The 66,732-nt window shown below is 44.5% G+C and overlaps 1 protein-coding gene across 1 annotated transcript; it reads left to right on the top strand.

Annotated features, from left to right (window-relative positions):
• Window positions 1-15,451: 15,451 nt before the first annotated feature.
• Window positions 15,452-58,277, top strand: CMTM6 (CKLF like MARVEL transmembrane domain containing 6). Its single transcript, XM_083188656.1, has 4 exons — window positions 15,452-15,766; window positions 40,174-40,350; window positions 44,991-45,089; window positions 55,909-58,277. Exons 1-4 carry the CDS (start codon window positions 15,647-15,649, stop codon window positions 56,074-56,076), a joined length of 564 nt encoding a protein of 187 aa, XP_083044782.1. The 5' UTR covers window positions 15,452-15,646; the 3' UTR covers window positions 56,077-58,277.
• The last annotated feature ends 8,455 nt before the right edge of the window (window positions 58,278-66,732 follow it).

Below are 66,732 nucleotides of genomic sequence, written 5' to 3'. Positions count from 1 at the left end.
TGCAACTACCAGGCTGTTACATTTGGGCCATAGTATGCTACAAAACCAAAAGTGGTTGGTATATTTGCATAAATATGGATTATGCGTAATATTAATGTTAATATAGTGTGACACTGGTTAGTTCCTATTATTCCAGTCATGAATTTTAGTTTATAAAAGATTTTAAAATGTGATTTTGTATTTTTTATTTCATTTTTAATGATAATTTTACTTTTTATTCTCCAAATCTGCAGTGGTTTGTAAAGTATTTTGGGCAACTTTGTATTGTTTGCTTTTTACTTGTTTCATTATGAAAAATGTATAGAATGATGATGATTATGACCATTTTTGGTAACTTTTTTTTTTTTTTAGACGATATGCCATCAACATTATCACATAGGAAACAACACTTTTTTCTTATTTTGGAAATTAATAATTCTTCGGTTTAAGCCTCCATCTTGCCAAGTATTACTTTGCTATATCCTGTAATTTCAGAAATTAATATAGGAGTTCCCTTCTTAATGCACCATGTTCCTTTTCAAGTCTTCCTTTTTCTGTAACTATAGCTAGGAGAGAGGTCCTGCTGGAAATTATTCCATCACCATTTTAGTTGTTTTTCCTTATGCAATAGAGCTAGGGTATTCAACATTTGGCCCTTGCTGCTGCTGTGAAACTACACATCCCAGCATGCCCTGCCACAGTATTGCTGTAAGGCATGCTAAAACTGCACCAGTGCATGCTGGGATGTGTAGTACCACAGCAGCTGGAGTTTCACATGTTGAATACCCTTGCTTAGAGTATCCCTTAATTCTTCCGAATTCATATTTACTTCAATGTGAACAAGGCTTCCAGGCCTGGTACAGTAGAAAACTAAAAATTTTTTTTTTTTTTTTGGTGTAGTTATTCCCACATCTTGAAGTCTGTGGCACACTGTTAAAGATGCAGTTGGTACATGCTATCAGTTGCATTACTTGTTTCATTTGTGGGGGTTTTCATTGTTTGTGGTGGAATTTCCTACAACTTTTTTCAGTCACACAGATTCAGTTTCACCTTGCGTGTTATGCATCCTTGAAATGCTAGATTTACTGACTTACGCAGAGTCAATAATATCACTGATGTGTGCTTATGTTTAAGAGCTTTAGTTTTAGAACTTTTCCTGGATGTAATCTCATACTGAAGACCTAATGAACCACAATTCAAAATGAATGAAAAAGTGTACTTGAACTTAATTGCAGCTAAACAAACCAGCTGCAACTGGTATTCTCTGCACTAGGGCACATTATGAAGCCACTATCTCCAGTGAAAACCTCTGCGCCTCTATGCTCTGGGGAGGAAGAAAAAGAGCAGAAGCTTTGCCAAACCAATTTGAGAACCAGTGGCATCAGAAGGATGGTGCCGGCTGTACTCTGATGTTACCCTTGCAAGGGGTAATGCCAGTATGCCAATGCGTCTGCAGTGACAATAGCTGGGTGCTGCAGTGTGATATTCGCCTGTCAGAGGAGGAGCAGACACCAGACAGCCCTGTCTCAGTGGGAAGCCAACATAAATCAGGATTTCAGTATAGACCATGCCCCCTTTATATTAGGCCATATCTCTTTTCGGCATCCACACGGAGATGACTGTAGAACAGTGGTTCCCAAACTGTGTCCCGTGGCACCCTGGGGTGCCTTAGAACCCTTGCAGGGGTGCTTTAGGTTGGTGATCCAGGATCATTTAAAATTAATTATGGTCAATGGAATAGGCAAAACCAGTACTTGTGGCTGTCAGTCATAAAAATGTGGAAGCTAATCGTGTCCCCCACTACATAATTAATGACATTTAACCACTTGAGTGGTATGCCCGGAAATTTTCCTGGCTCAGCTGTGCTGCCACAGCGGGCTGTCACAGAAAATTTCTGGGCATACCACTATGTAGTAGTTGCGTGCCAGTGGTGCCTCCATCGGAGCACCACTGGCACACTACCTTTAGGGGTACCCCCTCTCCGTCACCCCCACCCCTCCAATTGGTCCCTCCGCTCCGGCGTTACCCCGCCGCCAATCACCATACTGTAGGCTCAGGGTTGTTCGGGGCGGCTAGAGGGGGTTTCGAGAGTTCAGGCACCCAAGTCCGACCGAGCCGTTGCGAAACATCCCCGAGCCTGCCGCCTGTCTGATGACTGACAGGTGGCTGTGGCAGGGGAGCTCTGGTGCTAACGCCGGAATGAAGGTTAGCGGGGGCGGCGGCTTCCTATGATCTGTGGTGGGTTTTGCTGGGGCAGGACAAACCTGCCCTGGTAGGTTTGTCCTGCCCCAGCAAAACCCACCACTCAAGGGGTTAAACACAATGTATTCAATTTAGATTTTTTTCTTAATATCTCAATACGAAACTTTTGGCCCAGGGGGATGCCTTGGATAAAATTCTGATACTATAGGGTGCCGTGAATAAACAAAGTTTGGGAGCCTCTGCTGTAGAGTGCTCCTGGGTGTCACCAGAAATTGGTGACTTCTCTGAGAACCACTGTACTAAAATTTGCTCTGCATGTCTACTGGTTTTGTATCTAAAAAAAAAAAATTCAAATCTATTCTATTTGTATTGTGGCAGTTCAATTTACCCCTTCAAAGCCAGCTTCAGAAAGAAACTAGGACTACGTTTTTATCTCTCTGATTTATTACCATGATTTAAGCTTTGGAGGTGATGAGGTTGGCAGTAAATATAAAAGTAATGCATGCTTTATCGTTAGGGTACTGGTATTTCTTTCCCCATAGGTTTTGTGCATAAATAATTCCATAACTCAACTTATATGTATTTTGAGTGCCATCTTTTGCCTTCTATGGGATTTTAATGAATTTACCGAATATCTACTTCAATTGCAAGTTTTGTATACTGTAATTGTACAAACAAGCTGGTTTATCAAAAAGTGTACTTCATCAAAAATATATCCATGAAAAGTCTTGGTGTGTTTGTTCTTTTAATACACAAAGCCTAGTATACAATGATTATAATGAAAAGGGAAGTAATCACTATTGATTTAGTGAGATATTGCATGTATTATTCTCCTGTGAATCTTAAACTGGGTACACATTAGATAACACTGCCAGTGATGCTGATCTCAAAGATTTCCCTGAATTGGCAGGAACTCTCTGACCAACAATATAGTGCTTATACAAAAAAAAAATTCAAATGGCATCATCCAGTGTCCACATCCAGGAACATGCTGTCAGTCACGGTATAGTAAAGAATGAGCTGCATGTACATGTATGACAGCGATGAAAATATTGTTAACTATTTTTATCATTGATCTTGTTTAAGCTATCATCTAGTGCTGGGGTAGCCAACCCTAGTCCTCGAGAGCTACCAACAGTGCATGTTTTGCAGGTCTCCTCACAGAATCACAAGTGAGCTAATTAGCTCCATCTGTGTATCTTTTAAAATGTGTCAGTGAATAATGAGTGCAGCAGCTAGGTTGTCTGGAAAATGTGAACTGTTGGTAGCTCTCGAGGGCTAGGGTTGGCTACCACTGATCTAGTGTCTATGCACCATTATTGCAGGTGCCTAAATACCATGTTACTTTAGGTACAAATGAAGAACTTTCTTGCGTCGTCATATCTTTGTACAGTATCATTTTGTGTATTACAACACAATAGACTTTGGTAATTGGATGAAGTATTGATAATAGCGGAGAATTGTGCCATGGCAAGCAATCAGCTGCTCTGTATATTTTTATTATATGCAAATTATAAAGTAACTGCAGTGCCGATTGGTTGCCATGGGCAACTTCTCCACTCTTCTCACTGCTTCAAAAATTTACCACTCTGTTACCATATACTATCAAGTACCTAGTCCATTCACTTAAGGCCCCCATACACTTGTCCTCGGCAGCTCCCCGGGAGGCTGCTTACGATTTGGTACTTGATGTGCCAAATTATACATGCAATAAATCGCATGCAATTTATTGCATGTATATCCCTGGGCAGCGGGGTTCCTCTGCAGCTCTGGTCAGTGGGTCCGGCGGATGGGAATTGAGTGACTAGCGATATTCTCCGGGCAGCGGCGCGGGAAGTGCTGCTGAATTTCTAAACACTGGCCAGACCCTGATTGGCTGTGATTCAGCCAATCAGCGTCCGGCCAGTGTTTTCAAATTCAGCAGCGCTTCCCATGCCACCCCTGGCGACTAGCGCTAGTCACTCAGTTCCCCTCCGCTGACCAGCACCGCAGGAAGTCAGAATCCCGCTGTCCGCCCCCGCTACCCAAACAGCTGGCCGAAGCCCCGCAGTCCATCCCCTGCTGCACGCGTTGGAGGTCCTAGCAGGTCACATGGGACTGCGCATCGAGCCTGAGGGGAAATCAAACCTAGCCGATTTCAGAGCCCGATTGGTGTATGGGGCACCTCTTACTATATAATCAAGAACATTGTGTCTCTCTCAACAAAATGATTGTATTCAATCCTGCTATAAATTTATTCCATTTTGTATACACTCTGCTGCTTTTTCATCATAATTACATTTTAAGCACATTATTCATCTGCCAGATTTTTGCTTAGTACAGTAGTTGATGAATCCCAACATCTGGACTGTAGAGATCCCTCTCCCAAACCCTTCAAGGGGAACTCTAAGGGGCACAAATTAACCATTTGTTCCACAAGAACCTCCCTAAGAATTTTATTGTTACAGGGATGCCCAGTTACTTTTCTGAGTGACAAATGTATAAATTAAGAAACAAGATAAAAGCAAATTAGATCTGCAGGCAGGTGTTGAACTTGAATAGACAAATCTCGAGTAAGCCTAGAGAAGGGTTTTGGAAGTAAGTGAAACCAGGAGTGTCTGGACTATTTGTGGGGCAGGCTGATGTGGTTAAATGGTGTTACATGCAGCCAATGCAAACCAAACATGGTGGCCCGCCAGCTGGTAACATGGAGCAGACATTAGACTCAAGATATGGGGCAAGATCGATAGAACCAAACATAGAATTCACTATAGAGGAGATGCACAAGAGGCTTTGCAATAGCAAAACAAATAAATTACCAGGCCCAAATGGGATATTTACTAGGGTTTTAATGGAACTCAAAACAGGTTAGTGGACTGAGCACAGATTCAAAGTCACATTCAATATGCAGCTGCTACTAGGGGTACTCGGCCCATATATCAAAGAGAAAAAAACAAACAGATAAAGCAGCGCTTTTGAAGGTGACTGATTTCTTTAAAAGAATATATATATTTTTTTTTTCTAAGAGAAGAAAAGAGGAGCGCTCCAAATAGTGCTTTATCTTTTTTATTTTTCAGCACAATAAAATATCCGACAGGTACACTTTAAAATGGCATCATGTACCGCAATAAACGGTTAGGCACAACCGCGGGTGATAAACAGCATAATTCAAAGCTGACAAGCAGCAGAAAAGCAGGATGACAGGATACAAGTGCTCTCACCACTCTCTCCAACACGGAGTTCAGACCGACGCCAGGCCACGCCCCTACGCGTTTCGTCACGAGGACTTCGTCAGAGGGCTGGTCCTGGCGTCGGTCAGCACCCCCTTTGTAGCCTGGAATCAACCTTACGTCACTCCCAGTGAAGCGTTGGTTGTTACAGCTGAAATCAATTAGAAGTGCTTGTGCAGTTTCTATGCATCTTTACAGGTGCCTTTTGCAGCCGGACAATATACTAAAACATATACAATTTAATGAAACATTCCAATAAACTATTTCAATCTAAAACATCTTCACAATACATATTCACAATATAAAAAAAAAAAAAAAAACAACAATAAAATCCACATAATCGGTGGTAGAGATCGATTGTTGACACAGCGGTGTCGACAACATTAAGGCGTCTTTTATGTAAACTAAGCAAATCAATCTGGATCTTTATAGCTTGAACTTTGAAAATACTAAGAGAGATACTTTAAATCCATACATTAGATATATGCAAGGAGATATATGCTCAAACATATACATGAACAGGTACATATATAATACAGATACATATATATATATATATCTCAAAGAATATTATTTGTACCAAATTAATCATAAAACAATATATCCATACTGTATATACCGGCCGGTCTTATAGGAAACCATAAAATTAATTTTAAAACACAATGATTCTTGTAAATATTAGTAGCACAACATGCTTAAAGATCTTGAGTTTAGTAGTGGCTTATTAATCAGGCAATATGTAAAGTATCAATTGATGGAACTCTCTCACAGTTCAGATATCAAGATTTCATTTTTCCACAGTTGTTAGATGATTATTAAAGCATATGTCCTATGTGGATATTAGTGTACCTGATAATTGCCAGACTTAATGATTAAGTATTCAGTAAATGAAGCATGGATGCCCAAAAAAAATGAAGTGTTCAATTGCTTAACAGCCAATGTCCTGGCTGAATTTTTTAAAATTTATCATGCAGCATAGAAAGAATAAAAAGTGTATTATACTTATTTGGTGGGGCTCCACACTTTGAAAAAGGCTTCTTGCCCTGTTGTCAGCTTCCTCAGGTGAGCTCCCGGCCGCTGGTGTTTCCAGTTGTGCAACCTTGTCAGGAGTGCAAAAACCCGGGCAGCAGGTAAAAGAAATAGCCGGTAATGGAACACATTTTAATGGAGCTAAGGGAGGTGATAGTAAAGCCACTACATTACATATTTACCAAATCAATTTGGTCTGGTATGGTGCCAAGGGACTGGAGATTAGCAGAAGTAGTACCATTATTAAAAAAGGGAAAAAGAGGAGCCAGCGAACCTTAGACTGGTAAGCTTAACATCAATCATGGGGAAATTTATTTGAGGGAATTCTAAGAGAGAACATCCAGGACTTTTTTGGAGAGGCATAGAATAATAAGCAGAAACCAGCACAGATTTGTTAAAAACTTCATGTCAAACTTAATAAGCTTTTAAAAGGAGGTAAGCAAGGATTTGGGATATTGGCAATACATTAGACATTGTCAACCTGGATTTTTACAAAGGCCTTTGATACCGTACCACACAAGAGCTTAACTACAACATCATTGGAAAAGGACCTACAGTAGGAGTCCAAATTGACAATAAGCTGGGGTGCAGTGCTCAGTGTTGGGTAGCGGCAAATAAGATATAAAAAGGGGCATGGAATCTAGGGACATCAATGTAATCTTACTATTGTAAAGGGCACTCGTTGGACATCATCTAGAATTTGGAGTGCAATTCTGGACTTGTAGACATCGTAGAACTGGAAAAAGTCCAGAGCAGGGCAACCAAACTGATAAAAGGGATGGAAACCTTAGGCTATGAGAAAAGACTAGCCTAATTGGGAATGTTTACATTAGAAAAGAGACACCTAAGGGGTGACATGCTTAACAAGTAAAAATATATTAACGGCGGGTTTAGAACACTTAGAAGTAAGGGCTTTTCTTTACAGTCAGGGCAGTAAAATTATGGAACTTTCTTCCATGTGAGTTGGTGTCAGCAGATGCAATGTCATTTAAATTAAGGCTAGACAATCATTTATTATATAAAAACATCCATGGATATAACCAAAGGTTGAACTTGATGGACGTAAGACTTTTTTCAACCTAAACTATTATGTAACTATATAAGCAGCGAAGAGCTTGCGTATTAGCTATCTTGCAATCGCATCACAGGAATACACCAGGCATGCATGCGGCCTTGCCCTATGCTGGGTGGCTACATGCATTGCTAGCATTGGGAGTAGTAGTTCTGGGAGTAATCGTACCGAATCAGGACCTGAATTGCAAAAGCAACTCTACAGTATATCACTGACAGTGAGCAAATGGCCATTAACTGAGATATGAATAGCCAGATTATTAGGCTGGTTATGATAATGTAAAAAAAAACATGTCAACCTTTTGACTGTCAACCTAGACAATGTTGACCTAATGCTCGTGTCGACCTAATGACCCGTCGACCTAAAACCATGTCAGTCTAATGGCGTCAACCCAATGCTTGTCGACCTTCATGATGTAGACCAAATGACTGTAACCCCCTCAAATCAACCTATTCGCCTCACACCACAATCACAAGCTTCCCTGTTACAGGGTGAGGACCAGAGACCCCATGGCATTTCTTGTCAATGCACTGGTGGTCCATGGCCCTTCTGGATGGTTTATCTGTTTCCCTCAATTGTTCTCCTGCAATGAGTGCTTTGAAAAAAGCAGTTGGAAAAAGGCTCAGCCATTCTCATTGCCCCTGACTTGCCAAAGCAGGCATGGTATGCAGATCTGCTCGGTCTGTCTGTTGCCGTGGTACCTTCCTCTTTGGACAGATCTGTTAACCCAAGGATTGTGCCTTCACCCAGACCTTCCTCACCTGGCTTTGACAGGTTGTCTATTGAACAGTCAATCGTGGGCCTACAGGAATTTACTAACCAGGTTGTAGCTCCTATGATTTAGGCATGCAAGCCTTCAATGGTTCATGTCCATCACTGTGTGTGGCGTATATATTTTCAGTGTTCAACGCGTGGTCTGAAACCAGGATTGTTTCTCCTGGTTTTTACTTTCTTCAGTCAGATCTGGATGCAGGCCTCCATCTGGCATCATTTAAGGCACAGCACTGGATTGCCAAGTCTTCAGCTGTCCAGACTTTTCTGTTGCTACTATGTGCCAGGAATTTATTTGTATCTGTTTTTAATTACTAAACTACTGGGATCTGTAGTGGAGTTTGCTAGGTTTGCCTCTGTTTTTTCTGTTTTTGGATCAAGCTTGGTAAAGTGATATAGTTAAGGGTGATAAACAACCAGCAAATCAGTTCCTAACTGTTATTTTTCACACCCAGTCTGTAACATAGCAGTTAGGAGCTGGTTGTTTATCACTCTCCACTTTATCCCCTTTTTAAAGCTTGGTGCATGTGGCCCTTTGTCTGTTAATAATTCTGTACATAAAATTGATAGATCCCCAGCCTTTTGTTTTAATGGTTTCAAGAGTGGGTTATCTCTTTCTGTTGGAACTTTGTAACCATGATGTTTAATTGTCCTCCCACTTTGCTGCTATTGCTAGTAACTCTGCATACTGTTAAGAACTGGAAATAATATAGGGGTTTATTCTAGTTCATTCTTTCTGACAAAATCCTTCTTAGATGGACAAAACCATGGCCCTTATTCTGATCGGTGCGGATATTCCCGCTTGCGTACGGGCCGCCGATGTTTATCGTCTGCGCATGTGCAGAGGTCACTCTGCGCATGTGCAGGCGATTTCGCCGCATGGATTCTTCATACGCCGCACAGGGGGCGTAGAGGGGCGTGAGGGGCTACTTATCCTCATTACCCTATGCATACGCCCCGCGTTTCATGGGCGTTCCCATGCAAACGCGGGGCGTATGCATGGTAATGAGGCCGTGACGCGTGGGTACGGGGCGGGCATCTGACATCGCCGGATGTCAGCTGCCCGCCCCCATACAAGATTTCACACGGACAAGTGTCCGTGTGGTCTTGTGTTGCGGGACCTGGTGGAGCGTGCGGCCCTGCATTCGATGTTCGGCGACCATCGAATGCAGGGGCTGCTCCCACCATGGAGGAGGCGTATCCCCGTCCACATTCATGCGGACCGCCACATATCCGCATACGGACGGAGGTGGCGATCCGTATGGAAGGCGGGGATTCGCCAAGACGGACATCACCGCATATTTCTGATCGGGCCGCACCGATCAGAATAAGGGCCCATGTGCACTGCAGGGGGGCAGATGTAACATGTGCAGATAGAATTAGATTTGGGTGAGTTATTTTGTTTCTGTGCAGGGAAAATACTGACTGCTTTATTTTACACTGCAATATAGATCTCACTTTAAAGAAAAACCCCACCCAAATCTAATTCTCTCTGCACTAGTTATATCTGCCCCACCCGCAGTGCACATGGTTTTGTCCATCTAATGCTGTGTACACACGGGGAAATATGATTGCTGGGGATATATTGCTAGCAATATATCCCCAGCAATCATATTGCTCAGTGTCTCCTTTTCATCAGCGATGAAAAGGAGACACTGCTACGGGGAGGAGGGAGGGAGCTGCCGCACGGGGCTGGGGAGATCAATGCTGATCTCCCCGGCGCTGACCTCCCGGCACAGCGATCGCGGGGAAAGCCGCTGGTCGCAGGAGCATGCTCCTGCGACCAGCGACCATTAGGCAGTGCACACGGGAGCGCGCAGCTGGCGATTTATCGCCACTTGCGCTCCAAATCACTGGCAATATGGTCGCTCAGCGACCATATTTCCAGCGATTTCACACAATATTGCTCCCGTGTGTACACACCTTTAAGAAGAATTTTGTCAGAAAGAATGAACTAGAATAACCCCCATAGTGTCAATTTGAAACTAAATAGGTGGTGTTATTGTGATGCAATATATTATTTTAGCTGTTTTACGGAGGGCTCAAACCATGTTCCCATACCCAAAGCCTCAATAAGGAAGGCCATGTTGAGCTTGGTGACTTTGAGTCTTATTTGCGGCCCAGATGCAGCATAAATACTCAATCTATCCTAAAGATGCTGGACTATACTTTTAACTGCAAGTCACGGATAACCGAAACTGGCGTGAAAGAATACCTGCTGCAACATGTAGCACTTCATGTAAAGATTCAGACTCATTGACACAGATGTACAAGTATTGTATATCAAACAAAACTGCTACTATGTTGTACATTTAAACAAAAAAGACACTTGCCACAAGCCAATTTCCACAGGACCTGACGTGCTGCTGTTTGTTGCAATTGCGCCAACAGTGTATCAGGATGTTATACCCCTTTCACACCAAAATCCCAAATCTGACCCAAGACCGGACCCATTCACACATGGCTCTGACCTGGATTATTCCCAGGTTGGCACTATTTATACTGTCCATGGATACAGTGTTAACTGTTCTCCAGCACTTGGAGATTATATCAGTGGGTGCCGGATGACGGTCCGACAGTGGGGATCCCGACAATCAGTATCCCGACGTCGGGATCCCAACTGCCGGTGCTCCGACAGGGGGGATCCTGACACAGAGGGGCTATTCTCTCTTGTGGGGGTCCAGGAGGGGGCATAAGTAGAATCCATTTCTTATAAATAGAAAGAAGTGAAAATGTCTTTTCTTCAGCTAAAATGTTGGAGAAAAGTGTATTTTTATGTTTAAAACTAAAGATTTTTTGTCTTTCATGGTCAATAAAATGCAAACAAAAGAAAAAACTCCTTAAAAAAAATCTCAATAGATTCGGGATTATAACCTGGAGCATAGTTTACAAGGAACTAAAACAAGCAGCCACTAGGATTTAACACCAAACATGGGGGGGTATTTTGGTTCACTCCTTCTGGCAAATTCTTTCTAATACCCCGTTCTCACTGCCGCAAAAACCCGTGTATTTTCCGGGGCAAGCGGAAAATTCCTGTATCGCGTCTCTGGGTGAAAGGGTCTTTGTGAAATTCCCGGGAATTAAACACAGTTTTTTTGCAGGGTTTTTCCTGTGTAATACACGGGTGTACGGCAGTGTGAACAGCACAGACCCGTGTTTTTCACACATGATGCCAAAAAACAAGCTCATTGGGGGATGTAATCATGTGATATACAAATTGTTTATCTATGTACAATATATATGTATATATAGTGAAAATCACTTTTAATGTACATATGAATAAAATATGTACATAAAAACATAAATGTCTTGTCCTTATTAATATTTTATTAAATGTTGTAATAGCCAAAAAAAGGCCTATTTAAAATGACATCATCTTTAGCCAGCCAATAAAAGCTGATTTTTAAACAGCCAATCACAGCAATTTGTACAAATTTCCCAACACCCAAGCAAAGATGCTATTACATTCCACACGCTAGCCCTCCTTTCATCTCTCACTTATTCCCTCCTTCCCTCTATCATACATACACTTCTCCTGCCTGATCTCTCTTAAGTTTGGATCAAAGCATAGACTGTCTAGGTCTGGGGTAGCCAACCCTAGTCCTCGAGAGCTACCAACAGTGCATGTTTTACAGGTCTCCTCACAGAATCACAAGTGAGCTAATTAGCTCCATCTGTGTATCTGTGTAAATGTGAACTGTTGGTAGCTCTCGAGGGCTACGGTTGGCTACCACTGGTCTAGGTCGAAACAAGCAAAAGGTTGACGTGAAATTTTTACTTTTTTGGTATCAATGTTGACCTATCACCCCGATGCCCCCTTTCTCTCCCTCCATCCATCCATCCATCCATCTCTCTCCCCTGCACCTTCACTATCTACAGACCGGTCCTACATTGTCATGGGGTGGGATGTGTTTAGGTTTTGGACATATTTTCCATATATACTGAGCACTGCAATGCTGGGATTTGTTGTGGAGAGTAACACCAGTTTTTTTCAGCCTTGCCCTATAGAAGTCTATGGCATCTTTCCACATTGTGCTCCATTGGGATCCTTTTGGACAACTTCCGTGGCTTTCTGTATGTGCACGGTGGTATTCCTGGGGCTGAAACCTGAAATAAGGGATGTCATTCCCGGGGCATTTTTTAAATCCTGGGATTTGCTTCCCTAATAAAAAAAACGCACACACCCCAAAACCAGCCGCCCTAGCACTGGCCAGGTAGTGTGGCTGGTGGTTCAACTGGACATCTGACCAAGTCACCCTGTGCAGAGCAGCACACCTGGATTGGGAACAGCTGGGCATGCGCAGTCTAATTCTGAAATTTTGGGATTGAGAACTCCAATCCCGAGATTATAATACTGGCAATTTTGGGGCCAAATCCCGGGATGTTGCTGATGAATTGGCCACCCTGCTGGAAATGAAGCGAACAGCCCTGATCGCAAAGGATAGCTCTCATCAGCCCAGACTTGCCTACCTGACCCTCTCCATGAGGGAAAAAATGCTCTGTTCCTGGACTTCCCCGTTAATGTATGATAGCCATCACCTGTGGTGAGCTATGTAATTGATAAGAAAGGCATTTCACCACAGGTGATGGCAATCCTATATTACCAGGGAAGTCCAGGAACAGCATTTTCTCCCTCATGGAGAGGGTCGGGTAGGCAAGTATGCATCAGCCTCTGATTTGTTTGGGACGCTGGAATGCACACCATGATTCTGGTACGTACTGTACCCATAAACGCTGAGGGCCAGATGCACTAAGCTTCAAAAGTGATAAAATGGAGAGTGATAAACAGTAGGGATGGCCATCGACGCATCTTACATCGATGGTTCCCATCGATGGCAGTTTATGCAGGAACCATCGATGGCTATAAACCATTCTATCGGCAGCTATCGATGGTTCCCACCATCATGTACTTGCGCATGCGCAGAGGAAGAACGGGGCGGCGGCCGCCGCGAGCTGCGCGCCTGCGCGATAGAACTATACAAGATGCACTGGATAATAATGTCTTCTGCGCATGCGTGCGCCGCGCAGAAAAAAAACATTATTATCCGCGTCAGGTTAGTTAGTTCTATCGCGCATGCGCGCACCTCCCGGCGGCTTTGTGCCCTGCTCCTGAGTCCGTCCACTAGAGACAGTCCCGACTCCCAGACCAGTGCTGCTGCGCCGCATGATGACATAATTCTAATACCCCATTCACACCAGCCTAAATTCCTGGGTTGAGTCCGGTAACAACCCGGTACTACCTCTGGTGTGAAAGGTACCCGGGACAAATTACCGGGCTAATTTGCCGGCAATCCAACCCGGCTAGGTAGCAGGGTTGTTCCCGGGTTCAACCCGGGGACCTGGCTGGTGTGAAAGGTGTAGGGTATACTTACACGGATTGCCGTGTCCTCCGTGTCCTGTCCGACCGGAATTGACGGGACAGCAGGTGGATGATGATGACGCAGCTCTCCGGTGGCAGTGAGGACGCCGGAGAGCTGCGTCATCTTCATCCGCCGTCTGTCCCGTCATTTGTGCCGCCGCCTGTGTGGATCCGTGGCCTGTGCGGAGGACCAGCAACCGGGGTGAGTATTCTCCCCACCTCCTGTCCACCTCTGCCGCCATCCCGCCAACTGCCCGACGTCATCCCGCTGACTGCCTGCCTCCTCACCACCTCCTGCCGGCCTCCTTCCCGCCCCCTTCACACACCAGAAAATGCAGGGACATTTCTGGTGTGAATGGGTCCAAACCCGGGAATGTCCCTGCTTGTCCCGGGAACTGAATTCCCGGGTTTGTCCCTGCATTTCTGGTGTGAAAGGCGTATAATTCAGAAAGTGAGTCACACTCCAGTCTAGAACTCAGAGTAGCCCCACAGCTGGCCAGCAGGGTAAAATATATATATATATATCAACATCGGATGCCATCCATCGATGGCATCAAACTATTCGACCCTCGCCTATCGATGCCCAAAACACAGAGCACTAGGTCCCGTCCATCGATGTTTTGGGAACATCGATAGTCGATGGCCATCCCTAATAAACAGCCAGCCAATCAGCTCCTACCTGCCATGTCACAGACTGTGTTTGAAAAATGTCAGGTAGGAGCTGATTGGTTGGTTGTTTATCACTCTCCATTTTATCACTTTTGATGCTTAAGGCCCCCATACACTATGCGATTTTGGGGCGATTTTATCCGATTTCGGCACTTTGTGCCAATAATCGGGTGAAATCGGCCCAAAATCGCAGGTGTGTGATATCTGATCCGATGCGCGGTCCCGTGCGCATCGGACCGGATCAGGGAGGTCGGACGGTCAGTACATACGATCACGTCCGATCTCCCTGTATGCATATGCCTGCCCACCTGACAGGCATATGCATGCAGACACCGGGGGAGCAGTGGGGCGGGCAGCGGGTCACTGAGTGCTAAGCTGGCGGCGCCGGAGAGTGCTGACCTGGCGGTGATGATCATAGATATCAGCACAGCAGCACTGCGGGACGGGACGCGCAGTGGCGGGTATTAGATTTTAAAATTCCTGTCAAATGACTAGCCGTTCTCTGATTGGCTGAGCTCTCAGCCAGCCAATCAGAGAACGGCCAGTCATTTGACAGGTATTTTAAAATCTAATACCCGCCACTGCGCGTCCCGTCCCGCAGTGCTGCTGTGCTGATATCTATGATCATCACCGCCCGGCCAGGTCAGCACTCTCCGGCGCTGCCAGCTTAGCACTCAGAGACCCGCTGCCCGCCCCACTGCTCCCCCTGATAAGAGCACCGCCGCCCCCTGACCCTCACCGCCCGCTGCGCCCCGACATGTGATAAATCGCAAGCGATTTATCACATGTCAAATTTGGCTCATCAAGTGCCAAATTGTGTGTGAGCCTCCTGGGGAGCTCCCGGGCGGCTCACAGGAGAATTGGGTCCGACTTGTCCTAAGGACAAGTCGGTCTAATGTATGGGGGCCTTTAGTGCATCTGGTCTTAGGTGTATAGCATCCAAAATAAAATGCGTGATGTATCTTGCCCCAGTTATCTGCTGTATTCCCTGTAAATACATCCTGGGTACCCTTAACAACATCTTTGATAAATATGACATGTAAAACTAGTCACTGTCCCTGTGCAGCAACGATTGTCACTGATGTGACACACTCAGTCACACCCACCAGGGGAATAGAGTAGGGCGGAACACCCCCGCCATCCCATAGACTCTCAGCCGCCCACTCACTCTCACACCGTGACGAACTGCTGCTTTCACTTTCCTTTTCTGACTACGGCGTCCATTTTACGGGACGCAGCAGAGAAGCAGGAAGTGCCGCAGCCGCCGCGCAGACCAGGAAACTCCCTGCGTGTGACCAGCAGCAGTAATAGTGGTTCCAGGCGTGTTCGCCTCCAGGATTACATACAGGACGGACCATGGCTGACGGGACCGGAGCCGCGTACGTCTCTACCACAGAGCCCAATCCTAAGAAGGCGTCCTGGTTAAGCAGCATCAAACTGTGCCGGAAACACCTAGCACTGAAGATCTCTCAGTTGGTGAGTTTGGGTGGTGGGATGCCACGTACCTCTCAGCAGCCTTGGTGCCAATGGCAGCGTTATCTGGCTGTACCTTGCTGCCTGCCGGGCACATCCCATCCCTTGCTACATAGGGTACAATTCTAGCATTGGTTAAAAATATACATTAGCACTTATATGATACATTAGCTAAGCCCACTTAAAAGCAAAAGCTTCCAAACCTAGTCTGCTACCTTGTGATTGCCTCTGTGTTTCTCTTGTAAAGCACAACACAATCCTGCTATATAAGATACTGTAAAGGAATAAATATGTGTGAAAGAGATGTAGTTTCACCCACTGCCAGCAGATGGCAGTGTTTTGGTTACACCCGGACACTAGACATACATAATACATCTCTCTGTGGTATTATATGTAACATAACCCAGTAAGGGCCCTACTTATCATTTAATAATTGTGGCTTTTTCTCTCAAACACCTTTTGTTTTTGATGGGTTAGCGGCAAATGTTAGGTACCTCTGGCATGTAAAACGAAGGGACTGCAGCAGGATTCTCTGATACCTGCTGCGTGATCCCTCCTGCTCCACACGCAGCTGCATCCCCCAATATTATGTAGCATTGCATTGGGCCCCGCAGCTACCAATATTCTGAGATGGCAGTAGCCTATGTGCTACTTCACTACCTTCTAGTGCATTTGACTTCTAGACCCCTTGCATTTGACTGAGCACATCATCAGAATCATCTTTATTGGCCAGGTATGCTTGGAATTTTTTGTGCTAACAGTGCAGCATCAAGCAGGGAACACAAGGGGGTGGGAGGAGAGGCATAAACATACATCACATACATTTCACATATATCTAGATACTGTTTAGTTGGTGGACAGCTATTGGGAAGAAGCCTTTTGTAGTTCTTGTCGTCTTTGCTGGGGTGTTCCTAAGTAGTCTAGACTTGCGAAATTACAGATGCAATTGAATTTCAAGTTATATTTATATTTGTGTAAAAGACAGAATAAGCACATTATGCTGGGAATGGCAAATGGTGTGTACATAAGGGTACAATCACCCTGCGACTGACTATATATATATTTAGAATCGCATCGGTATCGCATGCAGATTGCAAGGGTTTTAACCCTTGCGATCCCGATGCACGCTCCCATATCGCACGGCAGAAAGTCTTGGCTGCCTTGACTATATAGTGCAGATCAAATTGCATGCCGTGCGATGCGATCGATTCGGGGATCGCATCGCACGACACATCTCAACGTGTTTACACACTCAAACTGTTTGAGTTGTGCTGTATATGGAAGGGAAGCAGGGATTTGTGCTATCCAGTTGGAAAATCAAGATAGCTGATGTATAAATGATGCACTAATTCTTTAAACCTTTGAAACCTGGAATGTTAGCGTGCGTTGAGGATTGTGGTTGGGAACTCCTAATGTAGTTTATGAAATCTGTGAGTTCCTGTATGTGTAATAGGCATAACTTATCCAATTGTGTTTGCTTTAAAAAAAAAAAGGATTTATTACAAACCTAGAGATGTCTTGTGACAGCAGCTGGTCATGTGATGTCACTCATCCTAGCAACAGCTTATTGTGCTGTACCTGGTTATCCTGTCTACATAACATTTCTGAATCTATACATTGTTCACTGCACCATCCCCCACTTTCATATCTGCAATCACATACTTACATGTATTTTATTTTATCTTTAAGCATCAATGTATTTTCAGCCAGTCACAGCAACATCTCTAGGGGATACGGTCGCTAGGTCTACAGCAAGTAGGTCAACATGACTGAAGGTCGACAGGGTCATTCAACGCAAGCATTAGGTTGACATAAGGCAGGTCAACAGTCAAAAGGTTGACATGGGTTTTTTCACTTTTATTTTTGATCCAACATGTGTCGACAGGCAGTATTTCATGCCCTACCTTCCCCTTGGGCATGGTGGGAGAATAAAATAGTGCCCTAAGCATGGCGAGCGGACACGGTGCTACGTTTTAGTGTCCATGTCGACTGTGTCAAAATTCGGGACAAAAAAAAGTGAAAAACCCCATGTCGACCTAATGCTTGTGTTGACCTAATGACCTTGTCGACCTAACCTATTGCAACCCTCCTTCATGTCGACCTTGATGCAGTTGACCTAGTGGTGTCGACATAGTGCTTGTCAACCTACTTGCTGTCTACCCAATGTTCCATACACATCTCTAGGTATCTTTCACTAATCTGTTTGAATTGACATTAGAGCAGGGCAAAATCATATAAACATTTACTGGAGTTCTGGCAGTTGACTTTTCTTCTTTTGCTAAAATTCTGTGATAATGGACCATTTTTTGCAGCCATGATCACAAAAATAAAGGGATTGGAGAACATCCCAGATCTGGTATTTTTCAGGAAAAAACACAGGGTAATTGACTTTCCCAATAAGGAACAACATTTTAAAAATCATGGGAGCACGCCATTTATTTTCACACAAAAATGTACTGTGCATAAGTAATTCTGGGGCAGATGTGTAAAGCCTTAACAAGAGATAAATGCAAGGGTGACAAGGAGAGATAAACGTCCAGCCAATCACATGCTAACTGCCATGTTACAGGCTGTGTTTGAAAAAAGTCAGTAAGGAGCTGATTGGCTGGACGTTTATCTCTCTTTGTCACCCTTGCATTTATCTCTTGTTAAAGCTTAATACATCTGCCCCTCTACAACAGGCCTAGGTAGTCTGGTTCATTTGGTGATCAGACAAAAATATACCAGGTAAGGTCCCATAGGTTCTCACTTCTGTGTCTGATCATCAATTTATACATATTTCTGTACACACGGGGGAGATATATTGCTGAGCAATATATTGCTGAGTGTCTCTCCTGTTCATCAGCGACCAGAGACTATGCCGGGGGAAGAGGCAGGGAAATAGCTGATCGCAGAAGCAAGCTCCTGCGACCAGCGACCATCAGGGGCTGCACACGGGAGCGCGCACCCGACGATTCATCGCCGACAGCACACACAAATCACTGGCAATATGGTCGCTCAGCGACCATATTCCCAGCGATATGTGCTGAAATTGCACCCGTGTGTACGCACCTATAGTCTCAGAACCTGAGTGGAGGATGAGTTAAGCCCCCTACACACTAGCCTATCAGCTAGTCTGTGCATACACACTTGTTGGTGCTGGCTGAGAAGGGGATAGGGGAGGACGGTGCAGCATGGCAAAGGAGGGGGTAGTTACCGAAGCGTGGGAGTGCACATTGAATGCAACGACATTGAATGTGCACACTAGGCGATATTGTAAACAATATCGCCTAGTGTGTGTGAGCCTTTAGGAAACAAATGCATATAGGAAAATGGACAGAAATGTATTAAGGGGCTGTTGTATTTTTTAAATATTATTTATAGCAATTGATGCTAGTAATGTGCTCTTTTAAGGAGTATTACAGGTTGAGTATCCCGTATCCGAATATCCGTTATCCGAATTATTCCGAAAACCATACATTCCAGAAAGTGTGAAAAAATTTTTTTTTTGGCTAAAAGCTCACTGGGGACATTTGTAACAGCACTACTGAGGACATGATATGTAACTGGCACTATATATGTGCAAGGCAATGACTGCTTGGCATTCAAATTCAATATCTGAGATAGTACACACATTTTGTTTCATGTTTTGAAACCTTGTTTTTTGAACAAATAAAATATATTTGTGTGTATTTTATGTGGTAATAAAATATATTTGTGTGTATTTCATGTGGTTGATGTGTTTATACAGCATAAATGCAAGATACTTCAAAATACATAATTGAAATATTAAAATATTCTGAAATACGGAATAATCCGTTATCCAAAATTCTCCTGGTCCCGAGCATTTTGGATACGGGATACTCAACCTGTATTAGTGTTGCGATATCCGTGCAGTTAACAGAATCAGTATGACATTTGCGTGACCTTTATTGTTCTAGTTTTGGAGTTGAGCTCTTGCTGTTTTTGAATTATTACAGAATGTACAGTAATTTGTTACTGCTACGGCATTATTATGAAATAGAAAATACCTTAAATAGCCAGATGATATTTCTCTGGGATTAAAATAATATAATATTTGGTACTTGTTTCCTAGCAGGTCGGCCACTAAGCAACTAGCTTAGTGGGCTATTCTGCGTAGGAAAATCGCATTGCGTACTGTGTATAGTGCTTATACAATGAAATATCGCATACGATCGCATGGCACCAAATGTGATGCGATATTTCATTGTACAAGCACCCATGCCATGAAATGTGATGAGTGCTTACTATGGCATGTAAGCATCTCTGGCATTGTTTTGCGTCACCCCCAGTATCCACGCCACCCCGTGTGGCGAGCAGCGGCGGAATGCGTCCTTCGACCTTTTCATACCCCCACTATCCACATCGGCGTGGAGTTGATTTTATATAGTGTGGCGAGCGCAGCGAGCCCGAAGCGTAGTGAGCGGACGCGGATTACTTTACATGTATTCCGCGTCTGCTCGCCATGCTTCGGGCTCGGTGGCTCACTGCGCTCGCCACACTATATAAAATCAACTCCATACCGACGTGGGTAGTGGGGGTATGAAAAGGTCGGAGGACGTGTTCCGCTGCGCTCGCCATGCTTTGGGGTGGGGGTGGTTTTAGGAACAGATTACTCTCCATCTGGAATTTTGACTGGCATTAGGGTGTGAAATCGCATCACACACATCGCACGGTAAAAACGTACCATGCTATGCAATTTCACTACGTTTGCTAGGAAACAAGTACCTAATATTTTATTGCTGCATTATATGTAATGAGTAAGTCTCATGTGAGTCACAGCATGAATTTCCAGTCATGTGCGGGAAATCAAGTTGAAAGTCATTTGTGTCAGCAGAGCAAAGATTTCTGAACTCTGTATAATTGAACAATGTGTGTGTGTGTGTGTGTGTGTGTATGTTCCACGATAACTCTCGAATGCTTTAACTATTCGTCTTTAAACTTTTCACATTACCTTTATCATCTTAAGCAGGGCTGGGCAACACCGAGCATCCAGATGTTGATGAACTACACATCCCAGGATGCTTTGCATTAGTTTTGCTATGTGGCCATGCTGAAACTGATGCAAGGCATGCTGGGATGTGTAGTTCCTTAACATCTGGAGGGCCGGTGTTGCCCAGCACTGATCTTAAGGGATGATCTAAGTTCGAAGATGGGTTAAATCGAACAAGCCCATAAGGGTCCATGCTATTTCTGTTGTTTTTTGCATTGTGATATGTCATTGGAAAGATACCTTAAGTGGACCCTTAACCCCTTCCCGACATTTGACGTACATTTACGTCATGGCCGGGAAGCACTTCCCGACACATGGCGTAAATGTACGTCATGGCTTTAAACTGTCACCGCGTCTATAGACGCGGTGACAGTTTCAACATGTCTGCTGTCCCTGACAGCAGACATGTCCGTGCATGCCCCGGGGGGGCTGCGATGCCGCCCCCCCGTCGGCGATCGCTGTGATTGGCTGTTCAGTGTGAACAGCCATTCACAGCGTTTTCCTGTGTCACCGGCGAATAACGTTCGCCGGTGACACGGGATCAGAGGTGATTGGTGCTGTAAAGTACAGCACCAATCACCGCGGGGTGTAAGGGTGACACTGGTGTCACCCCACCTCACCCCGCCCGCCCCCAAAGGCCGTGATTGGTCCGTCGGACCGACGGACCAATCACAGCCAAGGAGGGGGATTTAAACTAACGGTGACTGCACTGCAGACGCCATTCCGGTCTGGAAAGCGTGCAGTGCGGTCACCGTACCCCCCTGCCGCCATACTGACCAGAACCTTGCTGCCTGCAATACTTACTTGATCGCTGCTGATTGATTACTGGATCCTGTTCAATAATTGTGCCTGTGAAATTGTGCTGCTGCACTGTATTAGCTAGATAGATAGAGAGATAGAGAGATAGATAGAGAGATAGATAGAGAGATAGATAGAGAGATAGATAGAGAGAGATAGATAGAGAGAGATAGAGAGAGAGAGATAGAGAGAGATAGAGAGAGATAGAGAGAGAGATAGTGTCAGAGAGTGCTATATTTTGTGCTGCTGCAGTGTGATATAGTTATAGATAGAGAGAGAGAGATAGAGAGAGAGAGATAGAGAGAGAGGCCTACTGACAGAGTGCTATATTTTGTGCTGCTGCAGTGTGATAGTTATAGAGAGATAGAGAGAGATAGAGAGAGAGAGATAGAGAGAGATAGTGACAGATTGTGCTATATATTTTTTATATAACTGACTGCTGCCCCCTCCTTTTGTGCTGATCAGTATAAATTAACTGATCAGTAACTTTTTGGGGGCGCAGGTTTTTTTTTATATATAGATATACCTGTGAGTGCTGCTGCTGCAGTGTCATAGAGTGTTAGATAGTGTTAGATAGTGAGAGATAGAGAGATAGAGAGAGATAGTGATAGAGAGTGCTAAATTTTGTGTCTGCTGTCCCCGCCTTTTGTGCTGATCACTATATCTGAGGTGATCAGCAACTTTTTTGGGGGTACAGAGGTTTTTTTTTTTTTATATATACCTGTCAGTTGCACCAAAGGTTGTGCACCTGCTGCACCTCACTGGTAATCAGTGTCGCATCACTGATCACCTTTTTTTTTTGTGTGTGTGCTGTGGGGTATTTTTTTAATTTTTTTTTTTACACACACTGTGATTTTGTGGGTGTCCTGTGGCCGCTGTGCGCTGATCAGTGACGTACATCACTGATCATCTTTTTCGGCACAGGGTTGATCTATTTTTTTTTTTTTTTGATCAAATTCCTGTTGCCTTTGAGCGCTGTTCAGTGACAGACGTTACTGACCAACATCTGTGCTCAATTTTTGGCGCAGGACCTTTTTTTTTTTTAACCCCTTCCTTTTTTTTTTTTTAACCCCTTCATTTTTTTTTTTTTTTTACCCCTTCATTTTTTTTTTTTTTATTGGTATAAAGCATTTTTTTTTTTTTTCTGCACTACATACACACTACACACTACATACCCCCCGGATTGAAATAAAGTTTGTGCCCCCCCCTACACTATACACGTGTTGAAACATTTCACTACCGGTAACACAAAAATACAAATGGCATCCCAAATGTCCTCCCAAATGTCCTCCCAAATGTCCTCCCAATCATCCAGGAGAATGTATTCAGTGGAGGAGGCATATGCCATGCTTGCTTCTGACTCTGACACAGGCAGTGATGCAAGCGGGGAATTTGAAGGATTTGCCTTAAGCTCCTCTTCCTCCTCTGCTGATGAGGGACCCCCTCAAAGACGCCCCCGTAGATCAGCTGAGATTCCCCCCCCAATAATTGATCTAGTATGGACCCCACCACCAGACAATTTTGAGCCCCAGGTTCCTGAGTTTTTGGGCATGCCAGGAATCCAATTTGATTCCACAGGTCTCAGAGAAATTGACTTTTTCAAATTATTTTTCTCTGATGATTTTATAAATTTAATGGTGGACCAAACTAATTTATATGCCCAGCAGTTTATTGCTCAAAACCCCACGTCATCATTTGCTAGGTGGACCCCTGTAGATGCAGTAGAGATGATGACGTTTTGGGGTCTGGTGTTTCATATGGGCATAGTAAAAAAGCCAGAAATTAGGCAATATTGGAGTACAGATGTTCTGTACAGTACTCCATTTTACCGTATGGCCATGCCCCGGACTCGATTTGAGACAATTCTTAAATTCATACATTACACCGATAATGCACAGTGCCCACCCAGAGATGATCCCACCTTTGACCGGCTATTCAAAGTCAGGCCGGTCATTGATCATTTCAGTGCCAAATTTGAAGAGGTGTACATCCCTGAAAAATTTATTTGTATCGACGAGTCCCTTATACATTTTAAAGGAAGGGTTAAATTCCGCCAGTACCTTCCCAATAAGAGGGCAAGGTATGGCATAAAAATGTATAAGCTGTGTGAAAGCACCTCAGGGTACACTCACAGGTTTAGGGTATATGAAGGGAAGGATTCAAGAATTGAACCGCCAGAATGCCCCCCCTCCCTCGTAGGTGTTAGTGGGAAAATTGTCTGGGATTTAGTGCACCCCTTCCTGGATAAAGGTTATCACCTCTATGTGGATAACTATTACACTAGCATCCCCCTGTTTAAGGCCCTTGGTTCAAGAGGTACAGCAGCTTGCGGTACTGTGCGCAAGAACCAAAGAGGCCTCCCAAAAACGCACATTGCCCAAGTAATGAGAAGGGGTGAAAGCAGGGGAATATGCAACGAAAATATGTTGTTGGTCAAATATAAGGACAAGAGGGATGTCCTTATACTGACAACAATTCACGGAGACAGTACCACCTCCGTCCCTGTACGAGGTGCTAGTACCCACACCTCCAAACCTAATTGTATCCTGGATTACAATAGGTACATGGGCGGAGTGGATCTTTCAGATCAGGTACTGAAGCCGTACAGTGCCCTGCGGAAAACAAAAATCTGGTACAAGAAGGTGGCCGTGTATATCATCCAGATGGCACTGTATAACGCTTACGTGCTATTCCGTTCTACCGGCCAGAGGGGGACATTTATGCACTTTCAAGAGGAAGTCATAAAGGGCCTAATATTTGGGAACCAGCAGGCAGAGGGCCCCAGTACTTCTAGTACTGGCCCCCGTATTGTACCAGGGCAGCATTTTCCTGATGAAATCCCCTCCACTGGAAAAAAGGGCAGGACACAAAAAAGGTGCAAAGTTTGCTATAAAAAGGGAATAAGAAAGCAAACTATTTTCCAGTGTGACACTTGCCCCGACAAACCCGGCCTATGTATAAAGGAGTGTTTTAAATTATACCACACATCTATGGAATATTAGGTTCATAATTTCACCGTGCTTCGGGGGTCTTGCTAATGCCACATAGCACCCACCATTCATTCCACCAGAATCTGAGCCGCAAAATCCAAAAATCACTCCTTCCCTTCTGAGTCCTGCCATGCACCCAACTGGTATTTTTTGGTCACATGTGAGGCATTGCCATACTTGGGAGAAATTGGGGCACAGATTTTGGGGTGCTTTTTCTCCTTCATTCCTTGTGAAATTGAAAAATTTTGAGCCAGAACTGCATTTTTGTGTAAAAAAATGTAATTTTTCATGTTCACTGCCCACTTGTATCAAAATTGGTGAAACCCCTGGGGGTTTGAAATGTACACTATACCCCTAGATGAATTCCCTGAGGGGTGTAGTTTGCAAAATGGGGTCACTTGTGGGGGGGTTCCACTGTATTGGTGCTTTGGGGGTCTTGCTAATGCGACATAGCACCCACCATTATTCCACCAGAATTTGTGCTGCAAAATCCAAATATCACTCCTTCCCTTCTGAGTCCTGCCACTTTTTGGTCACACATGAGGCATTGCCGTACTCGGGAGAAATTGGGGCACAGATTTTGGGGTGCTTTGTCTCCTTCATTCCTTCTGAAAATGAAAAATTTTGAGCCAGAACTGCATTTTTGTGTAAAAAAATGTAATTTTTCATTTTCACTGCCCACTTGTATCAAAATTGGTGAAACCCCTGGGGGTTTGAAATGTACACTCTACCCCTAGATGAATTCCCTGAGGGGTGTACTTCGCAAAATGGGGTGACTTGTGGGGGGGTTCCACTGTATTGGTGCAACATAGCACCCACCATTCATTCCACCAGAATCTGAGCTGCAAAATCCAAAAAATCACTCCTTCCGTTCTGAGTCCTGCCATGCACCCAACTGGTATTTTTTGGTCACATGTCAGGCATTGCCGTACTCGGGAGAAATTGGGGCACAGATTTTGGGGTGCTTTTTCTCCTTCATACCTTCTGAAAATTAAAAATTTTGAGCCAGAACTGCATTTTTGTGTAAAAAAATGTAATTTTTCATGTTCACTGCCCACTTGTATCAAAATTGGTGAAACCCCTGGGGGTTTGAAATGTACACTATACCCCTAGATGAATTCCCTGAGGGGTGTAGTTTGCAAAATGGGGTGACTTGTGGGGGGGTTCCACTGTATTGGTGCTTGGGGGGTCTTGCTAATGCCACATAGCACCCACCAAAATTCCACCAGAATCTGAGCTGCAAAATCCAAAAATCACTCCTTCCCTTCTGAGTCCTGCCATGCACCCAACTGGTATTTTTTGGTCACATGTCAGGCATTGCCGTACTCGGGAGAAATTGGGGCACAGATTTTGGGGTGCTTTTTCTCCTTCATACCTTCTGAAAATGAAAAATTTTGAGCCAGAACTGCATTTTTGTGTAAAAAAATGTAATTTTTCATGTTCACTGCCCACTTGTATCAAAATTGGTGAAACCCCTGGGGGTTTGAAATGTACACTATACCCCTAGATGAATTCCCTGAGGGGTGTAGTTTGCAAAATGGGGTGACTTGAGGGGGGGTTCCACTGTATTGGTGCTTGGGGGGTCTTGCTAATGCCACATAGCACCCACCAAAATTCCACCAGAATCTGAGCTGCAAAATCCAAAAATCACTCCTTCCCTTCTGAGTCCTGCCATGCACCCAACTGGTATTTTTTGGTCACATGTCAGGCATTGCCGTACTCGGGAGAAATTGGGGCACAGATTTTGGGGTGCTTTTTCTCCTTCATACCTTCTGAAAATGAAAAATTTTGAGCCAGAACTGCATTTTTGTGTAAAAAAATGTAATTTTTCATGTTCACTGCCCACTTGTATCAAAATTGGTGAAACCCCTGGGGGTTTGAAATGTACACTATACCCCTAGATGAATTCCCTGAGGGGTGTAGTTTGCAAAATGGGGTGACTTGTGGGGGGGTTCCACTGTATTGGTGCTTGGGGGGTCTTGTTAATGCCACATAGCACCCACCAAAATTCCACCAGAATCTGAGCTGCAAAATCCAAAAATCACTCCTTCCCTTCTGAGTCCTGCCATGCACCCAACTGGTATTTTTTGGTCACATGTCAGGCATTGCCGTACTCGGGAGAAATTGGGGCACAGATTTTGGGGTGCTTTTTCTCCTTCATACCTTCTGAAAATGAAAAATTTTGAGCCAGAACTGCATTTTTGTGTAAAAAAATGTAATTTTTCATGTTCACTGCCCACTTGTATCAAAATTGGTGAAACCCCTGGGGGTTTGAAATGTACACTATACCCCTAGATGAATTCCCTGAGGGGTGTAGTTTGCAAAATGGGGTGACTTGAGGGGGGGTTCCACTGTATTGGTGCTTGGGGGGTCTTGCTAATGCGACATAGCACCCACCAAAATTCCACCAGAATCTGAGCTGCAAAATCCACAAAATCACTCCTTCCGTTCTGAGTCCTGCCATGCACCCAACTGGTATTTTATGGTCACATGTCAGGCATTGCCGTACTCGGGAGAAATTGGGGCACAGATTTTGGGGTGCTTTTTCTCCTTCATACCTTCTGAAAATTAAAAATTTTGAGGCAGAACTGCATTTTTGTGTAAAAAAATGTAATTTTTCATGTTCACTGCCCACTTGTATCAAAATTGGTGAAACCCCTGGGGGTTTGAAATGTACACTATACCCCTAGATGAATTCCCTGAGGGGTGTACTTTGCAAAATGGGGTGACTTGTGGGGGGGTTCCACTGTATTGATGCAACATAGCACCCACCATTCATTCCACCAAAATCTGAGCCGCAAAATCCAAAAATCACTCCTTCCCTTCTGAGTCCTGCCATGCACCCAACTGGTATTTTTTGGTCACATGTGAGGCATTGCCGTACTCGGGAGAAATTGGGGCACAGATTTTGGGGTGCTTTTTCTCCTTCATACCTTCTGAAAATTAAAAATTTTGAGCCTGAACTGCATTTTTGTGTAAAAAAATGTAATTTTTCATTTTCACTGCCCACTTGTATCAAAATTGGTGAAACCCCTGGGGGTTTGAAATGTACACTATACCCCTAGATGAATTCCCTGAGGGGTGTAGTTTGCAAAATGGGGTGACTTGTGGGGGGGTTCCACTGTATTGGTGCTTGGGGGGTCTTGCTAATGCGACATAGCACCCACCAAAATTCCACCAGAATCTGAGCTGCAAAATCCAAAAATCACTCCTTCCCTTCGGAGTCCTGCCATGCACCCAACTGGTATTTTTTGGTCACATGTGAGGCATTGCCGTACTCGGGAGAAATTGGGGCACAGATTTTGGGGTGCTTTTTCTCCTTCATTCCTTGTGAAAATTAAAAATTTTGAGCCAGAACTGCATTTTTGTGTAAAAAATTTAATTTTTCATTTTCAATGCCCAGTTGTACCACAATTGGTGAAACCCCTGGGGGTTTGAAATGTACACTATACCCCTAGATGAATTCCCTGAGGGGTGTAGTTTGCAAAATGGGGTCACTTGTGGGGGGGTTCCTAAATTTTAGCATCTTATGGTGCCTAGAAACCTACATGGTGCCTAAAAAATAATCTCAGAAAAAGGAGTCTCCAAAATCAAGTAGGTGCTCCTTCTATTATGAAGCCTGTGGTTTGGTCAACGTGCACACTAGGGCCACATATAGGATATTTATGAAAACAAAAGAATTGGGGGAATCAATTTTTAGTCACATTTCTCTAGTAAAATGTACTGTGTTCCTTAGAAAAATGTATTAAAATTGCAAATCTGCAAAAAAAAAGAAATTTTGAAATTTCACCTACACTTTGTTTTAATTCCTGTGAAACACCTAAAGGGTTAACAAACTTCCAAAATGCTGTTTTGAATACTGTGAGGGGTGCAGTTTTTGAAATGGCATCATTTATGGGGGTGTCTCACATACAAGTCCCTCAAAGTCACATCAGAACTGAACTGGTCCCTAAAAAAATCAGTGTTTGAAATTTTCTTGAAAATTTGAGAATTTGCTATTCATATTGTAAGCCTCCTAGTGTCCAAAAAAATGAAAAGGAAGTTGAAATAATGATGGAAATATAAAGTAGACATATGGTCTATGTTAGTTATTAACTATTTTGAGTGGTATGATTATTTGTCTCACAAGCAGAAAATTTAACATTTTGCAAATCGCTAAATTTTCCATTTTTTCACGACATTTTGGTATTTTTCACAAAAAAACACAGACTGTATCGACCCAAATTTACCACTAATTTGAAGTACAATGTGTCACGAAAAAACAATCTCAAAATCACTGGGATAAGTAAAAGCAAAAAAAAGTTATCCCCACTTAAGTGAGACATGTCAGATTTGAAAAAAATGGCTCTGTCAGGAACGCCAAAACTAGCTCTGTCAGGAAGGGGTTAAAGACCTATAAAGGTCCATTAAATTAAAAACATTTTCACTTTACAAAACTTTTGACTAACTGAAATGAATAAGCGACTCATCGGAAGAGTGGTCTGTGAATCAAACACTGTAGATATCGTTGTGAAATATCAGTCAGTTATTTTTCTCTTTATTGTTTCCTTATTCATTGAAGGTTCTCTGGATCTGTAAAGCTCTGCTTGCTGTGGTAGGGAAGGTGGGTAGTTGGAGACTTGCTCTGGCTGCTGCAGCAGCTTTTTCCCTGCTGTGGTTGGTAAGGGTAGGTGGATAGTTGGACACTTGCTGTGTCTACTGCAGCAGCTTCTGCTCTGCTGTGTTAGGGAAGGTGGATAGTTGGAGAACTGCTCTGGCTGCTGCAGCAGCTTTTTCCCTGCTGTGGTTGGGAAGGGTAGGTGGATAGTTGGACACTTGCTGTGTCTGCTGCAGCAGCCTCTGCTCTGCTGTGTTAGGGAAGGTGGATAGTTGTAGACCTGCTCTGGCTGCTGCAGCAGTGTTTTTCCTGCTGTGGTTGGGAAAGGTAGGTGGAACAATAATTGCATAAACTTTCACCCATACGTCGGCCGGACCTTAAGACCAGTAATCAAATAAAAAGTAACTATAACTTTTAAATGGCATGAGTAGCTGAAGTTTTACAGTCCTTGTTATGACTTTTTGGAGACTTGGATTATCTACATCAGTATTACCCATCTTTATCCTCTTCTGAGCTGTGTCTTAGTAGTACAGAAAAATTCTCAAGCCGGGTGCGATATGATTGATATGTTGTTCTGATTTGTCCATAATGATGTTTCTCTTTCGTCCAGTCCGGTGACACAGCTCACGATGGGATGTAGGAGGGTCCGCCAGGAACCAGGCACCTATGCTTCTAATTCTTTGGGAGCAGGCTCCTCCCTACTGCATCCCATAATGCTTCAGTTAGTTTTAGGTGCCCACTGGAGTGGGTGCTATGCTTTGCAGCTGCGTTTTTTCTTTGGATTTTTTTACGGAGTGGTTTTCTCATTTCATTTGAATCAGGACATTGTGCTCCCAGTTTTTTCCCCGCCTGAGGGAACGAGGAATAGGGACAGTTTAAAGAAGTTGGATGTGGTTCGCGCATTGCAAATCTATATCAGTAGAGTAAAGGATGTTCGCAAATTGGATTTGCTGTTGGTTTTGTACGATGTACATAAGATTGGGTGGCCTGCTTCAAAGCAGACTATAGCCCGCTGGTTGAGATCAACTATTGCGTTTGCCTGCCTGTAAGGCAGGTAGGCCTGTGCCATCTCGCATAAATGCCCATACTACAAGGTCAGTTGCTTCTTCATGGGCGGTGAGACATGGGGCCACAGCGGAGCAGCTGTGCATGGCAGCCACCTGTTCCTCTGTTCACACCTTTACAAAATTCTACAGGTTTCATGAGTTCTCTGCCGATAGTCCTCCTCGCCAACCCTTAACCCCCTCTCCCCCAACCCTGACCGTCTTCATGAAGCGGAGACGGGTAGGGTGCCGCTGTCCAGCTGTCGAGAGACTGGGATGCGCGTGATTCTTTGGATACATTGTTTAGGCCAATTGGATGGCACACAGCCATCACCATTCACAATTTATATTGCGTATGTTGCCAGGATGAATTGTTTTAGCAGAATTTTAAAATATTGTCTGACAGACGCTTTTCTGCATGAATATCTATTTACACAGTCTGTTTTGAGATCTAGTTACTATGTTGCAGTTGTAGCAGTCTTTTTAATGTTTCTTATAGTTGTAAAAAAAATGTTAACACCGAATGTAACATTTGCACATAATCACTGCGGAGACTCGGGACGCGCGCCCACGGCTTGACAGCCGCGTCTCATGTTTCCATGGTGATCCTATTGTTTTCATTACGGCCGCATCTGTCGGCGACCATTGAATGATGTGGGTGTTCCCCGCAGGCTGCGAATGGATGTTTAATACATCCATTTGCATGCTCTGCAAATGTACGCATTGTGCGAATGGTGGGCCGGCGTACCACCATTCACAAGGTGGGATCTGGTTGACTCGCAAGGATGGAAATGCGCATCTGAGCGAATCAACCAGAATAACCGCCAAAGCTAGATGACTGGGTCGAAGTACTTCATAATGGGAATTTATTTCCGGGAATTGTTACAAATATAGGAAAAGGGGAATATCATGTTAATGTCATGACAAGAGATGGGGAATACTGGAAATGGCCATCCGTCAAAGATGAAATTTGTTACAAAAAATAAAATGTGCTGAGAAAAATTTCAGCACCAACAATTATTACAGCTGTGAAAAAGTAGTTATAACTTGTAAAATATGTATATTTTGATTTGTTTAATAAATATTTGTATGAATATAAGCAAAGTGTAACGTGTTACCTTAATGTAATGTGAGTTACCATCATTTTTTTTTTTTCTGTAGATTTGGTTTTTTATTTTTTGGTTATTTTTTATATTCTATGCCTTGGAACATCATCTCCTATTTCTAGTTATAAAAACATATGATACATAGGAGAGCAGAGCTTTCATAATTGCAAATGTATGGTAAAAACCATGGACAAACCATGTAACGTGAGTTACCAGTAGAAAATCAGTAATTTCTTGAAAACTACTGGAAGGTTTAAAAATATTTTATGCTACATTTGGAGTGTGCCTTAATGTTAATTATAATACAAAAGAAAAAGATAATATTTCATTGTACTTTTTCTTTAACATCCAAATGAGCATATACTTCAGTCAATTTGTAACGCGAGTTACCATGGAATGACCCACATATAATATCTGCACTCGCACACACCTGTGGTAACGGGAGGGGTGGCCCATGGTCACACCGCAGTGTGCCAAACATATCCCACAAATTCCCTGAAAAGGGAATAAAGGAGAACTTGACGGTTAACTTTTTTTAAATGTTTCATTAAAGTGAAAAACCTACCAAGTGTAGCTGTCAGTCCATGGAAAGTTCCAACGTTTCGATCCAGCTTTGTGGATCTTTGTCAAGGATCGAAATGTTGGAGCTTTCTCTGGTATAACAGCCATTTGGTATGTTTTTCACTTTAATAAAAAAAGTTAACTGGCGAGTGCTCCTTTATTCAATTTTTCAGGGAATTTGTGGGATCTCTGTCTCTTTCTCTCTGTCTCTCATGGTGTGTCTCCGAAACAGTGCCTTCTGTTGGTTGGCAGTGAGTGAAACTACATCTTTCTCTCTCACACATGCACAAACACAGAGGCAATCACAAGATAGCAGACTAGCTTTTGAAGCATTTTCTTCGGGCAGGCTTACTAGTTATATATAAAATTAGTTCATGTTTATATGAGGTTTATGTATAAAAGTACACTGATATGTTGATATCATATGTGTTTTTCTAGTTTTCCCTGTAAAATAGTATAGAAAGAACTACAGCCATAAGACTTTACATGGAACTCCCAGCATCTGATAGAGGGATGATTTGGTAAGGAACCAGACATTTCTTCACAGTTCTGTGAGCTGGCTGACAGATTGGGAGCTGTACTGTACTGTACTGTCTGGGGAGCACCCCTCCCTTGTCCGTTGCTGTTTTAAGATTGTTTCAAATTCCAGCTACAAATGTAATTATGTGTAGCTTCACTGAAAACAAGTGACCTATATCTAAGATTTTTTTTTTCTGCAGTACACTGTTAAATGTAATAATCTGATATTGGATCTGTGACTAGTATTGAGGTTGGGCGGGGGTGCACGCAGCCTCCGCTGCTGTACTGTGCAGACAGCAGCGGAGCTAGAGAGCCTGGGTGCAGCATCCATTCACCTCATGGATGGAGGCTGGGGGCAGCCCAGCAGCTTACCTTGGTGCTGGGCTTGCCCCCAGTGTGGGGATCAGCGGTCCTGGTGCTTCGTTCTGCAGTCCTGGCGCTTGGAAATTATGTATGCAGCCTGGGAATATTCCGGGTCGGCACAGCAGTGTAAATGGGGCAAATCCTGTATTGGAACCGTGTTCCAAATACCGGGTCGGATCTTGGATTTTGATGTAAAAGTGGTATAAGATAATGGCAATTGTAGCTTCTCTGGCATTGTTACTTGTATGTGGTCGTTGAATGTACTAAGGCCATACAAAACTTGAAAATTAGCCTGCTATATTTGGTCAGACATTTAGTTAACTTACCCCTAGTGTGCATGTATATATAGATGTAGATATACAGTGCATCCAGAAAGTATTCACAGCGCTTCACTTTTTCCACATTTTTTTTTAATGTTACTGTCTTATTCCAAAATGGAATCAATTATTTTTTTTTCCCCTTCAAATTCTACACACAATACCCCATAATGACAACGTGAAAATGTTTTTGGGAGGTTTTTGCTAATTTATTAAAAATTTTAAAAAAATAAGCAATAGCATGTACGTAAGTATTCACAGCCTTTGCTCAATACGTTGTTGATGTACCTTTGGCAGTAATTACAGCCTCAAGTCTTTTTGAATATTATTCCACAAGCTTGGCACACCTACTTTGGGCAGTTTCACCTCTCCTCGGTGCAGCCATTTTCAGATCTCTCTAGAGATGTTTAATCGGATTCAAGTATGGCCTCTGGCTGGGCCACTCAAGGACATTCACAAAGTTGTCCTGAAGCCACTCCTTTGATATTTTGGCTGTGTGTTCACAGCCTTTGACATGAAGCTCAAAATTGAGCTCAGGTGCATCCAGTTTCTAATGATCATCCTTAATTGGAGTCCACCTGTGGTAAGTTCAGTTGATTGGACATGATTTGGCAATGCACACACCTGTCTATATAAGGTCCCACACTTGAGAGTGCATGTCAGAGCACAAACCAAGCATGAAGTAATTGTCTGTAGACCTCCAAGACCGGATTGTCTAGAGCTGGCGTAGCCAGTCCTCAAGAGCTACCAACAGTTAACGTTTTCCAGGTCTCCTTACAGAATCACAAGTGAGCTAATTAGCTCCATCTGTGTATCTTTTAAAATGTGTCAGTTATTAATGATTGCAGCTGTGCAGCAGCTAGGTTGTCTGGAAAATGTGCACTGTTGGTAGCTCTCGAGGGCTAGGGTTGGCTAGCACTGATCTACTCCATACCTCCTACAGGCTTCTCCGTGCTTCTTATGACCCCCGTTTTTGCGGTCCGTTCTGTACTTTTAAAGTACACATCGGATCGCATCCCTTGTGCATGCATTGTGCATGCACTGCGATCCGATACGATGTGTACCTAGTACAAAAAGTATGTGCAGCACATACTTTTTGTACCGTACTATGTGATGCGCGGGAGCGCGCATCGCATAGTACAGAACGGAGCCGGCAAAAACGGAGCGTCTATGGGCTCCTTAAGGATAATCTAATAATTACAATGGTGTCAGTGTGATTTAGTAGTTTTGTATTCTTGTCCACTATTTTGTTATGTAGAGTATTGTCCATTTCCCTTTTTACAAAGCTTAACACTTCTAGATATATAGTGCTGGCGGTGAGGGGTACAAAATAAAGAAATAGGGATCAGAAGGATCAGTGTCTTATTAATGGTATGATCGTTCAGAAATTTCTACTCGGTGAAGCAGATTTTATTAAAGGCCATTGAAGCTGTTTTAACCCCTTCCTGACGCAGCCAGTTTTTGCCTTCCTGACAGAGCCCTTTTTTTCAAATCTGACATGTATCACTTAAGTGGGTATAACTTTTTTTTGCTTTTACTTATCCCAGTGATTTTGAGATTGTTTTCTCGTGACACATTGTACTTCAAGTTAGTGGTAAACTTTGGTCGATACAGTCTGTGTTTTTTTGTGAAAAATACCAAAATGTCGTAAAAAAATGGAAAATTTAGCGATTTTCAAAATGTTACATTTTCTGCTTGTGAGACAAATAATCATACCACTCAAAATAGTGAATAACTAACATAGACCATATGTCTACTTTATGTTTCCATCATTATTTCAACCTCCTTTTAATTTTTTTGGACACTAGGAGGCTTAAAATATGAATAGCAAATTCTCAAATTTTCAAGAAAATTTCAAACACTGATTTTTTTAGGGACCAGTTCAGTTCTGATGTGACTTTGAGGGACTTGTATGTGAGACACCCCCATAAATGATGCCATTTCAAAAACTGCACCCCTCACAGTATTCAAAACAGCATTTTGGAAGTTTGTTAACCCTTTAGGTGTTTCACAGGAATTAAAACAAAGTGTAGGTGAAATTTCATTTTTTTTGCAATTTTAATACATTTTTCTAAGGAACACAGTAGATTTTACTAGAGAAATGTGACTAAAAATTGATTCCCCCAATTCTTTTGTTTTCATAAATATCCTATATGTGGCCCTAGTGTGCACGTTGACCAAACCACAGGCTTCATAATAGAAGGAGCACCTACTTGATTTTGGAGCCTCCTTTTTATGAGATTATTTTTTAGGCACCATGTAGGTTTCTAGGCACCATAAGATGCTAAAAGTTAGGAACCCCCCCCACAAGTGACCCCATTTTGCAAACTACACCCCTCAGGGAATTCATCTAGGGGTATAGTGTACATTTCAAACCCCCAGGGGTTTCACCAATTTTGATACAACTGGGCAGTGAAAATGAAAAATTAAATTTTTTTCACAAAAATGCAGTTCTGGCTCAAAATTTTTCATTTTCACAAGGAATGAAGGAGACAAAGCACCCCAAAATCTGTGCCCCAATTTCTCCCGAGTACGGCAATGCCTCATATGTGACCAAAAAATACCATTTGGGTGCATGGCAGGACTCAGAAGGGAAGGAGTGATTTTTGGATTTTGCAGCTCAGATTTTGGTGGAATGTTGGTGGGTGCTATGTCGCATTAGCAAGACCCCCAAAGCACCAATACAGTGGAACCCCCCCACAAGTGACCCCATTTTGCAAACTACACCCCTCAGGGAATTCATCTAGGGGTATAGTGTACATTTCAAACCCCCAGGGGTTTCACCAATTTTGATACAACTGGGCAGTCAAAATGAAAAATTAAATTTTTTATACAAAAATGCAGTTCTGGCTCAAAATTTTTCATTTTCACAAGGAATGAAGGAGACAAAGCACCCCAAAATCTGTGCCCCAATTTCTCCCGAGTACGGCAATGCCTCATATGTGACCAAAAAATACCAGTTGGGTGCATGGCAGGACTCAGAAGGGAAGGAGTGATTTTTGGATTTTGCAGCTCAGATTCTGGTGGAATAAATGGTGGGTGCTATGTGGCATTAGCAAGACCCCCGAAGCACGGTGAAATGATGAACCTAATAATCCATAGATGTGTGGTATATTTTAAAACACTCCTTTATACATAGGCCGGGTTTGTCGGGGCAAGTTTCACAGTGGAAAATAGTTTCCTTTCTTATTCCCTTTTTATAGCAAACTTTGCACCTTTTTTGTGTCCTGCCCTTTCTTGCAGTGGAGGGGATTTCGTTCGGAAAATGCTGCCCTGGTACAATACGGGGGCCAGTACTAGAAGTACTGGGGCCCTCTGCCTGCTGGTTCCCAAATATTAGGCCCTTTATGACTTCCTCTTGAAAGTGCATAAATATCCCCCTCTGGCTGGTAGAACGGAATAGCACTTAAGCGTTATACAGTGCCATCTGGATGATATACACGGCCAGCTTCTTGTACCATATTTTTGTTTTCCGCAGGGCACTGTACGGCTTCAGTACCTGATCTGAAAGATCCACTCCGCCCATGTACTTATTGTAATCTAGGATACAATTAGGTTTTGAGGTGTGGGTACTGGTACCTCGTACAGGGATGGAGGTGGTACTGTCTCCATGAATTGTTGTCAGTATAAGGACATCCCTCTTGTCCTTATATTTGACCAACAACATATTTTCGGTGCATATTCCCCTGCTTTCACCCCTTCTCAGTACTTGGGCAATGTGCGTTTTTGGGAGGCCTCTTTGGTTCTTGCGCACAGTACCGCAAGCTGCTGTACCTCTTGAACCAAGGGCCTTAAACAGGGGGATGCTAGTGTAAAAGTTATCCACATAGAGGTGATAACCTTTATCCAGGAAGGGGTGCACTAAATCCCAGACAATTTTTCCACTAACACTTACGAGGGAGGGGGGGCATTCTGGCGGTTCAATTCTTGAATCCTTCCCTTCATAAACCCTAAACCTGTGGGTGTACCCTGAGGTGCTTTCACACAGTTTATACATTTTTATGCCATACCTTGCCCTCTTACTGGGAAGGTACTGGCAGAATTTAACCCTTCCTTTAAAATGTATAAGGGACTCGTCGATACAAATAAATCTGTCAGGGATGTACATCTCTGCAAATTTGGCACTGAAATGATCAATGACCGGCCTGACTTTGAATAGCCGGTCAAAGGTGGGATCATCTCTGGGTGGGCACTGTGCATTATCGGTGTAATGTATAAATTTAAGGATTGCTTCAAAACGAGTCTGAGTCATGGCCATACGGTAAAATGGGGTGCTGTACAGAACATCTGTACTCCAATATTGCCTAATTTCTGGCTTTTTAACTATGCCCATATGTAACACCAGACCCCAAAACGTCATCATCTCTACTGCATCTACAGGGGTCCACCTAGCAAATGATGACGTGGGGTTTTGAGCAATAAACTGCTGGGCATATAAATTACTTTGGTCCACCATTAAATTTATAAAATCATCAGAGAAAAATAATTTGAAAAAGTCAATTTCTCTTGAGACCTGTTGAATCAAATTGGATTCCTAGGATGGCCAAAAACTCAGGAACCTGGGGCTCAAAATTGTCTGGTGGTGGGGTCCATACGGGATCAATCATTTGGGGGGGGTCTCAGCTGCTCTACGGGGGCGTCTTTGAGGGGGTCCCTCATCACCAGAGGAGGAAGAGGAGCTTAAGACGAATCCTTCAAATTCCCCGCTTGCATCACTGGCTGTGTCAGAGTCAGAGGCAAGCATGGCATATGCCTCCTCCGCTGAATACATTCTTCTGGATGACTGGGATGACATTTGGGATGTCATTTTTATTTTTGTGTTTCTGTAAGTGTAATGTTTCAACACGTGTATAGTGTAGGGGGGGTACAAACTTTATTTCAACACGGGGGGTATGTAGTGTGTAGTGTGTATGTAGTGCAGAAAAAAAAAATACTTTATACAGGAATTTGATCCCAATAAAAAAATAAAAATAAATTGAAGGGGTTAAAAAAAAAAAAAGGTCCTGCGCCAAAAATTGAGCACAGATGTTGGTCAGTAACGACCGTCACTGAACAGCGCTCAAAGGCAACAGGACACCCACAATAGCAACGTGGGTGTAAAAACAAAAAAAAAAACAATTTAAAAAAACTGCAGAAAAAAAATTATATCAACCCTGTGCCAAAAATGTTGTTCAGTGATGTACGTCACTGATCAGCGGCCACAGGACACCCACAAAAGCAACGTGGGTGTAAAAACAATTAAAAAAAATATACCACAGCACTCTCCAAAAAAAAAAAAAAAATTTAAAAAAACTGCAGAAAAAAAATGATATCAACCCTGTGCCAAAAATGCTGTTCAGTGATTGTACATCACTGATCAGCGCTCAGCGGCCACAGGACACCCACAAAAGCAACGTGGGTGTAAAAACAAAACCCCTCTGCACTCTCCCAAAAAAAAAAAACTGCAGATCAGTGATGCAGTGATCAGTGAACACTGATTAGCAGTGAGGGGCAGCAGGCACACAACTGTGTGCAACCTGACAGGGTATATATATATAAAAAAAAAAACCTGGACCCCCAAAAAGTTGCTGATTAATTAATTTAAACTAATCAGCACAAAAGGGGGGGCAGCAGTCAGTTGCACACGCAGCACAACCTTTGGTGCAACTGACAGGTATATATATTAAAAAAAAAACCCTGGACCCCCAAAAAGTTGCTGATTAATTAATTTAAACTAATCAGCACAAAAGGGGGGGCAGCAGTCAGTTGCACAGGCAGCACAACCTTTGGTGCAACTGACAGGTGTATATATATTAAAAAAAAACCTCTGCACCCCCAAAAAGTTGCTGATCAGCTCAGATATAGTGATCAGCACAAAAGGGGGTGCAGCAGACACAAAATATATCACTCTCTATCACTCTGTCACTATCTCTCACTATCTATCACTATCTTGGACTCTATGACACTGCAGCTGCAGCACACAGGAAGTCACAAGATCCAGGAAGCATCCAGCTGCTGGCAGCACGCTACCAGCGGTGATCAGGTAAGTATCAGGCAAGGATCAGGTATGTAAATCACGACAGATTGGTCGGTGACCGCTCTGCACGCAATTCCAGACCGGAATGGCGTCTGCAGCGCAGTCACCGTTAGTTTAAATGGCGCGCCTTGGCTGTGATTGGTCCGTCGGTCCGACGAGCCAATCACAGCCTTGGGGGCAGGTGGGGTGAGGTGTCGTCGTCACCGATGACCCCCTCATGCCCCCTCACACCCGGCGGTGATTGACACCTGTGTTACCAGGCGTCTGATTCGCCGGTAACACAGGAAAACGCTGCACATTGAACAGCCAATCACAGCGATCGCCGACGGGGGGGGCGGCATCGCCGCCCCCCCTGGGCATGCAGGGACATGTCTGCTGTCAGGGACAGCAGACATCGTCCCTCTGTCACTGCATCTCTAGACGCAGTGGCACTTTGAAGTCATGACGTATATATACGTCATGTGTCGGGAAGTACATCCCGGCCATGACGTATATATACGTCAAATGTCGGGAAGGGGTTAATTGTGCTGTTCACCCCCAGCTCAGGGGGGTGCAAGCTCAAATGTGTCCTTGGAATGGAGCAACAATTGAATTGTTTCGTTGGGCACCATTTAGTGGTAACTGGAAGAACAATTCAATCACCCCATTGGCTTATTAGTTTTATATATCCATACCCTTTCCAAAAGTGCATCATGCTCGTTATAATGTATCCTTATTCCCTTCATGATATTACATATGGTACGTGATATGAACAGGTCACCTTGTGTTTTATTATTTTTGTTATGATACTATATTAATCAATTCTCATATGGGTCTCTTTGTACGATGTCAGCCCTGATGGACGCTTTTTATATATATAGATAGATATAGATAAACAACGTCCGGCGCTCTTAAGCCAACGTTTCAATAAGTTTAACTTCTTTTCATCAGGGCATACATAGATATATAGATATATATAATAGATTGCAGCTCTGTATCAGACTTCTGTTTTGTTGGCAATGTTGTTCGCGGTGCCTGAATTACAAATTAACCCCCCCAAAAATGAATGAACAACGAAATAACATCAAAGTTAATGTATGCATAATTGACAATGTATTTCTTTCCTAGGTGCTCTCCTCGGTGGCATTCATATGTGAAGAGGTCATTAGTACATGCAACACCTGCGGAGGGCTGTACTTCTTTGAGTTTATCAGTTGCAGCGCTGTGTTGCTTTCCATCCTCATGCTCATCATATATTGCTCACCTTTAAATACAAAGATCAACATTGAGAGTTTCAAGAAAATTGTGAGTATTCCTATCTAACAATAATGTAATAAAAAACGGTACTTGTTTCCTAGCACGGCGCCCACGATATTAAGTTGTATGACATCTAATCGCATCGCATGCCATATGCCCGCATGCGATGCGATTTTAAATTGTATAAGCCCCTATACGATGTTTAATTGTATGGGTGCTTACAATGTTAAATGCACCCCCACTATCAACGCCAACCCAAAGCGTGGCGAGCCCGTGAGGGGAGGCAGTACGCGTCCTCTGACCTTTTCATACCCCCACTATCCACGTTGGCGTGGAGTTGATTTTATATAGCGTGGCGAGCCCCGCGAGGGGACGCATATTACTTTACATGTATTCCGCGTCCCCTTGCGGGGCTCGCCATGCTTCGGGCTCGGTGGCTCGCTGCGCTCGCCACACTATATAAAATCAACTCCTCGCCGACGTGGATAGTGGGGGTATGAAAAGGTGGACGCGTACCGCCGCCCCTCGCGGGCTCGCTGTGCTCGCCATGCTTTGGGTTGGCGTTGATAGTGGGGGTAGTGTTGGGGGTGCTTTTAACATAGCAAGCATCCATTACGGTGCTTATGCAATTAATTATCTTGTAGGGGGCACATTTAACATTGAAAACACCCATTAGGGTGCTTATACAATTTTACCATTGTATATGGCATACAATCCATAGTGGATGGTATACAATTTAAAATTGTATAACATCGCGTAACATCGCATCGCATACCATCGTATGCCTTATGGTCTGCGAGGCGATGGGCGCCGTGGTAGGAAACTAGTACCTAAAAAACATTCAAAGATAAAAATTTAACATTTGATGGACTTCAAGGAAGAATTATGATGGTTCATATGCAGCTTTGCTTCCTCCAAATAATGGCATTGTAGTTGAATTTTATACCTGTTGAAGAAGAATAATAATTATTATTGAATCCCTTTAATGAGACAGGGTAACACACCTTTTGCAGCGTCCTAGCTGAAACATGACCTTTTCTGCACATCATTATGTAGAATTACTATTTGCTGAATTTAATTGTGGAAAAAAATTAAAACCATAAATATGCAAAATAATTGAAAAAATATTTAATTCTTTATCCTGTCGGTCAGTGCTTGGCAGTCACAGAATGTTTTCAATTATTTCTAGCTTGGAGAACATTTTTCCACTAATAGAATTCCTTTAGCTCAGAATATTCTGAGGAGTTCTATGAACTAAGGAGGAATTAGTCAATTCGTCTAATAAAAGCAGAGTTTTCATGCGAAAGCCGTTTTCATCGCGACTCGCAAAAAGGGACCTGTCCAATTAATTGAAATAAAATTCCCCTTTTAATTCTCCATAGATTAAATGTAATTTGTTTTTATAGCATATTGTGAGAAGGATACAAGTTGGAAAATCCCTATGTGATGGTAAACAATGTCAGGACCTGGTTCTGAACCAATGGGAAACCCCCATTGATGAAAAATAGGCCCTTAGAAGTTTGGCCAATACTGACGCAAGTTCTTGGGTATTTTTAGGCTTGCAGGTGTGTTGTTGGGGTTTTTAAATGTATTTATTTTTTTAAAGTGGCTTAAAATTTTATTTTATTTTGACTATAGCAACCATTTCACACATTTAAGAACCCCATATTATGTCAACTAATAAACTTCTATACAGTTATCCTTTATCTTTGTCTTTTTGGGGGAGTACAGGAAGATTTCCCCATTTTCACCTATACTTTTCGCCTGGAACCTAAGCAAGATTTACCACACAAAGCCTAACACTGAGCACCTGGGAAATAGTCTAATCGAATGCATTATTTATTAACAAGATGTAGATAGATCCTAATGCAGTCTAGAAAAGAGTTCGCATTTGCAAGAAGTTATGTTACCATAGTGCACCATCATCCAAATGGTTACAGATTATTAGGTTGACAGTCAAAAGGTCAACACATGAAAAAAGGCTGACATGCATTAGGTCACATGGTCAAAAGTTCCATACAAGCAAAAGGTGTACATGATTTGTTAGCGGGTGTTTTTGGGTGTCTATGTCAACATAGTCTAGCATGGGCACTGTATCAGTCTAGGGATGCGGTCATTTGGTCTACAGCATGATGGTCGACAGTGATAAAGTTGACACCCATTAGGTCGACATGGGAAAAGGTCGACATAGGAAAAGGTCGACATGGTTCTAGGTCAAAAGATCGTTAGTTCGACAGGTCATTAGTTCGACAATGTCTAGGTTGGCAGTCAAATGGTCGACATGGGGATTTTCTCTGTTTTTTGTGCCGACAGCCGGTATTTCATGCCCTATCATCCACTAGGGCGTGGTGAGAATAAAATAGTGTGCCGAGCGCAGCGAGGCACCGTGCCCGACGCATGGCGAGTGATGCGAGGGGATGCGGTGCACTTGAAACTGTGTCCATGTCGACTGTGCCCCCCTTTAAAAAAATAAATAAAAAATATATATTTTTTTTAAGGGGGGAGGGGGCACAAAACTCCATCACAGGCAGCAACTGGTATGAACTTAAATTTGCAAAGAGACTTCCTTTCCCCTCCGTCCCACCGCATAAAAGACTTTTGTCTCATTCCGTGTGGCATAATGTGAATTTTGGCTCATTCCATGTGGCATAATGTGTAAGGGGCATATTGCACTGGGAGATGGAATATTTCACGCCAGTAAGTGTACAAAAAGTAGGTCCTGGGTTACAAAAGTGTGGCCACCCCTGCTGTAGAGACTTTGCTTCTTCCAAAAAATAGTCTCCAGTAGATGTTGCGTGGAATATACTGCGTGGTATGTGTAAGCTAGCGGACTGCAGGCATAAGCGGGTTTTCAGCAAGCCTGGCCAATGTATAATTTAAAAGGCAACATTAGTCTTATGCTGCCCATACACTTGTGAGATATTGCATGCAATCATTCGATTTAGACCACATCCGGATGATAAATCCAATGATTGTATGCATTTTTAAGGGACGCGCAGGCACGCCGTCTAATGTCTCGTCTATAGATCTTATGTGCTGCACATAATATTGAATTGCAGAAGCGATCGCATATGGTTTTTAACCACATGCGATCGCTTGAATGCAATCCGCGGGTAGGGGCGGAAGGAATGCTTTCAGCGGCGTAGGGTTTGGGGAGAGTGGGCCGGAGGGACCTCTGGCGGTGTAGGAGAGGGCGGGCAGAGAGCAGCATTGTAGTAGCATAAGTGTATGGGCAGCATTAAAGTAGCAATCATTTAAAAGACAAAACTAGGCTGAAGGGGAAGTCCTGTGTCAATGTCGCCTGTGTCGATAGTCGGGTAAAAAAAAAACTGTAAAAAAAAACATTTTGACTGTTGACCTAGACCAGTGGTCCCCAACCCGTCGCTCATGAGCTACCGGTAGCTCGTGGCAGCGAATCGGGTGGCTCGAACACTCTGCCACCCTTCTCTCCCTGCTGCCCTCCTCGTCTTCTCCCTGCCGCCCGCCTTCTACCTCTGAGCTTGACGGGAGGAGAGCGCATTGCGCACCTCTCCTACCCCTCACTGTGCATCCCTGTGACTTTCGCAGGCGAGCAGCCAATCAGGAGCCGGCTGTGAGCTTTGATTGGCGGACAGCCCAGTCACAAGGAAGCGAAGGGAAGGAGAGACGCACGGTGTGCTGTGCTCTCCTTCCCTGAGAAGAGAAGCAGTGGCGGCGAAACTGCACTGCAGGGAGACAACGGACTGTCCTCTCCCCGGTAGCAGCAGCAACAATGGTGAGTGTACTGCTGCTGGGAAACACCTGGCACTGTGGGGGAATACTACTTGCTGGCACTGTGGGGGCATACTAGCTGGCATTGTGGGGGCCTTGCTGGCACTCTGGGGCATACCTGTTGCTGGCACTATGGGGGCATAGATGGCACTGTGGGGGTATTGCTGTTTCTGGCACTGTGGGGGCATACCTGGCACCATGGGAGCATATGTGTATCTGGTAATATTGGGGGCATATGTGTATCTTGCACTTTTTGGGCATATGTATATCTGGCACTGCACTATTGGGGGCATATGTGTATCACACCCCCATTTTTATTGGACGCACCCCCTGTGGCATGTGGCTACACCCAATTTTTGGCGTGCGCCGTTATGTATGTGGCATAGTGTGTCAGGGGCATTACAGTGTGTGGCATAATGTGTAAATGGCATTATTTGGTTAATATGCAGAATTTTTAAATTTTTTTTACATTTTGGTAGCTCTTCGGGTGGTTTATTTTGCTGCAAGTAGCTCACACCCCAAAAAAAGTTGGAGACCGCTGACCTAGACCATGTCGACCTAATGCTTGTGTCGACCTAATGACCTGTGAAGCTTGTTCCATTTAGACCTAGACCCATGTCGACCTTGCAGTATATCTACCGAGTGGTGTTGACCTAATGACTCTCGACCATCTTTAGGTCAACCATACAATCCATACCCTGCTGCTCACAGGCTGTTACATTTACTGCTGTAACTTCTAATGTAAGCAAATTATATGCAAGAACACCAATTGAGTGCACTTTTTTTTTAATGATTATTATTCGCTGTAAACCATTGCCTTCCTGGTATAATGCAACTTTAGGTTTGCTACTTTATGTACTAAACTGCATATTTACAGATCATGGAGCTCCACCTAGAGGAAAGTTGTTTTATTTGATTTACAAACATTTCTCTTGCAGGATTTTTGGATCACACTATGTGTTGGTGTTCTCTTTGTAATCGCTTCCATTTCATTTGTGGCTACAATGGAATCAAATGGTCTTGTAATAGTATCTGTGGTAAGTGGTTTTCTTATGCACTAATTATCTGTCAAAATAATGTGTTACAGAAGAAGGGACGGTATATTGGATATCATTATTTTATTGTATGTCCGTACTAACGCAATAAATACATTTAGCGATAAGCAGTATATTGAGAACTGGTAAACTCTTACATACACCATGTGTATTAATAAGAACAATACTCATTGTAAGAGTTTGCTACAGTTTGACACGAGAAAGTTAAAGGTAAATGTTAAACAGGCTGTCAGACCAATTCCATAACAAAATAAATATTTAAAATGTATAAAACTAGTTATGAAAATGTTACATGTTTTAAAGTTACTTACACTATTGTTACTATGTGCTGACCCTCAGTTCATAGTCAGACATACCCCAGATCACTCCATACCCTAAATGTAATTCATGCATCCCCATAATTCATTTATATGGTGACTAATGAAAAAAACTGTTTGTGGTCCCCCCCTTTTTTTTTTTTCTTCATATAACCACTGAACCATAGTTGTGGACACACAGCAAGTAATCCCCCTGCCATAGCAGTAACCAATGCCCACACCCCACCCCCATAATGTGGTGAACCCCACACAGTGGTTACACATATTTTCCAATACCTGCCTAGGCTCAGAGGTTTGGGACCGATTAACAGTGAGTTTGCCCTGTGATCTGCTGTGGTATAGGGGTTTGAATGGGTATTATTGGATATTAAATGACCGTCAAAACCGATGAGCAGTAAATGCTGGGTGTGCATTTTTAAAAATGTACTTTTTGATACCAGTCATTTAAAAAAAAAATATATATATATATATATATATATATCTCAATCTTTCGTAACTTTTCCCGAAAAGGCCCCCATACACTATCCGATTTGGGCACGATTTCACCCGATTCGGATGAATCGGGTCATGAAATCTTCCCAAATCGCATGTTTTGACATCCCTCCGATCCGATGCATGGTCCTGTGCAGTCGGACCGGCTGCACATAAGATTTCCTAAATCTTATGTGCAGCCTCCGGGAGGGGGAGAGCCGGGCAGAGTCAGATGCTGGGGAGCTGCAGGGAGGGGGGGCATGGTAAGCTGTGAAATAGGCAGGGGGGGCGCTGGAGAGTCAGGCAGGGGACACCAGCAGCACGTGGGGGGATGCCGGTGAACCGACAAGTGAGCTGGTGCTGCTGGGCAGGAGGATCGGGGACACACTCTGCAAGGGGAAAAAAAAAACATTACAAATTAATGGGCAGCCAGTGATTGGCTGAGAGAGCTCTCAGCCAATTAGTAATTGGCTGAGGGAGCTCTCAGCCAATCACTGGCTGCCCATTCATTTGTATTGTTTTTTTTTTTTTTCCTTGCAGAGTGACCGATCCTCCTGCCCAGCAGCACCAGCTCCCTCGTCGGTTCACCGGCGTCCCCCCGCGTGCTGCCTCTGTGTCCCCCTGCCCGGCTCTCCAGCGCCCCCCTGCCCGCTGCCTATTTGACAGCTTACCATGCCCAGCTCCCCATTGTCCCTCGCCCGCTGATTTATCATTGCCGTAATACTTTCTTCCAATGGTTACTATTCTGTAGAGCACTGTAGGGATTTCCAAACTCAGTTTTCAAAGCACCCTAACATCCTGGGTTTAAGGATATCTATGATAATTAATATCTCATTAATGTTTTCATTCCATCTGTCTAGAAGCAACAATAAAACCATGACTGTTAGGGTATGTTGAGAACCAAGCTTGGGAAACCCTGACATAGGTAATATGTCTTAAGCTGGGTACACATATGTACAATTTCCTTTTTCTTGCGACCGTTCGATCGACCGAATACACGTTCGGCCGTCCAAAACATACGACCGTTCTGCGCGTACACATATGTACAATTTTACTTGCGACGTCCGATGTACTCCCGTCCAAACAATCGCAAGAAGAAGTATATGAGAGACCCTGTAACCCTTTGCCTGCTGTTTTAACTAATGTCTGTTTAATGCCTCACTGCTCAACACTTTAGACGCATCACTTTAAGACATTAATCAATGTTGAAGTTTTAATAGAGTGGGCTGGAAGCTCTTTTCAGGGCACCATAACACACTATTAAAACTTCAACATTGATTAATGTCTTAAAGTGATGCGTCTAAAGTGTTGAGCAGTGAGGCATTAAACACACATTAGTTAAAACAGCAGGCAAAGGGTTACAGGGTCTCTCATAATGCAGCATACCACCGTGCTTTGTCAAACTGTCAAGCATATCGATCGAAGGTGCGTACACACTTCACTTTTGTTCCGATATGGAGCCGTCCTGTCGGATGAAATATTAAGCAGCAAAGAACCTTCGACCGACCGACCGTGGACGGCCAAGAGCGTTTTTGGCCGTTTATCGGTCGCACAGCAGCAATTGGGACAGCGTACACACCTATACAATCGAACAGCCGTTTGCCCCCAGATTGGAAGAACGGCCCGACGATTGTATATATGTGTACCCAGCTTTACTCCGATTACAAGCATTCTTATGAACCGTGTACTTATTACAGATACAAGTGCCAAAAGGATGCAGCACTCCTTCGCTTTTCTGGATACCGGTTCCAGATACATTTTAGGAATCCCCATTCTCCGCACCATCTGTCACCCATTGCTAAAGATAGGATGAGATGATGTGCAGAGAAATTATTCACTTTTATGTGTACAGATTATAGTCTAGTATCTGAACTTTATTTTAGCTGGGACCCGATGCTAATCAATATGCCATTTTCCTGGTTCCCAGTGTATTTCTCACCATTGTTCTTGATTTTGTAGTGGAGTCCCAAACAAAGCAGTTTCCAATAGAATTCTAGGATGTTGCTTGGAGTTCTATCACTTACAGCATACTTGTACTTTCTGCCATCCAAGCAGTAGCATATGTAACTTTCTCAGGAAGATTTTCTGTGGTTGGTTGGGCTGACTTTTATCAGTATATTTTAATGTAATTTATGGTTACTGTATCATGTTCTATAGAGATCAAAGTGTGCATATATGATTGATTAGTTGCTATATGTGTATTTGTGGACTATTCACACCATATTGGTAAATACTTAAGGAGCCTGTGATGGCGGTAAGAGGCAAAACATATTAATAAAATGGTAAAAAGAAGGATGGCTTCTATAATACACAGAATGTATTAAAACTAACATAGAAACACACACACACACACACCAATTACAGAAGTAATATGAAATTGGCAATTGTTTAGTTAGTAAGAAGCTTATTTTTCCCAATGGAAAATTTTGGAATATTAAAATATAATATGGTCTCTTATTATAAGATATGGTGCAAAGTACACGTTGCCAAATAATAATCACTGCCTAGGAATCAAGGGGGCACCTCCTGTAGTCCAATGAGAACATCCCAGATTATCAATGTCCAAGATTAAAGGGGAAACTTTCTGCCATTAGGGGGTTACCTCCAATGTAAATATGTTGGATTATCAGTGTCCGGGAATCACAGGGCACTGGGGGTTCGGAGGATTACATTTTAATGTGACCAATTCTCTGTTTCTGATGGTGGTGGTTCAATTTGTATCCTGATCACTCTGATGTAATATTGCCCTTTAGTCCACGTGTGTTAGGAGGGGTATGGGCCATTAGGTCGGCCCGATTTAGGCCAACATGCATTGAGTTGACCACTGAAGGTTGACAGGCTTTAGGTCGACATCTGATATAGGTCGTCATGGCTAAGGTAGACGGGGTTGGAATGTCGACACAAGCAAAAAGTTGACATGGGTTTTTAACATGGTTTTTATTCAGCGACATGTGACGACACATGGTATTTCATGCCCTACCATACCGCCTGTTGGCACATGTCACTTAAAAAAAACCATGAAAAGCGCATGTTGACTTTTTGACTGTCAACCTTATCACTGTCGACCTAATGCTTGTGTCGACCGTAGCCATGGCGATTATTTCATTTGTCGACCCAATGCCAACCTAATGACTGTATCCTGTTAGGCGCTGGTTAGACAGATCACAGACACCAGACTATTAAACAGATAATAGCATCTCCTATATATTTGGTGTGCTCCCATATGAAAAAGAAGGCACCACCTAGTTTCACCACAAACTGTTCTGTAGCAATGGACACTGGTAACATTGTGCAGACAGTAATGGGCTTCTTACAGGTTGTAGTGTTAGTAAAGTCCAGGCAAAATATTGCAGTTTATTAAATTCTATCTCCATCTCCTGGTTTCATTTATTCTCTAACGTTTACCCCATTTCATTCATAGATTACACATTTGTTTTTGGTTCCAAAATGCATAATCTTAAGGTGCCCATACACGTTACAATTATTGTATACAATATTGTATACAATATCGAATCTCATCCGATATCGGTTTTGCGATGAAATCAGATCAGATGAGATGAGATCTAGTACAAAAAGTATATGCAGCACATACTTTTTGTACTAGATCTCATCTCATCTGATCTCATCGCAAAACCGAGATCGGATGAGATTCGATATTGTATACAATATTGTATACAATAATTGTCACGTGTATGGGCACCTTTACATTTATCTATGTAATGGTGTGTACACACGTTAGATGTGCCTTAAGATCCTATCCACGATCTGATCAGATAGGATTGTGGATAGGATCTTAAGGCACATCCGATTTGCATCCTATCTTGACTATATAGTGCAGATCTGCACTATATAGACTAGGCAGCCAAGACTTTCTGGCTTCCGATACGTGAACGCGCATCGGGATCGCAAGGGTTAAAACCCTTGCGATCTTCATCCGATGTTGATCCGATGCCGATCCGATGTTGACTATATCGTCAACATCGGAAAGGAAATTGGACCGTGTGTACACAGCATTAAACCTCATCTTCCATTTAGCTGTCCAATCCTCAGGTTAAAAGTTGTAGAACGACTGCATCCTTATCTGATTTTATTACCTTACACCAGTGGCTCACAAACTTTGTAAATCACGGCGCCCTAGAAAAGCTGAATTTTTTTTCCATGGCACCCCTAGGCCAAAAGTTTCTTGAAGGAATTTCGAATGGAATTTAATTAAGTAATTTGTGTTTATATGTCATTCTTGGGTTCAATTATGTGGTAAGGGACAAGATTTACTTCTGTTTGTCCAAATAAATTATGTCTTGAATACACAAGCACTAGTTTCACCTATCACATTGCCCATAAATAATTTAAGTTCGTCCTGGACCACCAATCCAAGGCATCCCTGCTAGTGTCCTGAGGCACGCCTGGGTGCCACGGCACAGAGTTTGGGAACCACTGCCTTACAGTTGAGAGTCATATGCAAAAATGTGAGCTTTGCTCACTAGACCATCACCAAAGTTATTAATAAATATATTAAAAGGAAGTGGCCCCAGCACAGCACTTGAGGTAACCCACTTTTAGAATGTTGCTAACGTTACTCCTTCGTTCCTGGACACTGATTATTGTACTTTGCACCTTGTCATCTTGTATTACAATACTAGGTGATTCATCGCGCCCTACGGGCGCTCTTCACACCGGCGTAAGGGGCTACGCCCCTTAATTTGTGAACATTTGTATTGTGAGAAATATGGTTAGAATTGTATGAAAGATGCCTGTATTGCAGCTTCTGGCAGTGGGTGAGGGTCCAGCGTGGCAGCACAGGAGTACCGGATGGTGGCCCTGAGTCAGTGTCTCCTCCTACTGGGTGGGAGTTAGGGTGCATGAGAGCAGGAGGCTGGGATATGAGGCATGATAGGGGTATGTGGGCAACACAGCGTCAGCGATTACCCAGTGGTGGAAGTTACGGTTCAGGAGTGCAGGAAGCTGGGTAGTGATAGGGGTGTGTGGGCATACGGGGGACTAAAGAGGGTGGTGGACACTGTGCAGCTTCTGCCAGTGGGTGAGGGTCCAGCGTGGCAGCACAGAAATACAGGAGTCAGTGTCTCCTCCGACTGGGTGGGAGTTAGGGTGCATGAGAGCAGGAGGCTGGGCGGTAAAGCATGATAGGGGAATGTGGGCAACACAGGGTGAGCGGGTCTCCACTGGCGGAAGTTACGGGGCAGGAGAACAGGAGGCAGGGCAGTGTCCTCCCACATTGATGGCAAAAGTATTCAACATCGGCCATAAACCATCGATTATTTGAAAATCATTGATGGTCGATGGGCATCCCTAGAACTGGAGGAGGGTGGGGGACAGTATGCAGCTCCCGGCAGTGGGTGAGCGTCTCCTCCCACTGGGAGGGAGTGAGCGTGCATGAGAGCAGGAGGCTGTATAATAGTGGTATGTGGGCAAGACATTGATAAAAGTTGTGGCGCTGGTGCAGAGGGCAGTGGGGAAACCTGCAGTGCGGCAGCCAGGGCCGGATTTCCCACCTAGGGGCGGTACCTGCTTGTGGTGGCACAGGATCCCCCATTGTCACGGGGGTACGTGAAATGCGGGAGCGGGGGCCGCGGTGGTCCGCTGGAGGGTGGAATTGCCGGAAGGGGGTCTGGGGGGTCTGCAAATTGCGGGAGGGGGGTGGTGTGTGGGGATCCGCGGTTAGCGGGAGGGGGCGGGGGTCCGCAAATCGTGGGCGGGGGGGCTTGAATCGTGGGAAGGGGGGTCCGCAAATTGCGGGAGGGGGGTTGTCGGGGTTAGTGAATTGCGGGAGGGGGGGTTGCGGAGGTCCGTAAATTGCGGGAGGGGTGCGTGGGGTGCCGTGAGTCAAGGGGGGGTGGTGCGGGGGTCCGTGAATCACGGGAGGGGTCATGAATTGCAGGAGGCGGGGGTCGTGGGGGGGCTGCGAATCGCAGGAGGGGGGGTGTGGGGGGTTGCCGTGAATTGCATGAGGGGGGCGTGAATCAAGGGAGGGTGGGCGCAGGGGGGTGGTGTGGGGGTCCGTGAATTGCGGGAGGGGGCATGAATCGCGGGAGGGGGGGTCGTGGGGGGTTCCGAATCGCAGGAAGGGGGGTATGGGGGGTGCCGTGAATTGCGTGAGGGGGGCATGAATCGCGGGAGGGGGGGTCCCCGAATGTGTGAATTACGGGGCGGTCGCAAATCGCGAGAGGTGCCGAGGGGGCCCGCAAATCGCGGGAGGGGGGCGCTACGGGGGGTTTCGTGAATCGCGGGAGGGGGGGTCGTGAGGGGTTGCGAATCGCAGGAAGGGGGGTGTGGGGGGTGCCGTGAATTGCGTGAGGGGGGCATGAATCGCGGGAGGTGGGGTCCCCGAATGTGTGAATTAGGGGGCGGTCGCAAATCGCGAGAAGTGCCGAGGGGGCCCGCAAATCGCGGGAGGGGGGGGCGCTACGGGGGGTTCCGTGAATCGCGGGAGGGGGCGGCGCGAATTGCGGGAGGGGGGTCGCAAATCATAGTAGGGGGGGGGGTGCCGTGAATCGCGGGAGGGGGGGTCGCGGGGGGCCCTTTTAATGCCGGGAGGGGGGGGGGGTCGCAGGGGTCCCGCGAATCGCGGGAGGGGAGGATGCAGGGGTCCTGCGAATCGTGGGAGTGGGCTCGCGGGAGGGAGGGGTCGCTGGGGTCCCGCGATTTGCGGGAGGGTCGCTGGGGTCCCGCGTTTCGCGGGAGGGGGTGGTCGCGGAGGTCCAGCGAATCGCGGGAGGGGGTGGTCGGGTCTGGGACGGATATTAGACAGCACTTACATCGACAGCCATTACATCGACACCATTAGTTCGACAGCTCAATAGGTCGACATACCATTAGGTCGACATGTCATTATGTCAACAGCTCATTAGGTCGACAGTTCATTAGGTCGACATGTTTTTAGGTCGACACTGCCATTAGGTCAACAGAGTCTATGTCGACAGTCAAAAGGTCGACATGGGTTTTTTCACTGTTTTTTGGTCGAAATGACGACACAGTCGACATGGACACAGTTTGAAGTGTACCGCAGCCGCTCGCTATGCTTCGGGCACGGTGCCTCGCTGCGCTCGGCACACTATTTTATTCTCCCACCACGCCCTAGTGGATAGTAGGGCATGAAACACCACCTGTCGGCACATGTCGGCTCAATAAACAGTGAAAAAACCCATGTCGACCTTTTGACTGTCGACATAGACACTGTCGACCTAATGGCAGTGTCGACCTAATGAGCTGTCGACATAATGACATGTCGACCTAATGACATGTCGACCTAAAACCATGTCGACCTATAGAGGTGTCGAACTAATGGTGTCGATGTAAGTGCTGTCTAACAATAGTCCAGATACCGGGGTGGTCGCGGGGGTCCCGCGAATCGCGGGAGGGGGGGGTTCGCGGGGGTCCCGCGAATCGCGGGAGGGGGGGTTCGCGGGGGGCCCGCGAATCGCGGGAGGGGGGGGTTCGCGGGGGGCCCGCGAATCACGGGAGGGGGGGTCGCGCGACTTGCGGGAGGGTGGAAAGCGGGGGTCCCGCGAATCGCGGGGTCCTGCAAATGGCGGGAGGGGGGGTCACGGGGGTCCCGCAAATCGCGGGAGGGGGGGTCCCGCGAATCGCGGGAGGGGGGTCCCGCGATTCGCGGGAGGGGGGGTCGCGGGGTCAGGGGGGGTCCCGCGAATCGCGGGAGGGGGGGGTCCCGCAAATCGCGGGAGGGGGGGGTCGCGGGGGGGTCCCGCGAATCGCGGGGTCGCGGGGGTCCTGGCAGAGGGTAGGGATGTGCAGGAGTAATGGTGGATGGTGGCTGTGGAGTAATGGTGGATGGTGGGCGTGTACTTTAGCCCTGGCTGGGCGGGGGGAGGTGATGTCAAGGGGGTGGAACGTCAGACACATGAAAGTGAAACTGTTCTACACAGGAACTTTCTCCACAGGGGTTGAGTGACAGATCTGGCTAAATATATAAGAGATAATACAGTGACTTTGCATGCTGTCAATTAATGACAATTAATATTACTTTAGTATTTTATTCTTTTTAATGTGTGAATTTGTGTCAGTTTTAATAAATTGGTGATATTATTGGATAAGTCATCCTTTATTATATAAATGAGTGGATAATGGCTATATTTTTGTACCGCGTTATTCATGTATTATTTCCCTCTTAGCAGCAGCCCAGTCTTTCAGTATGACTAGTATCACTTTTACATTGCAGACCTGGGTTCAACTGGGATTTTGGGTACTTGTGTATTATCAGGGCGCCCACGAAATCGGCCGAAAATCAGATGCGAATTTTTGGCCGAAATTTTTTTAGCGTTTTTCGCCCGATTTGCATGCTGTTCCATCATTGCACACCCCCGATTTCCATCGTAGGGCATCGCATGCAATATAGCGGCATGTGATGCGATTCGATTTTTAATTGTACAAGCACCCTTATTTGTACTTACAATGTTAAATGCACCCCCATTTTCAACGCCACCCCCACTATCAACGCTAGCCCAAAGCGTGGCGAGCGGCGTCGCTACGCGTCCTCCGACCTTTTCATACCCCAATATCCACGTCGGCGCGGAGTTTATTATAGATAGTGTGGCGAGCGTAGCGAGCCACCGAGCCCTCGCGTGGTAAGCACAGCGAGCATCGCGAGGGGACGCGGAATAAATGTACAGTAATCCACATCCCCTCGCGGGCTCGCTGCACTTGCCACACTATCTAAAATCGACTCCACGCCAGCGTGGATAGTGGGGGTATGAAAAGGTCGTAGGACGCGTACCGCCGCTGATCGCCACGCTTTGGGTTGATGTTGAAAAGGGGGGTGCATTTAACATTGCGAATTGCATCGCATGCCACTTACTGGCATGCAATGCTATGTGATATTTAATTGTACAATCAGGGGCATTTTCCCGAAAATCACATCGCATAGTATTTGGGGGTGTGCAAGGATGGAATAGCATGCAAATCGGCAGGAAATGGCCGAAAATCTGCAAAAAAACGGCCGCAAATTGGCCACTAAATAGCATAGCAGATCAAATCGGCCGATAAATCGGATGCGATATTGTATACGGTTTACATTAAATTGGGCGCCCTGATAATACACAAGTACCAGATTTTAAACCCAGGTCACCCATGTAAACACTATGAATATAATTTAAAACAGCTTTTTTTTTTTTTTTTTTTTTTGGCGCACAGAGGTTTAGGGGGGTATTCAATCCCGGCTTCGCAACTGTTGATCCGGGCCTATAGCCATGACCCTGGCCCATTTTTGTTTTGTTCGAACACATATCGCCAGGCGTGATTCAATGTCCCGCTTGACAATCCGTGAAATGGGGGCATGTCGCTAGTAGGGGGTCGCCGCTATGTCCCCCGTCGCAAATAGCGGCTGGGATTGAATACCCCCCTTAATCTTGCAGTTCCTCTGTGCTTCCAGTCCGCACAGAGGAGCCAGCTATGGAGGATTGTAGAGATTGTGACCTTATATCACGCTACGGTCACCATTAAAGAAACATCTATGTGAGAGTCTCAACATTCTTGCTGTGTGAGTACAGTATGAACTTTTCCTAAAGTTTGGTTCCATATCTACATTTCTATGGTATAGTCCACCTGTGTTTAGCTCACGGGGTGCAGCTAAAGATACTTTTTATGTATTTGACCACATCTGATCCAATTGTGAATGGGGTACGCCACCCTTTCCCTAAAGCTTTCCACACTGGGGGATTTGTTGAAATTGGACATACTACACTATATACCCTTTTTTCTTTTCCCTTTTATATGAGCTATACTTCTAAAAAGAGAATTGGACCCATTACCTCACTTTATGGTACATGCCATTTGTATCACACATGGAGTACGGATTTGAGCGCCTCTTGGTATTTTATTGGTATCCATATGCTAGATTGGGTGATCTATTCACATCCAAGATCCGGGATGTGGGGTGTTTCTTAGCATCCCCAAATGCTAAGTAATGAATCCCCCAAAGTAATGAAGCTTTTTATATTTTCAAGCCTGATTTAATAGCTTCTTCTTTGTTTATTTTTCAGATTTTTGGGTTTTTTGCAGCTTTTGCATTTTTAATTGAAAGTTATTTCATGTGGAGAAGTGACTACATAAAGCCAAATGGTGCAAATACAACAAATGGACAAGTGGCCAGGCCTGAGGATGAACCTTTACGTTCTCCAATTCAAGATGTTGGACCAGAAAATGCATAATCTCTGTGACTGATGGAGCAGGAAGATCTTGGGATCATATCTGAAACATGTTGTGTTTTTATTGTCTTAACCAACATTATATCTTTATAATATACTATCCAGTGGTTTGCTGCATATAATACATTTTAATGGTATATGGGTCCAACTAGAAGTTTGCATCACACATATGCTAAATATGTATGTTTCAGTGTTGTATTCCACTATTGGACCTATCTGAAAAAAAAAATCATTTTTCATATTGTTAGTCATTTTAATAATCGGATGCTTTGCCATTTTCCATTCTTAGATCAAACCTTTTAATTATTTATTCAATATTTAATCTAAAATCGTTCTAAAAAGCTGTTGAAAAAAATTAAATGATCCGTTTTGGTCTGTCATACATTATTAGACTACAGTGTAATTTACCTCTTTTAGTGATGTATTTTAGATCACCAATTGTATCCAAGTGTTACCGCCTACGTTTACAGTTCAGCGTAAATCATGGGTCTTCAACCTGTGGCCCTCCAGATGTTGTGAACTACATGTTCCAACATGCATTGCCACATTTTTTCCTATAAGAGCATGCCAAAACTGTCAGGGCATGCTGGGACATGTAGTTCCACAACATCTGGAGGGCCACAGGTTGAAGACCTGTGGCGTAAATGATCTCCCTCTTGTATGTCAGGCCATTGGACTGTAAGGCCTCATTCTTCTGTAGATATGTATTCCTACTGTGCCGTAATCGGCCTTATTAATGTAAGCGCTTGCTAAATCTCATTATGATGCTGGATGTAAATGATAATGGTGCAGAGCCCAGGGCTCTGAGGAAGGAAAGGTGCTGGTGAGCTTTAGGGATTGGGCTGTGATAGCTGTGTAATAGTTCAATAAGCAGCCAATCAGAGCATTGGTAATAACTGCAAATATGGTCATGTTCTCTAGAAAGCCCGCTCCACCCAATATTTAATAACCTCGTAAAGCATTCCTCTTCAACCAGTATGTCAGGATCTTGTGTATTTTTGGACTACAGTGCTAGGCTGCATGTATCACACGAGGTTAAATGAAAGTGATAGTTTGTTATAATAAACAAAATTGTATTTAAAGATATAGAGGGAGATTTGCCAAATCTTGAAATGAGTTAAACCGATGAACTTGCCCATAGCAACCAGATTGTAAATGTACTTTTACAGACTGTGGTCAAACAAATTACAGTTAAAACGTATTGGTTGCTATGGGCAACTACACTTTTCCAAGGTTTTATAAATCTCCCCCATAAGAAAATAGATTTTATAAGGCATTAAAGAAAATCGCTTTGCATTGCCTTTGTTATAGTTCTTTGTTATTCTCGCGTTATTACAATATTTTTGTACAGGTTTTCCATGAAAAACAAAAGGCCAATAATAAAGTCAGCCGGTGTATCGCTGCATAAGAAAAGTTGGAATATACAATCGTAAACCCATCTGTAACTATAAAGCTTATTCAGTAAAGGGAAATAATCACTAGATATTTGGATATATTTATACATATACAAGACTGCCTTCTCTTGGTCACTTTTTTGTTTTTTTAAATGGTGTAAATAAAAACAATTAGTTTAACGAAGCGGGTTATCCCCTATTGACGGTGGTAATTTACAGCACAGTAAGAACTGGCTTTTTGAGCAAAATTTTGACCAATTGTCATTATCAGGCCATTCAAATATTTTGACTGTACAGTAAATGATCCGTTTTCAGGCAATAACTTATGGGAGCCAGGATAAGTTTCTTGACCCATGTGTATCACAGAGTAATGGGTATCTAAAGGCTGCTTATCAGGGATATTGCTTTGCCTGCCTGAGGTACATGACCCCATAATACCTGATAAGTGTGACTTGCAGGGCTAATTGGATGCACTAAAGGTTTTAACTACTTTTTAGTAGAATAATGGAAATTTCAGGAACTTAATCCCATTTATAATGTATTTTTGTACTTTTGTAATTTTGCATTTTGTTTAATGCCTTATGAAATGTTTAACTGTGCCCTTTACACTGTGATGAATCTGAATTTAAGGGCACAGTTTGTTTATATACTTCTATACTTTCACTCACTATGCAATGGTTTTACTATCTATAATTATTTTTACCATTGAATATTTTTTTAAAGATTTTAATCACTGTGTAATTATACACTGTAAACAAAATATACTGATATGTAATCAAGACTAACTGAATAAAGGTAACAGTGTAAATTCTCGTCTCATTCATTATGAGGTGCATTGATTATAGTCAGTACTGTATGTATGGTTGATTCATCTCTGATCATATTTATACCAAATATTTGAAAGAAACTGAACATGTGCATAGTTAATCCCTTCCTAAACATGTTACCTGCTGGATAGCCTATAAATACCTTATATGGCTAAACAACAAGCACATGGGTTGGGTTTAGGCAGTGAAGAGGGAGGGTTAGGCTGCGGGGTGTGTGGGGGGGTGGGGTTTGGTTAAGCCACTAAAGGTGACAGTTAGGGATATATTCAATGCCACCTGGCGAGCTGTGATGGGGAGCAGTGCTGATTGCTTGCGGGTCAGTATTCACATTCCTCTGCACACGACATTTCCACCTCACTGGGTTTTTACAGCGAGGTGGAAACGGAGTGTGCGGCTTCCAAAACGACGAGGCTCACCGCTTAATGCAGCAAGCTCCCTGCATTAGCCGCGAACCTCGCCGTTTGGGGGCATCCTCACCGTCCTCTGACAGAGAGGATTCCCCCGGAATGTTGAATAGGTTGAGCAGCCAGCGCAGGGGTTAAATGGCGAGGATGGCCGAAAACAAGCCCCCCTCGCCCTTAGTGTTAGCCAGCAGAGAGGTGGGATTGGGTTTAGGCATCTGGTAGGGAGAGGAGGGGTGGTATAGTTACCTAGTAGCTGTAGGATTACTAACCAGCAGGATGACTATTCCTGTCTTATGACCACCAGCTTCCTAAGTGACAATATCATATATCAAACCCATGTATCCAGCAAAGTTAAATCATTTATTTATATGGCACCACAAGGGTTCTGCAGGACCTAACTTAAATGAGTTAAAAAAAAAATTGTAATTATAGTACAAAGCAAGAAAGAACATCTATATAATAAGTTGAAGAGTGTGCGTGCATGTGTGTGTGTCTGTTGCATTGTGGGCACACCGTGGCAGTCAGACGCCAAATTCGGCAACAATGTACCTCCGGACCTGGTGGTGTGCACCTCAATGCCGTTTTTTGGAAATTTCACTTTGAACCTTGGTGTTTTTTACATTTCTATTTGCCTTAATTGATGATCTGGAAACAAGATCGATGATCTGGGAAACCGAAGACAAAGGAACAACACCACACCTGATTTCATTGCTGTCATGAAGTATGAATGCAAACACATTCTAACATTATGGTGAAGGCTTTCAATAATTGGGAATTATTGGGGAAATACATACAGTAGACCACACATCACACACGTACACATTGTATACACACATCACACACAGAGTACACCATATACGCACACACTACACACACATATATACATAGCATACCTTAAACACTTACACATTGGACAGATACACACAACACACACATACATAACACAACACAAGCAGTACAACACACACCCATATACACTACAACACACCCAAAAACAGTACAACACACACACTTAAACCTCTTTTCCTCTACCTCCCCATGGCAGCCACATATGGGTTTTCCTCCAATTAGGTAGATATCTGCAAAGGGAAACACAACAGCCAAAAAAACCTCCCCTAGACACGGCCCCCTATATAAGGTCCGCCCCTTTAGTGCTCTGTGTCTTTTTTTCCCTTTCCGGGTAGATGGTGGCTTATCCTGTGAAGAGCCTTCTCTGCTGCCTAGTGCAGTTAGGGGTTGGGCAAGGAGTATGGCTCTCCCGCTACCTAGTGTAGTGGGGAGACTGAGCTTGGCGCCCGCTGCTTCATGCAGTCAGGGATATGCGCGTACCTGGGTACGGTCCCCCTCCGGCAGTAGTGGTATCAGGAGCCAGCTGGTGCAGCTCGCGCGAGGCACAGGCGCGTGCGGACGCTGTGGATGATAGCGGCGTCTGACGGAGGCACGCTGGCGCGTGCATGTAAGGCGGCGTCTGACGTCAGCGAGACTGGCGCAAGGTGATGACGCGGTAGCCAGCGCGGGAAATGGCGCGCTACATAACAGGGACGCTGACAGGGAGACAGCGCCGAGTACTCACTGCCATCAGGAGGGGGATTGCGCAGGACCTTGTAACGGAAGTGTGTCGGTCCAGACTGCCAGCTGACCAGGTAAGGCCCCTACAAGCAGCAGCGCTGCTGGGGCGCTGGCTTACCTCCTCCAATTACATGGAATGACAGTACATTGTCTTTTTCTTCCTGCATAGAGGTGCAGTGGTTACTATGGAGGAGGAAAAGAAACAAACTCCGAAGGCAGGGTAAGCCAGGGGATGTATAGTTTTTCAAGTTTTTTTGTGTCATAGTTTGGATGCTCCTTATATGGAGAGTGGATTAGATGGAACTTAGTGTTGTCTCCATACCTTTCAGAGAATCAAGCAAAGCGGAGGCAAAAACAAAACATAAGAAACTGCACACGGGGAAATGTTCAGTCTGTGATAAAGTACTACCTGACAAAACAATTGGATCAGTCTGTGACAAATGCAAAGGGGTGCAATTTCTGGCACCAGAGCAAATGAGTGACTTGGTGTCCATGCTTAGATCAGCATTAGCTGATACGTTTGTATCAAAGGGTGATTTGGAAAAAATGTCCAAAAAGAGACCCAGAGAGCCTCCATCAGAGGACTCAGAAGGTTCTGAACCGGCAGAAGGCATAGCTGCAGGAGAAGAAATAGAGGAAGGTGAGCTTCCTTCTGATAAAGCTGATCTGGAATTCAACCCAGATTTATTGAATAATCTGTTGGGACTGATTAACAAATCCTTAGAGATTGAGGACCCTCAGGAAGAGGGAAAATTGCAAGATCTTCTATTCAGAGATAAAAAGAAGAAAGGTAAAACCTTTCCCTTGTCTAAACCATTGAAGGACATTGTGGAAGAGGAATGGAATAGTCCAGATAAAAAGGTGGCGGTACCTTTAAGGATTACGAAGATGTACCCGTTTGAGGATCAGCAAGTTAAAAAATGGGAGACAGTACCCAAGGTCGATGCAGCTATTGCCCGTATCTCTAGAAAAACCACCCTTCCATTGGAAGACGTAAACGTGTTTAGAGATTCAATGGAAAGAAAACTAGAGATGTGCCTACGGAAGCAATATATAACTTCAGGAGCAGCCATAAAAGCCTCCTCGGCGGTGGCAGTAACATCCAGAGTTCTGAGGCCGTGGTGCCAAGACCTGGAGTCGGACCTACTAGACGGGATTAAGAGGTCAGAGCTGCTGAAAGTAATCCAAAATATGCAGGTAGCTATTGAATTTATATGTGATGCCTCCCTGGACAATGTGCGGCTAGCAGCAAGGAGTAATGCGGCAACAATTGTAGCCAGAAGGGCGCTCTGGCTGAAGCCATGGGTGGCAGACGCCCAATCCAAAAATAAATTAGTGTCCCTGCCCTTTCAGGGCGACTACCTATTTGGAAAAAATCTAGACGACATAATATCTAAAACTTCAGGAGGGAAGTCATCATGGCTTCCACAGGAAAAGTCTACAAGGAGGCCGTTTGTCAGACAACAAAAGTTTCAGACAACGGACTTCAAGGAAGCAAGAGCATACAGGCCAGGAAGGGGGTACAGAAGACCCTGGTTTAGTAATAGGGGATCCTTTCGTGGCCAAAGGGGCAAAGAAGGAAGATTCGGATTCCGAAACATGTCACAATGACGCCAAGCTAAAGGTTGGGGGCAGACTAAGAGAATTTCATCTTGTCTGGGACCAATCAGTAGAAGACAACTGGGTGAGAGAAGTTATCTCATCAGGTTACAAAATAGAATTCATAAAGACACCAGGATGCTGGAAGGAGGAATCACCGGTTCCGAAGAATCCAGAAGAAAGAAAGGCACTGATAGAAAGCCTCAAAAATATGATAGATCAAGGAGTGGTAGTGGTGGTACCACAAGACCAAGAAAACGAAGGATGGCAGTCCAGGTTCTTCGTGGTGAGGAAAGCCACGGGGGGCTTCAGGACAATATTAGACTTAAGAAGGCTAAATACTTTTGTAAAAACACAAAGGTTCAAGATGGAGTCAGTACGTACAATACTCCCGGATATAAAAGAGAAGGCGTTTCTAACAACGATAGATCTAAAGGACGCTTATCTGCATATTCCAATAAATCGGTCGCATCAGAAGTACCTAAGATTTCGCCTAAAAGGAGTAACTTATCAATTCACAGCATTACCCTTCGGCCTCTGTACTTCGCCAAGAACCTTTACAAAGGTTCTAATAGTATTGATAGCAAATTTAAGAAAGGAAGGCATTCCAGTATGGGCATACCTGGACGACTTACTTGTCATGGCGAGGTCTGCAGAACAGTCAAGAGAGTATACAGACAGAGTGATAAGCTACCTGCAAGAACACGGATGGATCGTGAACCAAAAGAAAAGCCAACTAGAACCAGACAACACAGTGAAGTATCTGGGGTTTGTAATAGATTCGGTCAAAATGACAGTACGCCTGACGGAAGAAAGAAGCTACAAACTGAGAAGCGAGATTGCGGGGCTTCTGAAGAAAAAGGTGGTACGCACCGGAGACTGTGTAAGGATACTAGGTCTTATGTCGGCTGCACTAGAAGCCATAAGTTGGGCAAGATTCCACATGCGGGCCTTTCAGAATTGCCTGTTAGCTCAATGGGACGGCGACGGAAAAAATCTGTTGCAAAAAGTGCAGATATCAAAGAAGGCAAAAGAGGATCTGCGGTGGTGGTTGAGTCCAAGAAGAATATCAAAAGGCAGGTCATTCATAACAGGCGAACAGGTCGTAGTTACAACCGATGCCAGCCAATCAGGTTGGGGAGCGGTCTGCCAAGGGCAAGCAACGCAAGGAGAATGGAACAAGCATTACAGCCGGCTTCACTCCAACCTAAGAGAAATGTATGCAGTGTATCTAGCATGCCAGAACTTCAGGGACCGGTTATACAAAAAAGAAGTAATAATCAGGTCAGACAACAAGTCGGTAGTAGCATATATCTGCAAGCAAGGAGGAACGAGGAGCAGGAGTATGATGAAGGCCGTGGAGGAATTGCTGCAATGGGCAGAACTACACGTAAAGAGCATCACGGCAGTATTCATAGCAGGAGAACAAAATCAGGCAGCGGACGCTTTGAGCAGAAGAGCAATAAAAGCAGGAGAATGGGAGCTGTCCCAGGAAGTGTTTCAACTCATAGTGCAAAAATGGGGATGTCCAGCTATAGACCTCATGGCCACAAGAGCCAATGCCAAGGTACCCACCTTCATGTCAAGGCACTGGGAGGCAGGAGCAAGTCAGGTGGATGCTCTGACGGCGCAGTGGAACACAGGCCTAGCGTATGTCTTCCCTCCGTTTCCGGTAATATCGAGGTTGCTCAACAAAATACAAAGAGAGGAGGCAACGGTGATAACAATATTACCTTTATGGCCGAGGAGAGCGTGGTTTCAGAAAGTAGTGAGAATGGCAGTGGACGTTCCTTGGAAGATTCCAGACAGGGAAGACCTGTTAAGACAGGGGAACTACACGAGACCACAACCAGACAACTGGGGTCTGATGGCATGGCTACTGAGACCAGAACACTGGTAGAAAAGGGATTTTCTCAGAAAGTAATAAATACGCTGCTTAAGGCACGGAAGGTGAATACATCAGCTACATACTATAAGATTTGGAAAACTTACATTCAGTTTTGCGAGGTAGGGCATAGAAACCCTAGGTCGATACCCACAATTCTGGACTTCCTGCAGACAGGGCTAGAGAAAAAGCTGTCAGCCAGCTCTTTAAGAGTGCAGATTTCAGCACTAGGAGCCATGCTGGATACAAAAATATCAGAAGACAAATATGTAAGGAGGTTCGTGCAGGCACTAAGAAGGATAAGGCCGCAATTTCATAACCCCATGGCTCCGTGGGACTTGAATCTAGTACTGAACGTACTAACGGAAGAGCCTTTTGAGCCACTGCAGGAAATACCTATCAAAAAGTTAACGATGAAGGTTGTTTTTCTGGTCGCAATTACATCGACCAGGAGAGTATCAGAGCTGCAGGCGCTTTGGGCAGAGGAACCATTTCTCAACTTCTTTCAGGATAAGGTGGTGTTGAGAACTAACCCTAATTTCCTCCCGAAAGTAGTGTCCCAGTTTCATATCAACCAAGAAATAGTGCTGCCAGCTTTCTGTGCTAACCCAGGGAATGAGAAAGAAAGAAGGCTACATACCCTGGACGTAAAGAGAGCATTGATAATTTATCTTCAAAGAGTGGAAGGTTGGAGGAAGTCAAAGAGGCTCTTCTTAGTAACAGAAGGAAAAAATAAAGGATTAGGTGCATCGAAGGCTACACTAGCAAGGTGGCTGAAAGAGTGCATAGCTGAAGCTTATAAGATAAGGAAGATGGAGGTGCCTAAAGGAATTAAGGCCCATTCGACAAGAGCCGTAGCAGCATCATGGGCAGAAAAAGGTGCGGCATCAATAGAGGAGCTTTGTAAAGCAGCATGCTGGGCTTCGGCGCACACGTTTTCAAAACATTACAGAGTAGACGTAGGAGCCTCCAGTGATGCGAAACTGGGCAGGAAAATCCTAAGTGCTGTAATATAAAAAAAAAAAAAAAAAGGAGAATAAAGGGGTGAAGACAACCTCGTATCCTTTGAAGTGCTAATTATTATTTCTTGTTTTTCTTTTTCCCTCCCTACTGTGTTATTGCTATGGTATTACCCATATGTGGCTGCCATGGGGAGGTAGAGGAAAGTACGGATTATTACCTGTTAGTACGCTTTCCTCTACTCCACCATGGCAGCAGTTTCCCACCCTTAATATTATTTAAAAAATGATCGGAAGCTATATAATCGAGACACAGAGCACTAAAGGGGCGGACCTTATATAGGGGGCCGTGTCTAGGGGAGGTTTTTTTGGCTGTTGTGTTTCCCTTTCCAGATATCTACCTAATTGGAGGAAAACCCATATGTGGCTGCCATGGTGGAGTAGAGGAAAGCGTACTAACAGGTAATAATCCGTACTTTACACCAAAAATCCCAGATTTGCCCCTTTTACACTGTGGTGCCTACCTGCAGTGTAGACGGAGGTGGCGCTTGAAGATGACATAATCTCCAAGCGCTGGGACCGCGCTCACCCCCACCAGGACCGCAGATCATCGTGCTGGGGCCAAGCCCAGCACCAAAGTAAGCTGCTGGGCTGCCCCCAGCCCCTGTGCACCCCTCCAGCCCCTGTCTGTGTGGTGAATGGATGTCGCACACAGACATCCATTCACCTCCTCCCTGACTCTGCTGCTGTCTGCAGAGTACAGCAGACGGCAGCGGAGGCTATGTGTGACCCCCGTCCAACCTCCATACTGACCACAGGATGCTGCGGTCCGGAGGTTGGGCTTCCCCCATTGATGTAAACAGGAGCCGGGTCAAATGAACGAGACAGGTAGCAGGTGGGATGAATGTGACATGTAGTGTGACATAGAGGTGCATGTCCCTGCATCACCCGGCCATCTCTGCCCCTGTGTCACCCGGCCATCTCTGCCCCTGTGTCACCCGGCCATCTCTGCCCCTGTGTCACCCGGCCATCTCTGCCCCTGTGTCACCCGGCCATCTCTGCCCCTGCGTCACCCCTCCATCTCTGCCCCTGCGTCACCCCTCCATCTCTGCCCCGCGTCACCCCTCCATCTCTGCCCCTGCGTCACCCCTCCATCTCTGCCCCTGCGTCACCCCGCCATCTCTGCCCCTGCGTCACCCCGCCATCTCTGCCCCTGCGTCACCCCGCCATCTCTGCCCCTGCGTCACCCCGCCATCTCTGCCCCTGCGTCACCCCGCCATCTCTGCCCCTGCGTCACCCCGCCATCTCTGCCCCTGCATCACCCGCCATCTCTGCCCCTGCATCACCCCGCCATCTCTGCCCCTGCATCACCCCTCCATCTCTGCCCCTGCATCACCCCTCCATCTCTGCCCCTGCATCACCCCTCCATCTCTGCCCCTGTATTTTGGCTCAATTTATGTAGCATAACAAAAATATTGGCACTTCCAGTTTGTCATAACATGAATTTTGGCTCATTCCGGGTGATATAATGTGAATTTTTTTGCTCATTCTGTGTCGCATAAGGGGAATTTTAGCACTTTCCGCGTTGCATAATATTTAAGGGGCAAGTGTAAGGGGGTCTACTACTGTTTTGCATAATGGGTATAAGGGGCATACAGCATGGTACACTACACTCAAGGACATGCCCCCTTTTCAGTGGTGGCACCCTCTTTTTTTGGAGTGTGCACATAACTTCAGCCCTCAATTTCCTATACCCCCACTTAAAAAATTCCACTTCGACCATTGCACACACACATTTATACGTAACGCACCTCACACACTTACACATTGAACAGATACAACACACCACACCACACCCCCACATACACTACAACACACACAAAAAACAGTACAACGCACACAAAAATAAATGCGTCATAGGTGCTCAATCTCAGGAGTGGATGTGGAATTCATCAACACACACAAGCTATGAAGTCAGGAGTGGTGCGTTTCAAACAACAACAACAACCCTGATTTCATTGC

The sequence above is a fragment of the Crinia signifera genome, chromosome 5 (genome assembly GCF_055691185.1).
Source record: "Crinia signifera chromosome 5, ASM5569118v1, whole genome shotgun sequence".
Taxonomy (NCBI): Eukaryota; Metazoa; Chordata; class Amphibia; order Anura; family Myobatrachidae; genus Crinia; species Crinia signifera.
Note: the sequence above shows the minus strand (reverse complement) of the source record. Positions and strands in the feature narration are given on the sequence as shown.

What these genes read in the sequence shown, in the direction of transcription:
- CMTM6 (XM_083188656.1), top strand. Translation starts at nt 15,647, where the DNA reads ATGGCTGACGGGACCGGAGCCGCGTACGTCTCTACCACAGAGCCCAAT. An exon ending in TTGAGAGTTTCAAGAAAATT is followed by an intron (nt 40,351 to 44,990) that starts GTGAGTATTCCT and finishes TTTCTCTTGCAG; the next exon opens with GATTTTTGGATCACACTATG. An exon ending in GTCTTGTAATAGTATCTGTG is followed by an intron (nt 45,090 to 55,908) that starts GTAAGTGGTTTT and finishes TTTATTTTTCAG; the next exon opens with ATTTTTGGGTTTTTTGCAGC.